This window comes from Trichoplusia ni, chromosome 1, assembly GCF_003590095.1.
Source record: "Trichoplusia ni isolate ovarian cell line Hi5 chromosome 1, tn1, whole genome shotgun sequence".
NCBI lineage: Eukaryota > Metazoa > Arthropoda > Insecta > Lepidoptera > Noctuidae > Trichoplusia > Trichoplusia ni.
In genome coordinates this window covers 5,940,490-5,992,708 of record NC_039478.1, presented here as the reverse complement: position 1 = coordinate 5,992,708, position 52,219 = coordinate 5,940,490, and the positions used below count along the sequence as shown (strand labels likewise).

The following is a 52,219-nucleotide window of genomic DNA, read 5'->3' as shown; positions in this document are numbered from 1 at the left end:
AGCTGCAGTTACACTGGAAGTTGGAAGCTGGAAGTTAAATCAAATATGTTAAAAAAAGTTACGTTACATGTTGTAAAAGTCTAGGATAATGATGTCGTTGTAGAAGCGAGACGCAACTACGTGCAGTGTCTTGCTTCCACAGCAGTTCTATAGCAATGCTGTATCACTTTGTTGCAGTGAAGTATGCAGGTAATTCGGTATGAAATACGTTTGAACGTACCACTCATTTCGCATAATCCGTAGTATGTAATCCCGTACAAATGAGTTTTGTGTTTGCTATGCAATTAACACTATTGTTTCTAATTTATTAGCTAATTTCGAGAATTATCCACCGAACTGCTTTATATCATAAAACTTTCGTTCGTTGTACAGTGGTGAGATTATTTCGAAAATAGATTATTATAATTTGTTTGAAATAGATCTGATATTAAACTAAATTTTAGGTACATGAATGCTTGTCCTAATCCTGTGTATCTTTGGGCATGTAAATTGACAGTTTGTAGCCTCCGATCAATCCGACGTTAAATTACAAAGTGCGGGAAAAATTAATTAAAAAAAATATAACAATTAGAACATCAATTAATGTAGATGATAAAACTACATAAGTGATATTAAATACTTCATATCATAACATATCAAACAGAGGTCAGAACAGGTAACTCAGTTTCACAGGTCCAGAACATTGAAGAACATGGTTCAGTATTAAGAGTTCTCTAAATACAAAAGATGTTAAAAAGAGGTATTCCTAACTTCTAATTAAACCTAATGTTTTGCTCTACAATATCTTTAATAACTTCAAATTATTCATCGCTTTTATTGCTGAGACCTTGAGGTATTCATATTAAGATAAACTTGTTATCATCAGTTACTAATCTTTGTCGATCACAATTAGGATGATACTGTAGTCTTTGTTATTAGTGGATGTGATTACAGCCTTTGGAGATTTAATTTCGTGTAACTTGATAACAATTGTTTCAAGGCTTTGATTTGATTACATTAGCGGACCTTCTTGGTGCAATTTAGCCTCTTCTTGTGCATAGCATCTTATATCATAGGGATAACGACTTAGTCGGAAAATCAAAATCTATTCAGTCCTTCCGTAAGATAATTTAAAAATGTTAGACATGTATCTTTTCCTTTCTCTGAAGATCTAAAATTGATAGATATAAACTGCTTTAAAGTTTAGGAGAGTGGAGTAACGATTTCTCAAATTTCTACACAATCGTTACGACACGCGTAAGTTTCATTCACTATTATTAGAGCAATTTATGTTTAAGGCACAAATTAAGAAATAGTAGTTTAATGTGTAATAATGGATACCCATTATTACACATTAAACTACAAGACGGACACTGAAAAACAAAATTGTCGTCATACTTATTCTATACCACGTTTTGTTTAACTTTAAGAACATGTGTGCACCTCTAATAGTTGGGCAATAGTTGCTTGAAGAATTAATTCATTGGCCGCTGGAGTTTTCCGTCGGTTGAAGGCGATGACGAAGGCCTCAACTTCAAAACATGACCCAATGCAACAAGTATTCAAATTAGTTTAAATGTCTACTTGTTAGTTTTGTTTCGATCTATTAATTGTTCCATTGTGTCATCATACAAACTAAACAATAGATTTTTTTTGTTGTTGTGTTGCCTATCGCTCCCCTTGGGTTGACAAGGTCGATTCATTCAGTTAGTTTTGGTTACTGTTTAGAATTATTAGTTTCATTAAGTTCTGCTTAGCTGTATCTGTTTTGATTATTTTTCTCGTAATTCGCAAGTCTTTGACTACTATTATCCCGTTTGTCTGAACCGTTAGGTTCTTCGTTGACAGAAATTCCTTTCTCAAATCTTATTCGTTCATTTTTCCTCGTTAACAATTTACAGTGATTGTTAGGGTCAGAGTCCTGTAAATATGCACAAGCTACCACAAAACATCTGATCTGTCTAGATTGCACAAGATTTGTCTTATTCAATTAGTTCTCTGTTGTACAACAAGTTATCAACTCCATTGTTAACTCGATTGGATAGTTGTCTTAGATCGAGAGAAATCGGTTGTGTCGCTTCATTACGTGCTATCTAACGATAATAATATCGAAAATTTTCCCAACATGCAATATGATTTCAGGATTTATTATTTCATTGTTTTTCTATGCTTTCTTAGCTGGCTGTAAAATTCTAAATCTTCTTGCTACTTGGATTCTATACTTTTTTGGCTCAATATAAATATTAACCTACTAGACACTTATGTATGACTACTTATGACACTCTGCTATGCTAAACGCCAAAGTTTTAATGGCTCTGTTAATTATTGTTCCTATCCCATTTGTATAGAACGGGACTTGTGACGTAACTGGTTATATGACCAGTTAAAACAATTAAGACTTCAACTACAGTTTGTAAGTTTCGCATAGCTCCTTCTGTTGCAAATATGGCTGGTACATAAGCTTCTTATTTTGTGTATGTTGTTCATAATGTCTTATCAGACACGAGATTCAGATCTATGAAATTTTAACAGAATGTTTTGTTTTAATTAACACGTTTGGAAATTTCTAAATAAATATTTTTAATATAATTCCTTCGCGTGTAATGAATACACCGCTCATTAGATAAAGCGAAAAACAGCCTTATGACGTCCCAACTCCATTTTTCGTAACATAATGTTATTCCCCTCTCAAAATAAACGTAAGATCGTAAATCATAAAATTACTGCTGTTTTTTCGGTAATAAATTATCTCGTTTTACGGTTAAAAATACTTCCGACGGATAAAACAAACATGCTGTCTTGGCTATGAGGAAACTTGGCTTTCCTTAAAGTCAAGTTACAGACGGATTTAAAACTGACCAGTCGTATAAATTCGAGTAATAAAACAAAATAAATGTGCAAACTGCTTTTTATAGTCTCTTTCCCAAATGATAAAAACGGAAACTTGTAAGGTAAAGCTGTCTGTCCGTCGGTCCGTCACCAAGCTGTAACAATCGCATGAACAATGATATCTACTATATCTATACAGTTGAAATTTTCACAGATGATGTATTTTTGTAGCCGCTAAAATAACAATAAAAATAAAAATTGAGAAAAAGTAACGGTGGAAAAAAAATATAGTAAGGATAATTTTTCTAGCCTGTTTCAACATTATCCTCAATGTTTAGATTCCTCGCACTTGGTCGTTTTTTCCAGATTACACCGGTTTTCATGTATTCCGGAATCGAGCGGACTCTATCACTTCTCGTGGGTGTTGAAGAGGCAATTAAGAGATTCTATCGGAAGGATTAACAGCAACTTTTCTATTCGTATCAGGAAACTTTTATCGAGAATTCGCTTTACAAACTTTTTATCGGCTAGACACGTGCAAGTTGTTTTATCATCCATCTACGACTATCAAATTTGATCCAGCTGTTTTGGAGAACTTTCCATAATTTTGATAAAACTGTTGAATTAGGGTTTTGATTAATGGGCTTATATAATGGTTAACTCGCATTATAGAAACATAAAATTAAACAGATTTTTATGTTTATCTTTGTCTTGATGGTCTATTCATGTCGTCTCCAATTTTTATGTCAAAGAATAAACTTATATGGTACGGACTTCGCTTTATTCTGTTTACTTGCAATTATAGTTTTATAGATGCGTAAAATACTTCTAAATGACCGTCATACTTAAATGCCTTGACCTCAGCAATGAATTTTGTCCAGTTTTAAGAATCTTCACTAAAACTTGAGCAAACCAAATTGCTCTGGAACAAATTTTTATTGAACTTCATAACGACAATTCTTCCGTCACTTGATAGACCATAAAACGTTTAAGACACAAACACTGACTAATTTTATGAATAAATGAAATGACTTGAATAATTACGTCTTATATGATGGTATGCAATTGTTAATAGCAACTCGTTAGACCGCCAATGGGCCAGCTGTTTTCATGAACCCCATTGAAAAGGAACTGATCTTTATTTGAATGAACATGTCATAAAACAATAATAAAAAATATGTAAATATGTGCAAACTACATTTATAAGTCATTTTTCTTATTTTTCTGCAATCAGGCTGTACAATCATTATTTACGTACTCGACTAAGGCGGAGCAGATGTAATTTGAATTTAAAATGAATCACATAGAATGGGGATGTTGACTGTGTATGAGCAGCTTGAACAAAGCGAAATAAAATATAGAGATTATGGATTCGTTTCGACATTAACGTATTTCCGTCAGTGTTATCGGTTAGTAACGTCATAAGTCTCGAATCATAAATTTAATTAATTATTTATTTAAATCATGTAATTTTTGATCTTTCGTTCGCAAAGGTTAAGAACGGAACCCTATTACTGAGGCTCTGTCCTCAGTCCGGCTGTTTGTCCGTCCGTCTGTCATCAGGCTGTATGCCATTCGCAGATTAACTTGAAGGTTGGTTTTTTTCTCAAATTTATTTGTCACCAAGTTACTGAAATCCATCATCCGGGAAAGTTTCAACTATCAATATATCATGGAGCCTGGTGACAGATGGACAGACAGCAGAGCTTAATAATAAGCTTCTTTTTACCCATTGGTTATCGACCCCTAAAAGTCAGCAACTCCATTGGTACTTGAATACTCAAGCGTTTGGAACACATTTGGCTTCCAACCTTATAGTACCAAGAGCGGAGACAAATAAATTTCAAAATATACGGAGCGTATGTTATTGTTCAACTCTGCACTCGTATAGGAATTGTCACATTGGAGAATTTCCATTCGTCCTTCAGTTCGACGTCCGAAAAATGGGAAGGAAGATGTCACTGGTATCCCTACTACCATATGAAATGAACAAGCTGAATATTTATTAGTTTAATATGTTTGTCTTTGTAGTCTCCGTCTCGTGTTTCGTTTTAGTTTTTCTTTCCTATATTGAGTATGACGTCAGAGGTTGTAAAATCGCGACTTTATTTCATTTATGTTTTTGTTTCTTTATACAAGGTCGTCATAAATATAGATTACACACAGTTAGTTAATATAGTAATTTGGGTGAGTGTTATTATTCAATAGTGCTCTTGGTAATAGAGGCAACGGAAGTTTTCAAAGTTACGTAACTATAGAATATAGTATTTTTTTTAAATAAGAATAGCTTGATAATGGAAAAACAAATGACATCTATTATACACGGAATTTTTCACCCAACGTGATCTAATCGGAAACTAAGCAAGCATGTTTATAAGTACTAGATAACTTATAGACTTTGGTCATGGCGGAAACAGAAATTCATAATCTATGAAAATTTCAACTATTTAGCTTAAAGGTACGGTTTATAAGCTGCAGCCTGGCGAGGGACAAACAGATAGACGGTGGACCCTCGGTAATTGGGTTCCGCTTGTAGCCTTTAAACCTCAAAAAATCTCTTTTTAAATCACATTATACAAAAAGTTACTTAGAATTAAATTGTTTTGCTCTTTTCTAAAAAGAAATTACAATTTTAAGGGGAATTTTTCGTTATTAAATTATCATGTATTTAATTATAATAGCATTAATACTTCAGAGGGCTGTTAATACTAATCTTATTATCTCTGAGTGCTTTCTCTGTGTTCAACTTAACTCATTATAATTTTGAAAACAAAGGAATCCGGTCGCTGTTTGTGTAATTTTTATGTAAATCTGATACGCAATTGCCTTCAATGCTTGACATTTACCGAAGTTAAGAACAAGGCAATTATAATTTTGGCGACCCAACAATTTCCTGGCTTAATTTCTTTTGACCCGATGATATTTTCTAAATGAGGAAGGATACGATTTTTCTTTTTAAATTGGATCAAAGAGGTTTTATGTAATAGTATAAACCAGTTTGTATTATCTTAATGGCTAGCCTAACTTTTGTACTAATAGAAAAATAAATGAATTAACGTCCGTGCTGAATAACGACTGATAAAATATTCAATATAAAGTTCTTGTATTTGTACCCCATTGACAAAAACAGCCTGAATATTGGACTTTAAGATAGTTAGAAAAAATACAAAATCATTACTTTTTTAAATATCGGTCGATTTGTTTAAGAGTTGCGAATGTCAAACAATGCTAAACTTAAAACATCCCCTTATTTTTGATGGTCGCTAAAATTAACATTACTTATAGTACAAGAAGAATATTAGTATATCGTATGTAAGTGTGTCCTATTCAAACATTACCATCTACACTTTGCGTCAACTAGTTTATATAAATACTATTGTTATCAACATGTTTCCGTTACAACTAGCTATGTGTGTGTGTTAGTGAGGATACTAGCTTTATCCCTCTCTAATCGATAGAGTTAAAAAGGGACGGATATGTTTGTATTACGATTATGCAATAGTTAGTATTGAGACGATTCGAATGTGTTTCTTGTTTATTTGTCCTTAGGTATTCATATGTGTATTGTACGTCAGCGGTAAGAGAAATAAGCCAAATCAATTTTATGTTTTTGTAATATAATCGAAATTCATATTGACGTACAATATATCACTGATGCTTTTGATTTTTGCTGTACATCATGACTTAGTGCTACTAGAATTTTAAGTGGAAAAGAGATAGCGCTCTACACGCTGTAGAGCGGTGTCTCTCTTTCTCATTTCAAAAAGCGAACGTGATGGGCTTCAAAAGTTGTAGAAAAAAATATTTCAATATCATTGATATTTATACTATTTAAAGATTGCGTAATGAGTTCTTATAAATAAAAAAACTAATCTATTGGAATATTCTCGTATTTACTGTTTTGTATTGCAATATATACGAGTATTTACTACTTTGTATACTCCGTAACTAGTTTGTTTTATAAATTATGTTGGATATACGAGATACTGTTGTTTCTTTACGATATTTCATGTAACATCTAGGTTATTACTTAATTCGTTTGACCTAGTCATCTGTTATTTTGTGTCCTTACTCTATTTCTTTATGTTGCGTTACATATAAACATTATATTGCTATTGGAACCCACATTTCAGCGTTTTTTAGGCTTGTAGCGTAACACTTGTAATAAAACGTCTTGTTTACTTTTATGGACCTTATAAATAAGCAAGACTTTTAGGTCGTTGTCGATTAAAAGAACGATTTATTGAGAGACTGTTCAGTTTCTTGGGAATATATGTTTGGTTATTGTACTGATCTTTGTAGGTTTAGCCGTAGTGTAAACCGAAAATCTGAATTTGAGAAAAACAATTTGACCAAAGTGTACATTTTTATAGATATACCAGCTTTACGCCCGCGGCTTCCCCGCGTCGATGTCGGTTACATCGCGTTTCCAAGAGAACTCTTCAAAAGTCCGGGATAAAAACTATCCTATGTTCTTTCTCAAGGTCAACTCTATCTATCTGTATCAAATTTCATTAAAATCGGTTCACAGGTTTAGACGTGAAAGCGTAACAGACAGACAGACAGATAGATAGACAGACAGACAGACAGAGTTACTTTCGCATTTATAATATTAGTAGGGATTGTATCTAAATCTAGAAATGTAAGTTCTTGTGTGGGAGCGAGCATTGTTTGATAATCTGGCTAAAACAATTTATTGTCTATAGCAAATTTTCAACAACTGAACGTCCAAAGTTGATTTTTTTCCGAGGATATCAAACATGTCTCTTATTGAATTGATTTATTATAAGCTTATTTTTTAGGTTTTACTTGTTTTTAAGAATATAATTATTAAAGATATGTTAAAATTATATGATGTTTCTTCTCAGGAAGGCGACGCGGCAAGTGGTGGACGCGTGGTTGGTGTCGCACGCGACGCCGCCGAGCGCCGAGCTCGCGTCGCCGTCGCGCGCCGGCTCCGGCTCAGGGGCGACCACACCTGTCAGGTAAATTACTATTTCTATAGTAAATGGAGAAGAAAGAAAGCATTTATTCGCCGGTATGATGCATATAGAACACAAAACAGACAAGCAAATATACATACAAAACAAAAGAACATGAAAAAATGACAAAACAGAAAGATAGGAGAAAAATATGCGACACAAGCATGCGAGCTGGCTTTCGCTCAGCATATGCAGCGATCCTATGCGACACAGTGTTGCGGCGCTGGTTTTCAGTGGTGGCCGACACTAACATGTAACACATCACAATCATTTTTGTTACATCACAAACAGTCTATATCTAGTCTTCTCTGGTCACACACATTGCATACGTTAATCGACTAGTCATCCAAAATTCATATTTATATATTTTTTAAATATCAATCTGTATACATTACTGCATGTATATTTCTGTAAATCATAATTTAAGCATAGTTCAAAGCTCCTTTTTACATCGATAATAACACGGCAGACCGAAAGATTTATTTATATACATTATTTTATATCATCAGAAGATGACAAACTTGACACTGTCGCACGAAATAGTCTTCTGTTAGGCAGAGTCCAAGACAAATGGAAGGAGGAAAGAAAGGCCTTTGCCCTGCAGCGGAACTCTAATGGTTGATCATAATAATAATATTTACATTAATATTTCACAGCAATAACCTGTCTTCTAAAGCTATAGGAGAAGACATTGATTAAGATCTTTATCCACCATACAAAAGTAATATTTATTTAAGCTTAATATAAATCCTCCCTCGTTATATCGTAATGGCATCTTTATTTAAATTCGATCCGGTGTAACTTTAATAAATGATGGTTAAGCCTAATGAATGAATGAGTGGGCGAAGTGTTACGTAAACTCGTCCTAAGCAAATAGAATATATTAGTCCCACAGCTGGGCAACTGGGCAAGACCCGATCTGTTAGTTTAGGCCAAACAAACAAGCTCGCGATGTCAAAGAGCTTAAACAAATAAATTTGAATGTGTTGACAACTGTTTATTTTATTGGGTGCAGATATTATAAAGGGACAATGTTAATACAATTTATAAATATTTTTTTAATGTCGACAAATTTATTTCAGTTCTAATGATTATTTCATAAAATACTGCATATATTCCAATAAAATGTTAACTATTAACGTAACTATAATTTCGATTTAAAGAATTACGTAAAAAATCCTAGGAAAACTATCATCTCCCGCGATAAAAGAAGTGGTTTATAATGATAGTCAAAAGTGCAACAACTTTAAAGAACTTAAGAAAATAAGTTTAATTATTTTAACCTCAGTTTGTAATCATCATCATACCTACAGAATATAGCATAAAAAAACATCCGCATATAGAACAATAACAAGTCATTATAACCTCGTAAAAATTCAAGTTTATACACTCCATCAATCTTAAGTCGCTTCGCCTTTATCTGCCGAACCACCTCCCGCACAGATTAGGAAGACTTCCAGGCCAAACTACATGCATAGTGATGAGCCATTTATAATGTTCGCGGGAAAATAGCAAGGAGGATTATTGATAAAGGAATTTAAAAATAATACTGCATGAAATGTCGTATCTAAAGGAATTTGCTTTTCTTAAAATTTGACGATATGTCTACAATTGCTTGTTACGTGTTTTCGAATGAAGACTTATTTCAGTAAATAAATTTTAGACCTCAAGAATAAAGACCTTTCTCATCATTGGTCTTTGGAATTTGGTCAGAAAGGAATGCTTTAGTGACAACAAATTTTCGTACTGTTGAATTTTTTTTTTCCAAATTCCAGCAACAGAATTAGAATCTCTTACTTTTTGTAACGTTAACAGCCTTATAAATGAATCAAAAGCAGTAGATTAATCTTAATTATGTACTCAAACATTAAACTTGCTTTAAGTTATCCGTTTCAAAAAAGTACAGAGTGCAAGAAAAATGCAGAACAAACCTAAAAGTTCCCCTTCATTATCTTGAAACTTTGGTTCTATTCTGAGAAGTTTTCAACCACGTAATTTTCTTCGAAACCAACACAATTTATATTCACGTAATACAAAGACTTTGCTACCTCCGAAACTCACCCTTTCATTGACTTGTTATTATTATCGGTTAAACAAACTTTGTGAATGGACGGTAATATTTGTGAATAAAGTTTTAAAAGTTTAAAATATTTCAAAAATTTTACTTTTTGTTTTTCCGTGTTATTTCTGTCTCAAAAAAGAGTTCTTTATCATAAGCTCACGCTCTACTATAAGAAAGAATATTTACAATGTCAAAAAGTTACAGGAACTTAATAATACTGATTAATATAGATATTTTGAAGTTTAAATTAAAAGCAACTAGATAAATAAAAGAATATGATGTAGATTTTCATTTGTAACGGTCCTCACTATCTATTCATACATATTGTCTGTCTCTCTAAGAAGTATCCTAATTTGTATTGTTGTTATTCAATATATTTCGAAATGTCGCTCTTGAAAGAAGTATTGGTCCCTTAAGTATGTAAACCACAAAGGAATAATACTACTTACACATATATCCTTTAGTCGCTTACAAAACTAAAATTTTCCTTTGATACATTCAAGATAACTGGGCTATTGAGAGTTGGACACGCGACGCTAAGGGTTTCGTACAAATATGCTAAAATACAAATCGGTTGGTTGCATCCAACAAATCTGATAACTTCATTATAAAAAAACCTACAAGATGCTATGATTATAATTATTGGCTTTTAAAAACCGTTTATTTAACTTGCAATGATAATACATCTTAATTATATAGCAGTAAATGAGCCGAAATTAAAACAACGAAGTGTTACGTATAAGTGTGATCTTAATAGCTTCCATTAAATTAGGATGACGATAATACTACTATTTAGGATTTGCCTAAAATAGTCCATTCTATGAAGTCGGTATTGTGTCGGTTCATGACATATCTGCTAATTCCATTTGGCGGCTGTCCAGTTTACTAATTGCTGAATGGATCTAACTTGCTCTTTGTGCACCTATTTTAGGCACTAAATTCGCAGTCGTATTGAATATTTGAAAGGTTAGTCCGTTATCTAATATATAAAATTCCCGTGTCACGATGTTAGTTACCGTACTCCTCCGAAACGGTTCGACCGATTCTTACGAAATTTTGTATACATATTGGGTAGGACTGAGAATAGAACAACATCTATTTACCATACCCCTAAGTGATAAGGGTTGCCCACACAAATTTTTTTTTTTTAATTTTTTGGACGAAATTGTTTGTTTTTATTTTTTTTATAATCTTGCTTTAAAAATACATACAACTAGAAAAAAAACATCGGCAAAACAACGTTTGCTGGGTCAGCTAGTAGATTTTATATAATAACTGGAAACACTTAGGGAAACGTGTGGGAATTTGTTGGTCTTAAATATTCTGGTTACATTTACGTAATTGAGCTTGAGTGATTTGGAAGGATCCTGATTTATAGATTTCCGTATCCAAAAATTAAAAACGGAACGCTATTAATATGGCTTTATCTTTCACCGAATACTTGTAACGAACTCTGATATATTCTTAAATATAACTAAACATTTTCTACACATAAAAGTTCTGAACGAAAGCATGATACCAGGAATTGACGTAACAAAACAGTTGGCGATACGATTAGGGCAATATTCTCTCACATCCGATTATTGCTATCTGTGTCCAAGCGAGAACATTTATGGGCCAATACGACCTCATTTTCCCAATAAAATCGGACACAATGCCTGCCTTGTAGTTCTTCCGTTAGTTCCAGTTATTCTAACTTAGAAATATATTTCTGATTCGTTCTCAGAATAATTTGTCGAAGCTATTGTATAGTTGTAAGTCATCGTGGGATTGTGAGCTCACAAAAGAAAATTATTCTTTATGTTATGTACTGTACTGACTTCTAGTAATCACTGTCATAGGAAGCCCTTGGCACTGGTAGTACATTTTTTGTTTTATGGAGAATATTTGATTTAATTTGTGAGTGTCATCCAGTTTAGTTATTTAAAGAAAATCCCACCAGAAACAAAACACTGTTTTTGTAATTTGTAAACGCTTGAAGAAAAACTGTTGCGATTATGAAAGCCAGACTAGGATAGGCTCAGATCGCTTACCTACTACCCCAAAAATAAATAGAGATCTTAGGCTAAGGTAATAATAATCGGATCTATTCAAATGGAGTGACTTTGTAGAAACGACTAACAAAAGTATTCTTTTAGGTAACGCTTTAAAAGTGCGGGAAACATGGCCCGCTTGAAATAACACTGATTGATTGAATTCTATAAAACATTTCTAAAAATCATGACTATATATTTAACAACTAATCCAAACTTATCCTTCAACAGGAAGATCTCAGCTCACGAATTCGAGCGAGGAGGTCTACTGAAGCCGTTGGTGACGACGGTAGACGGCACACCCACCTTCCTTGGAGACCAGCCGCCGCACGCGACACCCTCGCGGCCGCAGCGGAGGTCGCGCCACGAGCTGAGGCAGCTCGACGAGAAGGAACTTATATTTGAATTAGTGAGTATTTACTACTTTATTTAAAAAGTAAGACTGCACGGATAGCCGAGTGCCTTAGTGGCTGGTTCCATCCAAGCGTAGGCCAAGCATTATAGGCTCTGAGTATCCGTGTGTATGTGATTTGAATGATTGTGATACTCCCGCGTTTATAAAATAAAGACAAGAATTAATTTTTAAAATTTTGTTTAGTGGTTCCAGGGATCCCTTACGTTTTTATTTTAGAATGCGCGGACAGCCAAATAGTTGACTTTACCAATCAGCTTTTTGTGCAGTAACTGCAGTAATCATTACGTATTTTTTCGTAATTCGATGCATTCATAGGACAAGTTTGTAGCATGTTTTGTGTCTATATCATTTAAATCTTTGTACGCATCTTACGGCCCAAGGAGTATGCTTCTTAGTTCGGGCGCTCTAAGCGTTTTAACGAAATATTTTAAGGCTACTGACGTTTATAGTTTTTCTTCATTTCTTCTATTATGTCACTTGTCATATACATATCCTACTATGCCCATTATGTTAGACGGATGTTAAGTTTTACCACTTGAAAATGAAGACACTAATTAATAAAGGGTTAATAACTAAATAGTTATTAATTAACTCCAAGTGGATACCTATGTCGAGTACTTAAGTAATTAATGTAAGTAGTATAGCGATTAATTTATAATTGCTCTATCACATGCTAAGGGCAGGTTCACATAATCTACCTATTATAATTATATATCACTTAAAATATTATGTCAAACACGCAATGTTATTAAAATTGTATGAAGATGTATAGATAGTTCAACTTATCTTTGCATGCGTCGAAATGTGTGCGTGCGATTGAGAGATGGGTTATTATTGAAAATTATATTTATGTGAGAGCGACACACAAATGAAAACTGTGTTAGTTCACACTGCCACAGTGTATTTGAAGAGCGCACTCACACGTGGCGCAGTGTGCAAAGATGAGTTGACTATACCTCCCCTCAGGTTCATTGTACATTCCAAAATCGTACTTATATTATAAACGCGAAAGCCTGTAATATGGATGGATGTTTGTTACTCTTTCACACAAAAACCACTAGACAATTTTGGACGAAATTTGCTACACAAATAGTTTATAATCAGGATTATATTATCAGGATTCTGTTTTGAATCAATTTTATGTTTCTTTGGGAACATTTTGTAGTAGGCGGGCCTGCCAGCAACAGCTATTAATAAATAAAGAAATACGTTAAATACAGTGATATTAAAAGTCGGTCTATTAAATGGTATCACTAGGTAATATTGTCAACCTTGTACCTCATATCCCAGCGTAGAAAAACGACCTTCATTCAAACGCTAACAAAAGCTTATAAGCCAATGTAATTAAAATCGTATTTTCAGAAACATGCGCGTGGTTTCGATGAAATATTCACTTAATGAAAATCTCATTCCATGTGCTAGCTACTTATGAATGCAGTTTGTAGGCAAAGCTTTTGTAAGGCCAACTCGAAATACGTAATGAACCAGCGCAACATTTCACTAGCCCTAAGAAAGGTATTTAATTAACATAATAACACAAACTTGAATTTTAATCTCCTAATTATCAATTCAAATTAAACTGCGTAACCTTTCAGAATTAAAGTGTTTGCTTCTAAAATCCGCTTAAAACAAATTAGAAAAGATTACTTAATCGGTCGACTTGCTAATTTCTATTTCAACTTAATATTTTTTTACGAAGACAAAGCAATCTCAAAAAAGTTAATGCCAGTTTTAAGAAAGGCTTAGTACAAATTGATTTATGTCTTTGAATTTCTTTTGTTCTTACATTTGTTTTGAGAGAAAAACAAATGTATTTTTTAGTCCTCAGTTTCGCTCGAAGTCATTTGGAAAGTAAATGTCCTGTACTAATACCGATTTGATTAATTATACGTCAGAAAACAATTGGTGAACGTTAAACAACTATATACCATTTTGTATAGACAGATATTTTGGTCATCTTACTAATATTATTGACATGAAAACTATGTATGGCTGTTTGTTCCTCCTTCACGCAAAAACCACTGAACGGTTTAAGACGAAACTTGCTACAGAGATAGTCTATAAGCAAGATTAATGCATAGGATAGTTTTTCTCCCGATCATCTTCGATTTGAAGCGTACAACAGCAAGTCCTTAATATTCATCAGACAATGTTAACCTCTTAGCACCGCCAATATTTTTCAGGTCGTTATTAACCCTTCCCGGCTTCGATAAGAGTCAATTCATAACACATCGGGTGTCGGCTTACATGTGTACCTAAATTAGGCTGTCGGCTCTCCAGGTCAACTTCGATAAAACAGCGTGTTGCTTGATAATTCCTTAATGACACACATTCACGATGCCTGAGGTCATCGGAAAATTTGCGACTTAAGATGCCACCTCACTCCACAGGATTCTTCGATAGGTCTTTTACTGTGCAAGGTGTGCGCTTGTGGAACAAACTCCCTGCATCAATCAGAAAGGCTCAGACACTTAGCATCTTTAAAAAACTGGTAAAAGACCATCTCCTTTCTTTAAAGTCATCTTAAACACTGATTATCTGATTATTGTATGTATTCATTTTATTTCTTATTTCTATGTTATGTATGTTTATGTATACCTTTACATGTTTTTAACAATAGTGCACCACCTACCTCTGTACATACTGATATTTTTCCTGTCCATCCAAAGGTTGTCTGGAAGATATCGCTTTTAGCGATAAGACCGCCATTGTACCCTAACATTGTATGTATTAAGAATCACTGCTGTAATTCCATGGTGTACAATAAAGAATATTCTAATCTAAAGAATATTCTACTTGTAAACACCGTTTGACACACCCGTAAAGCTATAGACACGGTATTTTTATATATTTTTTTCATTGCTCTATGTATCCTTTCGGTAAAAATCACTCTGTAAGTCAATCATGTACAACTAGATGTTGCCCGCTGGCCTGCCCACTACAAATCGAAATTGATCCCACGGGAACATAAAATCGGGATAAAAACTATCCTATGTAGTATGTGTAAATCTGTTCAGTGTCTTTTTTCTTGAAAGTGGAACAAACATCTATTCATAATATTAGTTGTAGCTTAGCAAGTCGACAACTCATAATTTTCGAACGTTTGCGCTCGTTGCATCTCTCACACGTATTGGACTGACGCGTTAAGGTCACGTGGTCAAAAATTAATGTCATTCCCTTACGTGATTACGCTAAGTGTATAAAATTGTATATGCAATCGATACTGAAATAACTTAGCCGTTTTTTACTCTTTATTTTATGTAATAGCACTTAATTGTATGCACTTCAATCAAGTCATAGTCTTGTAAGTGTCATTTAATCGCAAGTATTGTTTTGTAATACGAACAATAATACCGAGATTGGTCTTATCATCCACTTGAGATTACTTACCGCCACGCAGTCTTATAGACCAACAACTTATCAGAGATCAGTAAAATACTCACGTACATTTTCGTCAATCAAGTTAACATTATTGCGCGTTACTGAAACTGCTGTAATATGCAGACCACGTCTGGTCCTGGAAAAAGCGGTCGCGATTCGCAGTTTCGCTTCCAGTTACTCTGTTTCTACGTCGATTCGGGTTAGTAGTCGATTCGCTCGAATTTGATTCGTAATAATAGTGCGTTACAAAATTTTGGTTAACCGGATTCGCCCGCTATTAAATTTGTCTCGGGCGAATCTGCCCCTAAAAATATTTAAAAATTGAAAGTAGTCGATTTGCCCAGCTCGGGCTACTAAGCCGTCGAGTCCTGGTTCGCCCGCATTTAATAAACGGTAGCATACGCGTCGGTACACATGCACCCGATGATACTTAACAATTTGACTTCTAATTTATTGGCTGCGATCTTGCGTGGGATTTGTACGTTATCGCTGTAACGAAGCTTCTTGTAAACGTTATTTAGACAAATGGTTTGTCTCTTGGGCTCTTTGGGCCACTGAGTTTTTTTTTAATGAGTATAGAGATTTTTATTTAGTTTTCTAGGTATTTGGTTTATGAAAACCTTTTTATACTTTCGTCATTTTATCATACTATCACACTCTTGTTGCCAAGAACGTATGAAGTAAATTGTTACATAAAATAAAAACAAAGCGTAGTCTATCCGACTCGACCTTGAGAATATAACATTTCCTTCGGGAAATCGTTCTAAAATATAAATCTTCAATCTTCTGCTTACGTTTTACTTTATTTTATGTGACTCGTGTACTAGTTGAGTGGACGCCTAGATAAACACCTCAGTATCGTGTGTGCGTAGGCGACCGTGAATATTCATAGCGCATTCATTGATGGCTGACGCCGACTAAAGAGCCGTTTATCTACTATAGATAAGTAGGTGCCGTATTGTTGTAATCTTTCGTTGGTTCGTCTTCAACGATACTTTGATGTGAAGTGTATTTTGGGGTGGGTCTATGTAAGGGTATTATTTAGATCAGCTTATAAATTAGTTTCAAAAAGTGAAAATTTGAAAATATTTTTTGGCTCCTAAAGCCGAATGCATAAATGTTTTCGGGCTGCATGCCGAAAAGACTGTAGTGGGATGAATTCGGCATTTGATGGATAAGAAGTCGCTCTGGACAAAATAGTCTTTAATCAAATAGGGAATACCTCTAACCCAAAGTGAGACACTAATTAGAACACACTAAAAAAAGACTTAATCATCATCATCTTAATCTGCCAGAACAGTAATAAGAAAATACGGTAATTTGTCCAATGAAAACGACCCTCAACTGAGTTCCATTCAGAACTTACTCCCGATTGAGTTATATGAAACGTAGTTCCTGACGAACCTAAATGTTTGGCTGAGTGTTCTCGTGTTACTGAAGCGTCACGTTCGACCCAAATTGACGTTAATTAATCATTTCGTGTACCTATTAATTGAGACGTTAGCTGAGGGTCCTTCAGCTATCGAGTTACTTTAAAAAGGTACTATTTATACCAGCCTGTAACGAAGTTATTTTTCGACGAGCTTTAACGCTGAGCGAGTCACTCAATTGTATTGAACTGACAAGTCAAAGTCACGTCATTCATCAATAAGCAATTACATTCCCATTCTTTCTTTTGTATCCGTTAATGTGTTAAGGCGATTTTACCTTGTCTAGGTTAAAAGTCCTTAAATGATTGCAGATTGCTTTATTTTTGAATTTGATTACCGCTTCGCTTTGTGATATAGAGGAAAATAATTTCTATGTAGGCTAGGTATGTGTGCCAAGGTTATTTTACAACATGTGAATCAGAAAACTATAAACAATGTTACAATAAACATGTGGATCCTGCACTGTCTTACATGTTAGAATATTAATTCACGAATTTAATTACTGCATTCAAGGTGAAGTTTACAAAACTGGGTCAGCATTCCATAAATATTATATTAATGATTGCAAACCTATTTACGTATTAATTGTTTGACAACATAAATGAGTTTAAAATTATCACATTATGCACATATTGGTCGGCGTTTAAACAGCGCGACCAAATTATTATAATTTTGTTTGAGTTATGAGCAATATTTTATTATACAATGAGTTTAACAGAATCTGATTATAGGTAAAAATAAATGCTTCCATGAATGGCAATAAACGACTTTCTCATATAAATTAAAGATCTAATAAAAAAAGCTATATTCATCATCATCATCAGCCTATCGCAGTCCACTGCTGGACATAGGCCTCTCCAAGTGCACGCCACTGAAATCGATTAGCTATATTAGTTCTCTCATACAAAACTTGATCGATGACTATATAATAACTAAAAACGGTGAAGAAACATCGTGAGAAAACCAGACCAGTTTACAAAAACTTTTTGAAATGACATAAAAGGAGAGGCTGTATAACAAATAAAAATATGAAAAGCAGCTGTTTTTAACGATTTTCTTCAACATTTAAAAAACCAAACACTTTCATACACGAAAACTCACTATAAAATAAGATTGGCTTATATTTAAACAGCTGTACATATGTTTGCAAAATCCATTAGTCAGTGGATTTAGCAAATACACGTCTAAAATAACTATCTGGCGGAAATTAGTTCGGAAATCATATTGGACGGAGTTATATGACCTCGCATCGCTCGTGGGTGGCGCCTTACGAGTTTGTTGACATTCCCGCTATTGCATCTTGATGTCAGACAGACGGTCTGTCTACTTCAACATCTTACATCCTTGTACCAACTTAGCTTGTGGAAAAGAGATAGAGCTCTACGATGAGTGGTGCGCTGTCACCCTTCCACACCCATAATTATGTTGCTTTAAGACATAGTGGTAGGTCAAACTTTGACTCGTGTAGTTTGTAACTTCTCAGTTATCTTGTAAGTACAGTTTAAATTCGATTGTTTATTTTCACTGTTTGATAAATTAGTTAAACTTATATTATACAGTAACATGAAGATTTGGGAAGTTATCCTCTTTTTCTGTTGCAATATTTCTGGGACGAAGAAACGTAACATGTTTAACAACAACATTTTATTTAGAGTTAATATTGCCACCTTAACATTAAAATATCAAAAAATCTGTAAGATCGAATGCATCGCGCTTTTATCACTAGGAAGAGACATTCATAGATGACATAAGAAATTCCTACAAGTTTAAAAACAAAGAAGTCAGGGTTATATTTGTGTTGGCAGTAGTTCTAACTTCTTCTATTAGTTAACAATGTATTAGATGTGCAGCTTACGTCCAAACCTATCGAAAACTCAAACAACGCGGATTAAGGTCAAATGTATTTAGTGAACGAACTTTTTCTCCATTATTGGCTTACGAAGTGATCTGTCTTTTGTTTCTATTGTCTGCTTTATTGTACAGACAGAAACACAAGTTGGTAAGATCTCAGTCAGTTCTACGAAGTACCAATATTTTATAGAGTTATGCAATTTTCGGTTTTTAGTACCATTTAATTACATTAAAGAAGTCATTTTTAAATGATGTAACGGTTTACTCACGCGTATTTATCGGGGTAGCCCGACTAGTTTCGGACCCAACCGGAGTCCTTAATCATGAGCAGACGCGGCAGGATTGCGAGTCGAACTGACGTCAGCGGCCGCGCATCTCGCTGCATAGCGCCGCGCTCGCGCCGTGAGCGGCGGAGGGTTCGGCGACGCCGGTGTCGCGGGTGGGGGGTCCGCCGTCGTCATCGTCATCATCCGTGCTCCCGTACTGGCTGAGTCGGTGCATACCGTGCTGACCGCGTCGCACTCCAGACTTAGCGTCGTTTGAAATGACGCAGCATTCAGTGCTGGTTTCCACGCTGGTGGCAGTGTCCATCCACAATCTTTGTTAAAATTCGGGTGACGGCTGATTTCTATAGCCTCCCGTACTTTCCGCGGCACGAAGTATTTTTCCCTCGCTAGTACGGAGGCTTTGTCGTATCTTATGTAGTGAGCCGTCCCCGCATTACAGACATGTTCAGCCACTGCCGACTTCTCGGTGTCCATACTCTTCATGCTGCGTATGTGTTCGCCAAGTCTGGTTGCTACATTGCGCCGGGTTTCCCCAATGTAGCTCAGGCCGCAGTCGCACGGTATTTTGTATACTCCCGGAACGCCTACAGGATCCTTGTCCTTGGGAGTGTGGACCATCTGTCGCAGTTGTCCTGGCGGTCGATAGATCGTCTTGATGCTATATCTTCGGCGTAACAAGCGACCTATCTTGTCAGTGACTCCTTGTACGTATGGTAAGTACGCAGGAGTGCGTTGAGCCTCCGCCGGACGCTTGCGAACTTCGCCCGTAATTCCCAGGAGACGTCTGCACTGGCGCCACTGATAACCGTTGCGCTCTAATACGTCACGCACATGCCTAAGTTCCGTACATCATTTAATAATGAATCATTCTCACGACAGTTACTATCAAAATTAAAGAAGTCAAGCTGATTTTTTACCTAATATATTAACATCAGCCATTGAATTTAATCGTGGATAGGTCTTTGATGTTTAATTATGTAAAACAACTACTGTTCCTGACCATACCTCTAATGTTCTAGATAAAGTTCAACTAGGAGTATGTATTCCAAAAATCTGAGTTCTAAAAAGTTTGTAAATGTTCTTTTATTCATTGGCGAGAGCAAATTTCAGTTGGCAATTGTTTCTCGTGGTTCATAGGAAGTTTGTTCCAATATTTGTTTTTACGAAAACAATACGTAATAGAGTTTAATAATTCAGATATTACTTCGTTTGAACTCGTAAAGCGAAGCCTTTTTTGTTTATTCTTTTCGGACTCAAATTAATCATGAAACATAAATGTCAACTGTATTTTTTTTCTAATTGTTTTTCTTTTGTTTTAGGTTAAAGACATCTGCAATGAGTTGGAAGTACGGGTACTGTGTCACAAGATCCTGCAGAATGTCTCAATATTATTGGATGCTGACCGGGGGTCGTTGTTCCTGGTGCAAGGAGAGAGGGCCTCACCAAACCCTCAGAACGGCAGGTCAGTAAAGATCATTATTTTAGGATTTTTCTAGTATCTGATATCTACATAATAATGTTGATCTTGATAATATTGGAGATATGTTTGGGGCTAAACCTTATGAGATTTTTTAGCCTATGGTGAGAACAGAACACAAAATTAATAGTAATGGGTATCTGAGAACGACGATTGGCTCACGCGTATATCTTGATTTCCCGACTAGTGATTTTTAACCTCACCAAAGTAAAAAATACGTTAATATATTTTATGATAATTGATCCTGTTCCATGGATACAAGGTTTACAGCCAACTACTTCTTGAACATAAATTAACAAGTATCTTAACCATAAGAACACAAAAAGGTTACGACCTCATTTTCTTTATCAAGAATTTGAAGCTAATAGCAATCACAAAGTTGTCAACAAGGAACAGAGTCTGGTGGGTACGTTGCCCGGCACTTTGAATAAACTTTACGCTAGGGATTTGAAGCTGCGTCACTTTGCTAACTTGCTAGAAACTTTGAATTAGCGACACTAAGTTGCACTCGCTTAGGCTGTTTGTTTTGTTCAGTAAACAGGCTCGGTACTATAAGACTTTGGGTCATGTTGGATATGTGGTTTTATAGCTTAAATGATTCGAGTTCTATCGATGCTGAAATTTTCCTAAAAAGAGGCTGTTTTTGACTGTGTGAAGTAAAGATTCTTTCTAGGGTCCTATATTCCTAAAAGACGAACACTGGACCCATTAGTAAGGCACCGGTGTATCACATGAACTGTAATATCACACATAGTTTATTTTTGCTTCCTCTATAACGACAAATACAAAGATCGAGGTTAAGCCATGTTGTTACGGTCAGAAAGTAGTTGGGTATGAAATAAACTAAGAGGTGGGTTTTTATTTGTCACGAAATTGTTTAGTTGATTCCCGATTTATCATATTTGTTCTTCAGCTGTCTTAAATTATGTTTTTTCAATTCGGTCAGTTTTAGAAGCTGTAGTATTAATTAGTCACTTGACCTGTACGTTAACGTTCCTATCTCTCGTCTATCATAAGCTTTTTGGAACTTTAAAGATTAATCCCGAAAGGTACCTAATTTATTTCTCCTTATAAGCGTTCCACAAAAATCAAACGCTATGCTATTGATATAATTTAATAAAACAAGAGTTCGTTATGTGTTCTGGTAACAAACATAAGTTTCATTCGACGTAATAAAAAACATCGACTTCCTTTGTGTTAGTTAATTGGATCGCTACTAATTAGAAAACCGTACTACAAAAGTCCAGTTGAAAAAAAAACCATTCCTAATAAAACCAAGAAAATCGAAATGAGAATTTGCACTTGAATGCAAGTCGTTCGTAATCAGAATTTATTGCTTTAAGAACGAGTTTATACTACTGGAGCTGAGATAGATGTTTCTGTAATTCCTTAGACTTAAAAAAATACTATAAATCGCTTGCACTTTTTTCCTTTTGAAAGTCATGTTAAGGGTGAAGTTAATTAACTACATCTATACGTCTGCTACACTCGTCATGGACATTTGCATAAATCTGCCGACACATAAAATTTGATGAGAGATTCTAGACACACGACAGCTGTATCTTCATCTGAAGCTGTTATTTTATGTTTTGTAGACGTTTATGTGATTTCTGATTCATACCTACCTACATAGGTACCTACCCATCTAAATTAAAAATATTTCTTGTGTACATTCGTCAAACGTTTCTCTTTACTCATGTGACATTCATATTTGATACACATGTTATTACGAGTCAATTTATTTAACGTATTCGTGTGCTCGGAATCTTTAAAGATATTTTATTCTGTGTTCTTATTTGAATTCGTATTCAATTTACCATTTCATTCGCTGTAAAACATTTTTTCATATAAAAGTGGTCAAGTCTTTTATACTTCTTAGCCTTGCTCCGATTCCAGTGCCAGGATTACTTTACGTGCCCACACAATCTCGGCTCTTAGTGTGACGTCACGCCGAAAAGTCTCATTTTCAGCTGTCTTTTATGTTCTCTACATAATATAGATTTAATATCAGCTGATAACTTCGCTCGGCTGTTATTAATTCGAACAGATTTCTGTAATGTGTTTGTGGAAATGTTATAGCAATGAAATGGGTAGGAAATTGCTTAAAGATAATTACGTCTAGACATCCGAGTGCACCGTCTGAAGGGTCAGATTTAATTACTAAAATTAATGTACGACGTCGTCTACCGTCAACGACCTTCTAGTGAACTTTTTAAATGACGTCGGACTACCGAGTGCACATTGTGCAGGGGTACTAAACTTTATACAAGTTTTATGATCAGAATATAATTGTTATGGGAAGGACGAGGGGCAAGCTAACGAGAATTATAAAGACAAGCAATGTATTATTTGTTTATAAATGTAATTTACGAACGAAGACCTTCTTTTATTATTTTACTAAAATTATTTCTGTTCTTATATTTGAATGTACGTAAAAGCTTTTGTTATTTATTGCTAGTTCTTGACTGTTAGAACAAAGAGCAAGCGTCCCGAAGATTTGTTGTCTGGAAGTTAAATTAATATCGTGACCGCGCATAGTTGTGACATATGGAAACTACTTCCATAAACCATTTTGGTCTGAGCTAACGTAATTTCGTACGGTTATTTGTTTTCGACGTGACTGCGACCGATGCACTTAACATATTGACAAAGTTTATTACGAACATGAGTACAATGCATTATGTATTGGCAATGTGCTCTTCTATAATAGAGCTGGGATTCAATAGGGAGACAAGTTATTGTGGGTAAACTACGTACTTGGAAATACTGACCTGTTTTGTGCTGCTTAAGCTTCGTATTATTGACAAATCAAATAGATAGCTAAAGTCTGAAATATCTTGTATAGAATTTCATAGTAAAAGGATACAAATGAAACAATATTACTGAGGTGTTATTGTCTGTTTGTCTGTATCTCAGGAACCGTGATAGCTAGACAGCTTAAATTTTCACAGATGAATTATTTTTCTTGCCTCTATAACAACAAGTAGGTACTAAAAACCAAGATCGAGAAACGGTAGTTATCAGTCTTAGATTTGATGGGTCAACAAATTCGTTTGTAAATTTATTTTTCTTTGTTCTAATTATACGAAACCCTCAGTGTAGTCAGTTTGACTCACACTTAACCGATATTTCATTCCACATTTAAAAGCGTCTTAGAAAAAAAAGACGTTAGCACCAGCTCAGAATTCAGCCATGCATTCATATTCGGTTATTGAACCAAGAAGTTTTCACGTCAGCGTGCAATCTGTAAAAAGGATTTAAGCATATTAAAAAGAAGAGTTCATAAGTAAAGATATGGGAATCGACAGACTAGCACTTAAAACATCGGTTGAACATTTTATGGCTAAAAAGGATAGAGATGTGACATATAAGGCTCTATTAAACATGGCTGTGAACGTAATGTCTATTATTCGCGGATGGCTTTAGGGTGATTCGGTTAAAACATTGAAAGTAACATAAAAAGACCTGCTCGCTCGCTGCTACATTTATTACTAACGCGAACTCTCATTTTTATGTTCTCGTATGGAGTGTTACTGTGTGGCGTTAAAAGCAAAAAAAGAAGTTCGTACTCGCTGTTGGTGCATGTACTTTCCTTACACGAACTCTACATCGAGTCGAGTACAATAGAGTCCGTAAAATATTTCCTGCGCTCCCCCGCGCTCTACATTCGCATAATTTTTTCCTCGTGTTCAAACGCGAACGGTTCAACCCCTTTGAGGTTTCTCTGAATTGTAATTTGATTACGAAACGCGTGTGGAACCGACTACAGTACTCACGGACACTGCGGTCACGACAGTTTACCCATTTCTATTTCAATGCAATTGCCACGTTTATGGGACAAATAAAGTTAAACAGCGAAATATGATTTATAATAAAACTCTTCCTCTTCCTAATGTAGCTTTTATTCACTCGGTGGTCACAGTCCATTAAAGGAATAAAAACAAAATAAATTGTCAGGAAATAACATCAAGTCACCGCATTATCTTAGCGGGAAACAATTTTCTTTTACACTGTGTTTAATGCTTTTTGTATGGATTTAAAAAAGAAGGTAAATTTGCTATCTTGACCCCGGCACGGAGGAAGTGTGAAATTCGGTTTTATTACCTAAATGGCATATTTGGTGGATACAAACGTTGATGTTTCACCTACTTTCGTGTCACCTTTTTGCCGTGGAATTTGTGTCGGACTAAAATAGAAACAATTCTGAATATTTGGAATGTCTGCTTTGGAATTGTCAGACCTTAACTGTCGACGATTTTACCCGAAGTGCTGTTAGTTTTTTCTTAGAAGACTTTTATTAAATTGAATTGTTTTATTTTGTTAGGCGATCTAAGTCAAATCAGTTTTTTAGAATTGTCCATCGGAATCATAAGGCCAGAGTTTTTGACCGAATGTTAGACGTACGTATTACGTACAGCAATCGACGATAACTTATAAATAATTAAGCGCACTTTAGCATTAGCTAGCTTTAATTTACTTTTAATAAGAAATATTTAATCAAAACTAAATATACTATACAAATACTCGTAAATAAAAAGCACTAAAAACCATTAAACTATCTCAACCTTGTTTCATTGTGAACGATATTTTCATTCATAAATTGAAGTTAGAACCTCCGAAAACATCTGCTAGTTTCGAGTGGATCTCAACTTCGTTATAAACTGTCCCTTGTTATAAACTAAAGTTCCAGGTGACTATGACTTTCAATCAACTGTTCCATCAGTAGGAAAGAGATGGCGCTCTATAAGGTGTATCGCGTTGTCCCGCTTCCACAACTGCTTCTCACGATGGTGGTGAGCCCGCTGATATCTGCACTTAGTCGTGTTTCGCTGTCAGTTGTTTTAATTCCGGTGTGTGTAACGAACTAAGTTGTTTGTTTGGGTTTAGTTTACATGTATCTGTAAATGTGTACTGTTAAGTTACAAAAATTGGACACGAATTTAAAAAAAAAGTCCCTTTAAGTCAATAGAAACCAAAGTAATTTCTAGAAAAAATGACATCCATCTAAACTTTTTAATTACAAAATTATAATTACTCCGAAGGCTTTCATAAAATAAAGGCATACATAGAAATAAACCCTCATATTGGTTATCTTGTAGAGATAAATCATACCCTCATGGGAGGCTTGTGTTAATGTGAATTTACGTTCTCTTGGTACAAATGTGTCCTCGATACTAGGAATAATGCGTGTTAATACAGTTATAAACACATTCTCATCTATACCATATTTTTATATCTACATAATATACTAGTGTTGTAAAGCTGAAGAAGTTGTAAGAGCGAGCGAGCCAATCTCAGGAACGACTGGTCCGATTTGAAAAAGCTTTCAGTGTTAGGTAGCCCATTGTTTGAGGAAAAGAAAAAGATTGAGCATTGTTCCGTACGTTTAATACATGTTTTCCCCACAATATTCTCCTTTCCCGTTTGGAGTCCAGTGGGGTCTTTAAATAATGAAAATAGGATATATGGGTAAAATACACATTGGTACTTACTTGTCTACAGTTCGAACTTACAACCTCATACATACAATTCTGTACAATACTGTACATGGAACCACAAGGACATTAGGACATTATCCTAATTCTCTCACTCGTAGTATGCAATTACAGTTACATAGTTAGTTCCAGTGTTTTTTCACCTAGAACACTATGACAAAGTTGTATTGAATTCATGGTTCAGTTCCGGACTATTTTGTTATTGAACTTTGTAGCGGGGTCAGTTTTGGATTTTGTAATTATTTTTTGGTAGTTAAAAGTTTGGTATTGGTTTTAGAAACTATGCCATTTATAAGTGGAGGTTATATATTTATATGTAGCGACAAAAAGTATATTAAACTTTTTATATTTTGGAAACAACTGATAAAATCTAAATCCATTTATTTAAGTGATGCCACAAAGTAACACGTTTTAAAAAGAAACAAAAATCATATAACCAGCACCCATATTACCCACTCTTCACCGCTTCCCAAGCGGTGTTCTAGCAGCTATGAAGAAGAATCGGAATTGTTCTTGAAATTACAAATTATTTATTTTCTAACATTACTAGTGGTTTACAATCTCATTAGTAAGTTAACGCGATTGTTGCGCAGTGCAGCAAAGCATGCAGTAACAATTTTCCAATATATTTTAATCTAACCTTTCCGGCGTTAGTTCATATAAAGCAATTTTATTTTATGCCCGAAGGTTTATACAGCGCGAGTATTCTCAACAAGCAATAAGCATGAATAACACTGAGGATTCTAGTTTTAATAAATGCAAGAGAACATGCTTCACGTAAATGTTTTGCGTGAAAATAAGAGCTTAGAGCTTTTATTTTCACGCAAAACATTTACACAGGATTCCGTATTCAAACGCTGGTTGGACAACAGGGTCTACCTTCTTTTAAGTAACAGTATTGCAGCTGTGGAAAAAGGATGCCGCTATACGGTCTTAGGGCATGCTTCCACAATTTATAAAATAATGCTAAACATAGTGACAGGCCCCTGGGAATGCGCATGAAGAATTATAACGCATTATCGTGCACCGACACCAATTCGCGGATGTCGTAGTTAGTAAGAGACTGACGCATTTTTTCCGAGGTTTTGACAAATGAGGATGATGACGTTGCCGAAGAATCCTAAAGACCTGACGTAGTCACTTTTATCAAAGCGAAATGACAAGTTTATTTCTTGACAAAAAATTCTAACAAAAACACAAAAGGGAGCCCTAATGTCTACCTCGTGGTAATCTTCCCGTAAAATGCTTTTCACGAACAACAGCTAGTATCCATTAAAAATAAACTACTGGGCCTTCTAATTGTAAACGCCGACAAATAAGTAACGTAGAAAGTTTTAATTAAAGATCGTGGTTTTCATTAACATTACAAAGTCGAGAGCAAATTATTTACCATGTTGTAAAGAGGAATAATAGTCGCTCGGTGTTCAACAACGTGCTCCTACAAGCATGTCAGTTTTGTCGTTAATGCTAACATAAATATAATTATGCTAATTTCATTCAGATCTCTATCTGATGGGATGAAGCTTTGATATAATCATTAGTTAAGTTGTTCATTATTTTTTATTGCTCGTGAAGTCTTAATTATTTGAAGATATCAGTGAGAAACGGTGAAGAAAAAAATCATAAGAGAACCAGGATTTCAAAAATTGGAATTTGAAATCACCAACCCCTGTGAGCTGGGTTAGCTAGCATGGTGATCTTATTCTCAAATCTTCCTTACAGGGGAGGATATATTATATCCCTATATTTGGTCTGGATGGCTTTGTAATGTATGCTACTACTCTACTGGATACCAGCTTTAATCCTGAGTATAATATTTAGTCTGAGTTTCGAGCGGAAAAATAAAAAAAAAATCTTATTTTCTATAACATAGAAATTGAAGCATCAATCATCAATACAAAATATCGGATGATTCCAGGTATTTGCGTATTTCCTGATGTGAATTTGAAAATAGTACCTTTTGTTACTCGTTTAAGTAACAAAAGGTTTTTCCTAACATGTGGAACGCTGATCCCTTGAATTCTGTTGTCCACAATATTACGTTTAATATAAGACACACGTGTACTGACTTAGTCTTAGAGATTAGTTTGACTGTCGAATGTTGTGACCATTTGGGTGATATTAATCCAGTCTTCCATATATACGTTCATGTGATGAGCAAATAGGCAAAGTACAAACGAATACATGTTTAGTGTATTTGGTTCTTGTTTTGCTTGCTTGTTACTTTCGGTAATTCGGATCGGACATGCATTTCTTTCATTAAAAGGATTTTGTTTATCTTTGTTAATTTTTAATAATGTTTTTATTAACAAAGTGCTAACACAAGTAGTGTGTAATAAAAAGTTTAGGAACCAGAGCTTTTTTATAGAAAACTATCTAGTCTCAAAACTAAACAAAGCTTGTATTGTTAGTACTAGACATATACATACATATTATATTACTTATAGTACTCTCAGACACAAAACAAAGGATCGTGATTATCACTCAAACATTTGTCCTGAGTATATTTAGACGTAATATTTCTACCTATACATAGGTTAAGAAAAAAACTACTACTACTACTAAAAAACCTACAATATACCCGTAGGACATAAACTCAAAGCCGTAACTTATAGTACACGACTTACAATATCGTAAAAGACAGATCAGTTTAAATCGCGAGCCGTACGAGCTGGATAGATAACACTAACTTTCAAAGCCAATGAATATTACATGTCGATACTAGCATTCCCGGTTGTGTACTCCCGATGCCGTCATATCTCGCTTGCAACAATCTTGCTGGTATGTGTGTAACTTAGTATTGACCAGTAAGGATAGACATAGGTCTATAATATTGTTTTAACAAAAAAATCACGGTAAATTATAAAAGAATCAACAAAATTGGTTCATCCACTACAAAATCCTGGGGTTACAAACAAAAAACAATATTTTTGAAGTTGGTTGAAAATATAGGAATCAAGTATTTAGGATAATAATGAATACTGTTACTGTCTAAGCGACGCACACCAAAATGTATGCTTCTCAGCATTTTGGTGTAATTCATTCTTAGTCTTTGTCAAGAAGAATGTAGAGACATAGATACGTTTTAACACTTGGCTTAAAGTAGTTCTTGCATACGAATTTAAATATCCCACTGGTGAAATACTACGGTATCCAATGATAGAAATGTAAAAATAAAAATATTATTTCCAATTTAAAATCGACAATCAAAGGATTTTTATAAACTCAATTGGAATCTATAAATAAAATTCGGCAAATTCGTTTAATGTTCAATTTTAAGAGTTCAGTATTTCGTCAGACAAATTCTCGGTTTGTGAGCAAAGTGCTGCGTACCCCCGATCCCCTAGGGCCAGCTACAAATGTAACCGCCCAGATATAACTCGGTGTCACGCGACAACCCGTAAGAAGCCTTTGTTTTCATAGACCCTCGCTGATGTCTAGCGTGCAATTTATTTTGACAGCAGTGATTTAACGTTCCACATGTTTTCAACGTTGATTGTCTGACGTTTTGGTAACATTTTGCTCGGTGATATATGTTTTGGGTTTTAGACGTATCATTCGTTGAGAAAATGTTTGTTTTTAAGTGCAAAGATGGAAACTAAATACTTTCAATTTGTAAAGAATGCGCAGGATATCTGGCACATTAATCTAAGAGCTTTTAAACTGCTCACCAAAAGGTTAACGTTAAATTTACCATGGTAAATTTCGGATGCTTAAATTTTCCAAAATAGGTTCCCTTCTATTGCTTCTCACCTTAGCGCTTGATGTAAGCAGTAAAATTGTTTCAAATTCCTTGCACTATTTTACGTCTGCCAGGAGCGTAAGTGTCAATGGTAATTGTTATAGTTATTATATTTGTTTAGAGGCTATTCGCTCAATATTTGCTGCAAAATGTTTAAGGACTTGCGCATAACCGTTAAAATGCGAAATATCGCGGAAGTGAGCAAACGTTGTGCCCGAGGGAATGTCCGGCTGTCGAGATTTTCTGGGATTTTTGTTAATAAAGCTTTATTTTCAGTATAGTTTGAAATAAGGTTAGAACTGCGTTAATATTATTATACTAGTAACAATTTTATTGAAATTTCAATTCCTGTAACTTTTTTAAGTTCGACCCTTGACACATATGCCCAAAATTTCATGAATTATGCGTAGATGAGCTTATTTTCTTTGGATTATTTTTTCTCCAAGATAATTTTAACATACAAACGCGTAGGTTTCATAGGCACGCGTTTGAGATTACATATCGGGTATTGAAGAGTTTCACCGCCTACTGTAATAATTTCATAATTGACTTATGTTATAACATAAATTATTTTTGTACTGCGTCAAAGTTTGCCGCATGATTCCAAATTTCCAATTTATTTTGGGTGTAAGAAGAGCTTCGGTTTTAAATAAACCAAGAGCTCACATTTTGCCTATATTGTTCCTATATACCATAAATCGTGTGGAATATTTAGAAGAACAAAGCCGGCTGCAAAATTTAGTGTTCATGTCTATGGCTTTTGGCATCAATCCAAATCAATATGGTTTATATAATATGCCGTTATTTTATACGTTTTTTGAATAAATTCATGCTTTAATGGTTAGAGACCGTTTGGTTTTAATGGGTGATTCTTCTATGGTGAAAGAGTACTTCTTATTCGGTAGGTAAGAGCATAATACTAAATAAAAGTCAGTACTAAATTAAGTCAGTATTTTTCTTCAGCTAATACTTACCTATACAATATATATTTTTACCAACAAAAACACAACCGTTTTCAAATAATAACTACTGAGCCAAACTAAACGACATCTATTTCACGGTTAATGGGAAAAAATCAACATCATCCAGTCCGTAGTTCAGAAGTAACAAACGGACGTATTGAGAAGCTCTTCCTTGTTGAAGTCAGTTAGCAATGTAAGAAAGTCATTAAATGTATAAAAAACGCTTAATTTTTGCACCTAATTCTATACCCACAATAGATATTAGGTACATAGAGGTTATTCCGTCCCTACTTCCATTAACAGCTTGTTTTCTCTACAAAACCATAAGATATGAAAAAATAAACGTTGTCAGAACATGGTCGGGCACATTCTGCCCACGCAGACTCCACATTAGCACCTAACCTGCCGCCCTATCGCCAAAGAGGGTTATTTTTCGCCACTTTTGCAAGATAACATAATGATCCTTTCAACTTTTTTTCGATTTACATGCAAATATGATACGTTTGTATCGTTTTAGTATAAAGAATAGATGATAAGCTGGTTTTACTTTCGTATTTAGGTATTTCACTATTTTTAATTGAACTTTGTAAAATCGTTAAAATGTCGTTGCAGTATTGATTAATAAAGTTATATTATTTTATTTATTCAGTCGAGCCTTCAAGCCTATTCATATTCTAACTTGCCTAGAAATTAAGCTTGATAAAAAGATCCTATTAAGTTTTTTGTAAAAAAAAAACAGTTCATTAACAAACCGAAAGAACATTTTTTTTTGCTATCAAATTTAGTCACCGTCCGGATGCGTCCAGTCACCGCGGCCAATCAACCAACCCTCCTTGGAGCTTTACGATTTGAATCACTTGCAAACCAAACTGATTTGCCATTTAAGTAGACAGTCTGTTTACGCCGTGCGGCAAAAGTACACCCTCCATACATATCTAAGACTTAGTTCTATCAAGGTTATTGTTGCTAAATATCACTAAGAAGATAGGGACATCGATCAACTCCGTTTATCAGCCCACTGTTGGCAATGCGATTTTATTCCTCCTCTTTAAGGTCCCGATACAACCCCCCATACTGTTGGCACATGTACAACTGCTCAAGATTTATATTACATTTGTAGGCAAAATATATCGTTTCATTTGCTATTCAAGAAAATTACACTATGTATAAGTAATGTATGTATGTATGTGTGTGTCTGTATGTATTGCTAACTTGTATAATTTATCGTCTTGACCTTTCGAGAATATGTTAAACGGACGCAGAAACTCGCGAAACAAATTACAACGGACATTGTCACGGTCAAGGGCGGCCGAGATCGATGGAAAGGGAGAACTGCACGGTCCCAGTTGTTTTGTTATTAACATTTCTTGTTCAACGATGGTTCCGCTTATGCTATGCATAAATGAACGCTGGTTTAACTCGTACATCTATTCAATAATGTATTTTGTTGGTAACAGAAATTACGAAATACGCGTTACAAAGTCACACTAAATTATAGTATTAAAATAGGGCATACGGATGGGTATAAACACAAAAAATCGTCAATTAGATAATTAAAAATACTGTACACGTTTTTACCTTTATCTGAACAATAGAAATTGACAAAACTGCAAGTTTAATAGAGAGAGCTTGGGACATAACATACACACTACACTACATATACACTGTAATTTTATCAATCTATTTTATGCTCGACTAAAATAAATACGATTTATTTTTATAAAAATACTAGCTGACCCAGCAAACGTTGTTTTGCCGAATATTTTTTTCGAGTTGTATATATTTTTAATACCACAGTTCAAAAAACAAACAATTTCGTCCACAAAATAAAATATATTTTTTTAGTGTGAGCAACCCTTATCATTTAGGGGTATGAAAAACAGATGTTGTTCTATTCTCAGACCTACCCAATATGTATACAAAATTTCATAAAAATCGCTCGATCGGTTTCGGAGGAGTACGGTAACTAACATCGTGACACGGGAATTTTATATATTAGATGGACATCGGAAAAAGTAGCCTTATACTCGCAATAGATGACTAAGAATATGACTTTCTTAAATCTATTTCATTTTACAGATAGAATGTCTTATGTTCCACTAAAAGAAAGTCCATATGGTTCAAGTTTCACATTATCCGAAATCCAAACCAAATGAATAGTAAATGAACACATTACAATCGGATTGGAATAGGGTGGTTCTCTTATTAGCCAGAGTAAGGGTCAAGATCTCAATGGGATAACCATGAAAAGGAGAGGAAATGTCAAGGTTACCTGACCCTGTACTATAAAACTCATTGAGCGCCACTGTTGCGAGGTCAGAACGAGACGGCACTATACCGCGTGGACTGGCATCTCGCTTACTCAAAAGCGACAGTTCTTACTTGAAAAGATTATAATGATCTCGAAGTTTGTGGTTAAAGAAATCATAAAGATATAAAACGATGGAGTTGGAAGGGTCACAGACTTTTACGAATTCGCTCATATTTGTCATCGTAACAAGGATTTTATTGCCATACTTATGTTATTGCCTTCTTTGTACGCATCGTCAGTCGCGAACATAAATATTATTTTGCATATCTGATGCTATATGATGTACCCTTATTACAAAGTATGGTGTAAGTTATAATATGTAAGCTTTTAAAGAACATTTTGATCTCTTTTTGTTTTAGATGTAAAATATTAAAGTCTGTAGCAGTCCTACTTCTTTGTAATACTTAGTTTTATTTTGATTTTAAATGAAGACACTGTATCATTCGAATCCCTATTAATATTATAAATGCGAAAGTAAATATGTCTGTCTATCTGTTACGCTTTCACGTCTAAACCACTGAATTGATTTTAATGAAATTTTGTACAGAGGTAGAGTTGACCTTGAGAAAGAGCATAGGATAGTTTTTATTCTGAAGGGTACTCTTGGAAACGCGATATAGCCGACCTCGACGCGGGCGAAGCCGCGGCTGAAAAGCTTGAAAATATAATAAGTTACGATGATCAGGTTTTAACTCTCAAAGTCATCTTATTGAAATACCATTTCTTTTACGAAGCTCTTACAAAAACCTGAACCTAGAAGACACTAGTGAAATTGTACAATTAACCACTCAACAAAATATTGACTTTTTAAAACACACTATGTATAACAAGACAAAATATGTATTGTATAAATGTACATATATTGCCTACCTATACATTAAACCGTACACGCGAACCGTCAACGTGTTTCTCTTATAATGCTTATCCAATTATTCAATTTGACTGAACGAAAATGAAGTTACGTGTGTAGTCGCCACTTAAGCCACCCGCCAGAGGGTTTTATTGAGTTTGAGTGAGCTCTTAAAGAGAAGGCTTCCTGCGGAGTCCAAGATTCTGCTGACGTAATGTCATTGTTGGACCTGAGCTTATGTATCGATGGAACTTTGTTCGGCCGGAGAGGGATATGTTATGTTATCAAAGGATAAAAACCTTTCTTTATCTTTCAAAACGTCGTTCTATATTAGGAGCTTTGTTGACATGAAAATCCTATTTTTATGGAACTCCTGTAAAAAATTAAATACATTTTATTTTTACCTGGTAAAGACATACGTGCTTTAAGCCTGTTATACTCAACAATTTGTACATAATTATTTCGCTGAAATGTAATTAGGTACATAAAGCTTCACTTACCTAAGTGCGTCGTATCTAGGTACGTCTAAATAAACAACAATATCTGTATCAATTAACGAAAACTGTCTTAGCGTGTAAGTAGTTTCGTGTACGAGGGACCGCAACTAATTGGCCAAATTAACGTACTACCTACTGAACTAACAGTAGCGACTCATTATCAAAACATACATTATAATCTCGGAGTGTTTCTGTTGATGTTAATAATACATACCTTGTAATGTGTGCATCGACACGTGGAAAAAAAAAACTAGTAATTAAGTTCTGAAGATCATATGAGATATAATTTTTATGTAATTTGTAAAATGCCAACACCAGAAACCACTCGTAAATCTTTTCCATATAAATCTTCAATTAGAAGTGTAATACTTTATGTCACGTGTATCGTGTTGTAGTTTGGTAGTTATACGTAGGTAACCACATGCGCCAACGACACATGGTTCTCGAGGTTTTATTAAACGGATTCTTCTTTCTATTTGCCGATTGGAAAATTCCCCCGGAGGGACTGGGAATTCGATTATGCCTGTCCTATGCCTGTCTTGTTTGCTTGTCTACCGTTGATAGTAATGAAATGTAGTTGCTCCCTTGTAAATCTGTTCTTGTTGTCGTTTTTCTTCATATATCTGCATTCAACACCACTTTTAAGGGCATTGTTTAATCTATTGATGAATAGACGGGTTTTCGCATCAAATAAAATGTGAAAATGTTTTTCGCTGCTATTTGATATGTCTGTTCGTTGAAAACATTTGTTCTATTGCAAACTAGCTTTTTCCCATTGAGAATTTGCAGTAAACGTTTTACACATCGTTTTTCAAATAGTAGTGTAAAATTGCACTAGTCCCGACTAAACTAACCATTCTACGAGTAGCATTCAAATATTGCATCAAAGGTTAAGCTGAAGAAAATGTTATGCTGTTATTTTCTGAAATTTATTTTTAGACCGTACACATTTCTTATTTTCTGGATACTACGAACCTTTAACCTTTCATCCCAAAGTATACCTTCACCTTATACCTTCCATTACTAAAGAGTAGAACTTTCCAGGTGTTTGGTGTCGAAATTGTTCGACGTGTGCTCGAAGTCCACGCCGGAGCAGATGGAACAGCTCGAAGAGATCAGGATACCGTGGGGTAGCGGCATCGTCGGCTACGTGGCTGAGAGTGGAGAACCTGTCAATATACCTGATGCGTATAAGGTATGTAGATATCATTACTTAGGGACAATGAGAATACGAATGTTTGATAAAAAAGGGTTTTTGCTGGAGTGTCAAATTCTGTACCATTTCCAATTTTCGTCTCTTTAATACAGCCAAAAAACTTGTACCTAAATCTCTCATTTGGTTCATCTTTATGAAGAGATTATGTTGAACCAAACGTTAGAAATAATCTAACACGAACCATCGTTCTAACAAAACCGTATAGATCTGATTACCAAAATCTAATCAACAGAGAAGCAGAATAGATTCAAGGTTATCCGGATATCCAATGAAAATCTCAAACTACTTTGCCTAACGAACATTGCCCATCATTAGCAGAAATTTCATCAAGAGTGTTCTTACAAATACTATACCATAAGACGTAATGAAAAGAGGTAAACATGCTACGAGTTCAAAGCTACCTCATTTTACCGTCCCACTTAATTCTTAAAATAGCTACCGCAATGAAAACACTCATTTTAAGAATGTTTTGGAAGCCTCGACCAGAATAGTAATTTCACCTCATAATACATTTGCATTTTAGCGTCACCAAATAAGTCAACCGACATTTTTTTAATTGGATTATTTTTTCGGGGCAAGAGTGCCATGTTTGTGAATTATGATGCTATCAACTTTGATGTACGGAGTTAAGATGAAGCTGACGTCTGGTGGAAAACTAACGTGATATGTTAATTCATCTACCATTTATTATAAATCGATGTTTTCCTCATAATGTATTCAAGAAATGGATGGAATCTGGAATTTTATTTTCTAAATGATTTGATCGACTGTCGATTCTCAATCAATTCAAGTAGCTGTCACACTTTTATTGAAAACACTTTTAATGTTCGCGATGCCTTCAATAAAAATAAAATTTCACGCCGCTTCGTATTTTTCTCTTAAAAGCATGTCAAATTGATCATATCATTTATTCGAAGCTAAAAATACATTTAGACATAAGAAAGTCTAATCTACAAAAGGTCTTGTTTTTTCATCAACGTCTTTGAAATATACCTATATATTATGAATTACGAAACAAACGAATGTAACAGCAATAACCTTTTACGAGGGGTCATTAAACAATGACATCAGCAGTAGCGGGTTGTTCACAATCGTCGTTTATTGAGAAAACTGTATGAAGTGACCCAAGAAGAGTTGTTTTTGGCTGAGGCCGGGTTTGTACCGCACCCTTGATTTCATAATTCATGGTGTCATCAGATTTTTTTAATCTGTCATCTTATTTTCTGTGTCAATATATAAACCGTTTGTAGTAGTGCGTGAATGAGACCGAAATTCATAACAGCATAAAAATAATAGGACTACGTGTAATAAATTCACATTTGCAAATCTCGCCTGTCTGCCGTCAGTACCTGTTTTGATTAATGGCTTGTAGTAAAAAAACAGATATTTATAACAAAAACAAAACTTCACTTTTCTGACATTCGAATATAAACTACAGTGAAGCATTTTTCAGCAGACTGACATTAGGTCTGCGTTTTATCACCTGGCAATTTATCCACGCACATTAGTGTTCCCTCTCACGACTGGGATCCGTCAAATGATCTCGTTAAAGTAAATACGCCATTTTTATTGCTATCTGCGTGGCTTAGTTTGCTCAGTAATTTTTACGAGACTCATTCGAACTGGGATTAAGCTTTCAAGCTCCGTTGTGATTGATTCCTTTAATCTATCTCACTTCATTCAAAAGCCGATCTGAACTCAAATCTGAATGTTGAGCAACCGTGCCAATTGTATTGTTGGCCTTGAGACTCAAGTTACATATGATGTAAACCTATATCATCCGTCAGTTATGGATAAAAGGGTTTCAGTTTGAATACCCTCCTCCCACATTGATATACAATCCACTAATGTTACTTTTAAGCTCTCAGGTAGCCGTCTCGTATTTTCCTTTTAAATATTTGTGTTAAGAAAATGTTCAGCGCGAAACCATTACCGATATTGAGATTAAGTACTATTTAAACACTCCGCTTTGTAACAAATTGTGCAGTAATAATATAAGCATTCTGTGTTAGATTTGAAAAGTTTATTAACGTTTTAAAAGGGTATATTAATGAGTGATGGTGTCAACCCGATTCTAAAGAGTTTAGAATCGGGTTGTCTGAATGATACATAATTAAAGGAATTAAAAACACGTTTAAGCTGTGTTCTGTGATGTTTTCGGAAAACCATTTCCCTTGCAATTGTAGTAGCTATAAATTGAAATGTACATTGTTTGTACAGAAACTACCTGAACCATAATCTTATGGTATATAAATAATGGGTAAATATTAATAAAATTTCCTTTGATTTGCTTGGCAGTGACACAAAATGAAAGCTGCACGAAATGTCTGTATATTTTTAAGGGCTTCTCACACATAGCGCGATGCGCAAAGATGAGTTGAATTGACAAGAGCTATAGCAAAAAATAAAACATAAATCCAACACCAATACATCAGAAATTGCGTGCAGTTACCAAAAGAAAACATCTCATGTTGTTTTATAAAATGAATGCCCGCAAGCATTGTGTAACTTTCATTATTCAAAAACTGTTGCAATATTCAAACCCGACACATTGTTGACGCTTTTACACTTTCAAGGCAAAGCTGTGCTTCCATAACGTCTTTAGAAACTCACTAAGCCTTATCTGTTTTTTTTTTAATTTGATTGCTTTTGTCATACGTACCTGATACTTTTTTCGAAGGAATCTTTTAATTTTTCTTAAGGTCAAGATTGGAATCGCTAAGGTGTTTACTTAAGGGGAAATATTGAGGCGGGATATCGAACTCTTAACGAAATTGCTCTTTGTGACTATCAAATCCACATTCCTCATGAGATTTCGAAGTACCTACTAATCGGACCGTTTGTACTTTAAAAAAATCTTAATTAGATTTGATTTCTTTACCAATAAGGTAATTTTTGTAAATGTTCATAACAGAACATCAAAGGCGCAAAAAATCATAACACGCCTATAGCCAAGAAAGAAATCTATAGAAAACACAATGGTTATTCATCATCTTGTATTTTTAGCTCGGTATATATTAAGAGGGGCGTCTGTGCTAACTACTCTCATAGATCAATTTTAGTCTCGCACCTGTCAAAACTTTACCTTACCCGACGGTAATTGTTTGCGGTGTTTCGCCTTAAATGGTGCGAAATTCGTACTAAACTGACGGACGAAACAATGAGATAACTTTACTTTTAGGTAATCACTCTAATCCTCTATGCTTTTAGTTACCTACTTGGTTTCGTTTTGTTCAACTTTTTTGGGCTTTGTGCTCCTAATGGCCTTTATTAGAAAGGTTTTTGTTGTTTACCTGTTAATTTAATATATATTGCCGCTTGAAAGCTTCGCGTTTTCGCTAATTTAGTAATTACATACGTAACTGAATGTCTGGTAAAATGACAGTGATACATTTAATCAAATATTTGATGCACCTGCCTCAATGACCATTACAGAAACATTAAGTTCGCCATTTTTTCGTTTAAAAGAAGTATAAATAAATAAACAAAAAAAATCATCACGATTTAAATGTTTGCCTAGGCTAGCGTAGATCTATTTTTATTTATAAAGTTTTGATAGAAATAGAAAGGGGTTAAAACTTTTTAAATAGAATAGAAATGATTAGCTGACACAATTATATTCGTTTTATTAATAATCTACACTGGGTTGTTTAACTTTAGAAATATTCACAAACTAATTTATTCAATGAGTCGGCTTCAATAATGCTATAACTTTTGTTTGTTGAGTTAATAAAATTATGGGGTGTTATGCGTAACTTTAAATTATGTAATTTGTTTTCCATTTCGAATTTCGATTCTTGATTAGACAAAAAATAGCATCCTTTTCATTTAGTTAGCTTTCCAGTCTATTGTAATAGTTCAATTGACTCTTAAAAATACATGTCCCAATGGGTACCGCTATACAGAGATAGATGGTTACTTAAATGGAACGTCCAGTTTAAATAACATATTTTTCTCTCGTTGGTTGAAAAGAAAATATAGACTAACTTATGGTTCTCATAACATTTGACAAAGTGCAAGCGACCAGTGTTCCCGCGTTGATATTCCAAGCAGTTTCATTCAGTGTGTGCAATATATCACACTACGGTACATTAAATGTTTTAATACAAAACAAGAGAGCAATAAAAATACATGGTGTTCAGTAGTCGGTACTGCTTTTTTTATTTCACTGAACATTATGTCCGTTATCATTTGTAAAACTGGAATGATGAAGTTTTCGGGAATCTCATAATAATTGTCATGTCAATTTAAAACCAGGAATGTGTAAATGGAACAAGTAGGGAACATCACCATGTATGTCATAGTCGATGTTTAATTCAAAGGATCTCGATATTGCAATATTTGTAAATCATGTCATGTCACCACCTGAGCAAAGCGACGTCGGGTCTATATAACACGTGAATAAAATACAACGCGAAATCCAAGTCTCATGAATATAAAAAATCAAGTAAGCGAAAGTCTGACATGATAAATGTCCAACAGCATTATTGTATTAAACTCGCGATATTATTATGTCTTCTATTATTATTCTCCACATATATCTGTCATCGAGTGCCTCCTATCTATTGACAATCACTTAATCCAAGTATTGTAATATATCTTTGGTGGACATGGCTTGATTTATGGTAACAAATGGCTACTGGGAATGTTCCCTGAGATGGGACCTGTTCGTCGAGCATCGCTCAGCTTTCGAGCGTGAGTTTTATTCATCGATGTCAATTTTTCATCCTGCCCCGCAAAGATCAAGCGTTTCTCATTCGTCAAGTACTTCGAGGAATCTCTGTGGAGGTGATTTTACTTATGTAAGCGGTTTTTGTTGTCTGGTTTGCTCCCATGGGATTTTATTTGTGAATTGGTAATGTAGGAACAAAGAACAATAGCCGGTTCCTTTGTTTTTACCCAAAATCGTTCAGTCTTGTGTGACTGTCTTCAAACCGCAAAAAGGTAACACTAGGTTAGACGTGATTCCACCAACATTTTTTTACCTATATATGAATATTTAAATAATTAACTAGTTTTCTCTTGAGTTCAAAAATGTTTAACCTCAAAAAAACTTTACAGCCTTGTAAATAATTTTCAAGATTTTACATAATCCGTAGTACAGGCACATCTTGCCGAGATTCGTCAGAACTGTACGAGTGCACATAAATAATTCGCAAAACACGACCCGCTCTTGGATAAATTGCGCGCTTAAAAATGCTATCCCTCTTTAGTCACTTCATGAATTTCCTGGTACCAGCTGGATATATCAACGGACTCACATAAACAAGCTTCCAAATATCCTCGGACTATTTTTCTGTAGAGGCTTCTTCATATTAATGGTTTTGAGGTTAGCTTAAGGTATCTTTTCAAACAAATATACTGAGTCCGATCTAAATAATAGTTTTAATATCTAATTTTCCTTTATTACCATCGAGGAAGGAACCTGTAGTTTTCTTTTACCTCGAGGTTATTGTTACCTTAGGTATTTTTTAGTTTCGTCTCCCATTCATCAGTAACATTCAAGGCTTTGACATGTGGTATATGAAAACAGAAGCGCCGAGGGATTTATATTTTTTGTGTCTGGTACGTGAGTCTTATAAATGTACATTTAGTAGGGCACAGTTTGGTGTATTACGAGTATTTTGTATATGATACATACGCCTCCGGCCGTGAATATTTCAGCAGAATATGTTTTCTTTAGATGGTACGCTCGTTTAAATTATGAATGTGATTCATTTATCTTAAGCTTAACATACAGAATTTTGGCAGGAGGGAATATTTAGAATCTTTTTACAATTCAAATTCTTCTCAATTGGCGATGGAGAAAAAAAATATTCTCACCAAGGTCGATCCTTTTGGAGAATAATTTTGTCTTAGTTAGATGGTATCTGGGGAATAAGTATGGCGTCCTGGCCCGCCTCCAAAGCCGTGACCTTGCCAAGACTGTCAGTTCATGCGTGCTCACGTATCCATTGTTTATGAAAACGATTTGCATATAAATGCCTCTGAAAGATCGCGCTACATAGATAGTGCACTCTATGGCCACACTATACATATGTCTTGACGAATCGTTTTCATTCTATCATGTATTTCGTAATTTTTGTTTGAAGTCAGAGAAGATAGCTAGATAGTTTATGTTTATTGTGGCATCAATTCAGAATCATATCCTTTTGAAAGGAGTGTTGCATTCAGTCGTATATAAAGAGTTTTATAAAGAGTACTAAATATGTGTCTACCTTATTTCCTCTTAAAATTGGTCAAGACTGACCTAATTAAAAGAAACCTGTGAACATTTTTGAATGTAATTATCACGTTCACGTTTTTGTAAAAAGCAATTCTCGTCTGCAATCCTTTGTGTGGCGTGAATTACTTCGCGATAATTAAAATTTGTAATGGTTTCTTCGTTATGTGACACTTAGACTTCACGTAATTAAATATCGTTGAATGTTTCCCTTAAGAGAAAAAGTATTCACGAGAAATATTTTAGCAATGAAAGTAAACTTCAAATATGAAAAAGAGATGAAAATAGAATCAACGGATGACAGTGTAAACATAATTAAATACCGGGAATCGTCTCATAAACACGGGTATTTAACAACACAAAACCGAGACATATATAATCCTTTGTTAAATTCTGATGATAATCTTAAATGCTAAATGGTTTATTGAGGTAGGCATGAAGCATAAATTACCGTAACAATATTGAGGCTCGAAGGTCACAGGAAGTTGGCTTTACACAGTATTTATTTCTCAACATCAATATTCCAAGGAAAATTATAGATAAGAATGCAGTACATACGAGGGAATAAAATGTTTACGCTTTTCGCACAATAATCGTTTGTTTATGGGTCTCTCGAGGACAGTTGACTATTAGAATTTTGTTGACTATTAACGTTTTCGTATGGGAGTGATCATTTTAAAATGGCCTTTTGCAGCATGACTAGGTTTTAAGTTCCATTAAAATTTTTGGACTTACTACCATATTGTTTTTTTAAACCTAGGTTCCATATACTTCGATGACCAAATGTCTTGCCTTACCAAACCCTATATAATTACCATCCATTTGTTTGACAGTGTATCGTTCATATCTAATACCAAGGAAACAAACACCTGTGTAGTACCATAAATAGTTGAATCTTTATCCGGTCACCTAAAAACGTAACCTCAATTAATTGCGAAGTTATTTCAAGTAGTTTTCGGACAACAGCAGTTTTGGCCGTGTAACTTCTCGAAAGGATAATGGACTCTTGATATAAAAGGCCAGCATTAACACTCTTACGGTACGTCGGCCGAATCTGTAACGTAGAGATAAAAAGTTCTATCCTTTGTTCACATTATGGAACGTGAAATTTCCAACCAGTTCAAACATTTTCGAGGTTTTGTGTTACTAATTCAGTAATTTACTAGATTTCGGGTTAAATTTGGACACTTAAAAGCTTAAAATCTGAACTGCCCTTTAGCCAAATGAGATTGCGACAATCGTAATCGTTAATATATAACGCTCGAATGTTTGACAGTGACAAATCTAAGTCACATGACTTAACGGAAGCAGATGTCATTTTAATACAATTAAATATTTCTATTAATGCTACTACTTCAAAAATGCTACCTGGCTACAGGTGATAATACATATAATTTAATCTGCTAAGAGGCAGCTAATGATTGTAGTAACGGGAATACAACATCGTCATGGTTTGAGATGGCTACGATCGAAGCACTAGTAAAATATCTTCGCTCCCTACCGAGAAATGTAAAAAGTAAATACTTGAGAGACTGATTCAATGCCAACAACTTAATTTACTCCAGAGACCGTACGAAGAGCTTTAACATTGTGAGTTTGGCACAGAACATGTTCTGCTTAAATCTTACAAAAATATATACTGCGTTATTCACATTGGATTCGGAACGTCCTATACAAATAGTTGTTGTAAATATTCCGATTGACAGAAATATTTAGATCGTGTCAATGAATGTGAGACGTGAAATTGAAGTTGAATATTTTGTCACGCGCAGGATGAAGACTGATAGAAATGTGTCAAAGAGTGATTTTGATGTTTGGTATTAGCTCAGTCGCAGCCTTAAAGGGATTTAGCATTCCTGAACGTCCCATTGTACCCATTACTTTTACGATCCTTCCAAGATCAGAATCGTAAATGAAACTTCGATCTAGGACGTTTCATTTTGATTTCTGCGAAGGTTGAATTTTACTCTTCTAAACTTCCTCGTAATATAGTTTTCTTCCCACGAAGATATAAAATTCTTCTGCAAGGAAACTTGTATCTGAATTGAATTTCGTGCATGTGCTTTAAAGCTATTGAGTTAGTGAGAGCAAGTTTTTATTTCAGCAATTCTAAAGTCGGTCATAGCCTTAATGTTGGATTTGACTCCAACTCCTAAAGTTGATTATGCGGAAGGATTTTTGACGCCGTGCCAAATATTCCATGAGAAAATTAATATTATGGGAGACTGGTAGTTCTCTACGTCCCATTTAGCATTCTATTAGGGTCCCTTAACCAAAGGGTTAAAACGAAACCCAAAAATTAAAAATAACTATTGCTACGACTTGAACCATGATAGCAAGAAAGATGTTTAATTTTTTTTGTAATATTTCTGTATCCCTATACCAACATTACGGTCATAAACCTGATACGTGAACAAGAATCCCTAGTCCGATTCCGACTTGCTCTTGACCCATTTTTAATTAACTACAGAAATTAATGGACAATACTCATGGACTTTTATACCGGAAATTATTATGTTTATCCACGTGTTGAATGAATGTCACTCGAAACAGATTGTCAAATTCAACGGGACACGTGTATCGTTAAACATTGGCTTTAAAATCGTGCATAAATTGTGACACAATATGCTTTAGTCATGGCTCTGAAGAGGCATGCGTAAATGCTCAACAATCGTATAACAAATTGTGTATGTTCCCAAATATCAGTGTGTGAGTAATTCTAAATGAGCCTTGTTTTCAACCGATTTCAGAATGGACTAGGTGCTCAATTTGTCTGTATTTATTTATGTTTTTTGCCTTATAACGACCTGAATGATCCGATTTTAGTTTTTTTTTATGTCATTCGATCCCATAAAAAAATCAAGCATCAAAGTTATTTATTCCAATAAATAACTAAATAACTAGATATGTATGTTTTTGTTTTCAAAACAATAATGTTATCTTCAATTAATTTTGTTATCGAACACAAAGCATCTACATCAATCACTTAAGCACGTCAAATACCTAGCGACGTAATAAATATTCAAATTAAATTACAGACGTAAATCAAATTGGTCTCGCACAAATGCTTTCCTGCACTTACTAAACTTCAGTTAGCAGCGGTCTACAATTGAATACTAATCAATTTATATCAGATTCAAATTGACTACTGAAGTCAGTAATAGAAATCATATAGCACTCCATGCTCTAACTAGTACCTACTTTAGAATTTTCATGAGATATTTTGAATATAGGTGTTAATGGACTGGTTCCGACTCTACATTTCATCACCCTAACCTTTTCCCAACTATGTTGGGGTCGGCTTCCAGTCTAACCAACTAACGGGTTTCAACTCTTGAAAATGGGGAACGGGAAAACGCTTTATTGTTCGATGTTCCTAAATTTCGTTGACAGATTTATACCAGCAGAAGTTTAACTGCCTTAAAATTCTGGATATTCGCAATACTAGAAAGTGCGATATGTAAGCTCAATGGATAGTTTAAGCCCAATCTGGCCGGCTGACAGGCGTGTGTAATGAACGGTGGCTCGTAATACCTATAACTTCCCCTCTTGGCTGCGCTCCATACGTTCGATTTCGGTTCCACAAATGTTCGTGTTCGCACTGCATTGTAGGAACGGTTTTGTGCATTGAGTCGTAAATTCGGCGATACAACGGATTCCTCAAATAGCATTCTTCTCTGCTGAGAGATTTACAGTGTTTGTCCAAATAAATTATACCAGCGATTGCCTGCGAGTGTGGGCACGTGATTGCTTTGCGTGATTTAACCGGTAAATGCTAAGATTTAATGATTTGTGGCGTCATTTGTGGAATAGAAATGTGTCTGAGTGAAATGAAATTACTGGGATTCGCGGTAATATCGAAGTAATTACAACCGCAATTGAAATCGGAAATTAATATGAATTTAAATCAACAATTCTGTCCTATAAATGAAATCCGCAACTTTCAATAAATAATAATATCTGATTCATGTCTCTACGTCCCTTTCAACTTTTATATTAACGACTCTTATATTCCTCGCTTTTGTATTTTCAATACCGGCGAATATAAATAACAAAACACATCGATTACCGTATTCAATATTCAATAAAATCTTCCATTTCTTTTGTTACCACGGAAAGCTCATTTAAATCGGTGCATAGCAACTGGAAACGTGGGACCATCGTGTGAAATAAATAGAGATGAATGGCATTTAATTTCCGGATAAGTAAGCAAGTTGCAGAAGAAGCAATAATATTGAGTCCGTTGTATGGCGCCTGCCTGTGGACAGATGTGGTCTGCGGTCACTACCACGACTCCGATTACTCGGCCCAGTTTCTGTGCTTCGTTTAGATCCCGATTTAAACGAGATAATGATTGTTCAATTAGTCTTGTCTAAGGAGGCATGGTTTTGGAGCATCTTGTACGAACCATAAGTATAGGCATTATTGCGATGGCTAAATTGTTGTACAACCAATTGAGGTCAACATAGAAGTAGCAGCAAGTAAACCACGAGAAATTTTTGTAGTCTAATTATTCGTGAGTTTAAAAAAAAAAAACATTTCCATTCCTGTCACTCAAGCCATAGGATGCCTTGTTTGTATGGCCTCTAGACAAATCAAGCTCAGTAATCTGTGAACGCGGTGTGTCGATATTAAAAGCGGATTTGATTTAACTAAAACCAGTTGAAACTAGGACAGTCCAAAAATATCCTTTGTATATTCCCAACATTTGGTTAAAACCCTAAATTTGAAGCTTCTACGACGAACCTAAATGTTAGGAACAAAGAAAGTAATGAATTGTATTAAATAGTGTTTCTACGTTGTTGCAGGACGAGAGGTTTAACCACGACATTGACCAACAGACGGGTTACAAAACGAGGTCACTTCTCTGCATGCCCATTAAGGACATTAATGGAGAGGTTATTGGTGTTGCCCAGGTATGTAACCAGTTTGTATTGTACGCAGTTCTTATGAGAATGTAAAATTCTTCGATTTTGACCTAAAAAAGACAAAGAATCCATCCAGCCCTCTCAACTAATCATGTTTGCCAAAAGTCTCATTCAAAGTAAACTTTTGGTCTGTTTACATTAAAATGTTGCTTCAAAAAACATCTGGTAAAACGGCGAAATGAGAGCTTAGCGAAGAAAAGATGAAATCAAAAAAGTTCCCGGCACCCTAAGCGTATTAAGTTATAAATATTCCAAAGTGGAATTGAAATTGCTCGGTGAAATGTTTGCAAACTTTGTATTATCTATCCCATCCAACAATGTCCCCTGGGGGAAAACGAATTAGACTCGCTTTTAAGTTCTTAAAATAAAATATTGCATCTTTTCAATTAAACAAGATTGTTGGACGTAAATAGTTTTTACAAGCGATTAATATTGAAATGGGGTTTGTAGTTTTAGTTACGTTTTATTTTATGAACAATTTCAATTGTAATTTTCGGAACTAACCTTTTGATTGCCTCATTGCGGTTTGTAAAAATATTTAATACAGTATTAGATCATTCTAAGAAAATTAAGTAAATTTTTTGTAACAACGATAACTAAAAATAATACCAAACGCTAATCGCGATTCTCTTACAGGTTATAAACAAACAAAGCGACGGACCTTTCACGGTCAACGACGAGAAAGTGTTCGCTTCATATCTCCAATTCTGCGGCATCGGGCTGCGGAATGCCCAGCTCTACGAGAGATCGCAGTTGGAGGTCAAGAGGAATCAGGTCCTGTTGGACCTCGCCAGGATGGTGTTCGAAGAACAGAGCACGATCGAGCACATGGTGCTGAGGATACTAACCCACACGCAGAGCTTGATTCGATGCCAGCGGGTACAGGTATGTGAGATTATTTTGTATAATGTAAATGTAGCTCAGCCCGGAGCTTTATAAACGTTCCCTTGAATGTAGTTTCTTTTAGCGTATCGTAGGTAATTTTTTGCCCCAATAGTTGACTACACCATGGCAACATCATTGGTGAGGTTGAATTCTTCCAAAATAGTATCTATTTTTCTGACTACGAAAACCCATAAATCATGGCCCATGAGCACTCAGTACTTTCAACTACACCCACTTAATTGTCATTACGTCATTCCAGTCGATTTGCTCGTTCATAATCTAGGTACACGCCTCAAAGAGTACAGGTAACGTACCAGATAATACACGAAGTAACTCCCAAATATAGTTTATCTTATTAGTCGAAATGGAAAGTTGGAAAGGGTATCGCGGAATCCCAAAAAAACTTAGTAATCCCTACTAACTCGGGTAAAGCGAGCCGATATGCGATCCCGAAGTTATCGCAACTATTTACATGTTTGTTTATCGGAGAGACTTGCTTAAAATGTACCAGAATTTTACTTTAGGTTGCGATCAATATTTTTTAACGCTTTTCTTATCTTCACCAGTTTCTTTGTTTGAAGTCGGTTGAATTGCAATTGCAAGTTGAATTTGTTGGTCGGTTTCCATATGCTATTTTTGAGCTGATCTGATGCCGATATCAAATTGACTAATGCTTGTTTTGAAAAATCTATATTTCTTTTTGAATTTTAGTCAGCAGACTTTGGGTTGCCGTCACTGCTCTTTATCCCAAATGAAATTAAAGACATCATGTCTTGTTTTGAATTATCCCTTTGAAACCGTTCAATTTAATTATCCTTGCGAGAAAAGCTGTTCCCAATATCTTAGCGGTGTTCATTATTACCGCGCTTCATGATTGAAAACGAATTTCAATATCGGAATAAGTTTTGATAAATTGATTCATTCAATCAACGAACAATTTGGGTCGACTTTTAATATCAATTTCATTTTCATTCGAAATGCTTTGAGACTTGAAAATTAATTTTACTTGTTTTCGTAATGAAACGTTTGAACTGTTTTTACCATAAATGTTGAGGTAATGGATTGTAGAGGTGCTTACACGTAAGGCGACGGGTTTTATCTAAAATTAATTAACTTTATCACCCGTATTTGGTATCGACCCAAATTGGCAGCAAAAACATTAAGGACCACGAATAAACACGATATTTAGTCATGAAATTAATATATTAAATGTGCTTAAATACTCAGGTGTTTATAAAGCCCTTCTTAGAAGTAAGCCTCCAACACCCAATGACATTGGTCACTAAGGCTGGTTTCTCTGTCACGCTGAGCGACAGCTGACGGCCAGTGCTGATGGATCAAGATGTATAAACGTAGATGATGTATGATGACGTTTTTGAGTCTTGCTGTCCACTCAGAGAAAATGGCCGCGTCCATTTCAGCTTTAGCGCTGAATACAAACTCATAGTTTCCAAAATATGAGCACGTATCATTGTAGACAAGACAGCGTATAGGTTAAGTGACCATGCGTCCAACTTTTAGACTGTCTGTGCCACTGTCCCATGCTAGCTTGCGCTTGCAAATAAATGAACGATAACTTTGATATAATGAGTGACACAATAATTTAAGTAATTTTAAGGACAGCGGACATTTGGCACTATTATTATTAGTCAAAAGTCAGAATATTCGACTTACGTTGCCACGTACATAAAGAGTCTTACCATTCATTCATCATATTTATTCAACCTTCAACCGATTACATTAAGAACAAATAGACGGGTATATTTGTTTTAAAATTATATTCAAACATCCAAATATTCTCTCATTCACTGTGAATAGGAATTAATCCGCTTTCCGGTCCAATGAATCAAGCAGCTTTGAATATCGTCAAAAAGGGCCAAAAGGTGTTAAATTAACATCAACTTGATTAACATTCATATCTTTTGTTTGATATTTCAATGAGTATTACAATTTTGTTTATTACGATGTGGTTTCAATTGAAAACAGCGTTGATACTGACTGTCAATGTTATTATTGTATAAATGCCATGTTATCAATAGATATAATCGGGTGCAAACGGAACCCTATTATAATTCCGTCTGTAATCAGTCTCTCACGGTATCTCCCGATTGGACCGTGTTTTGCAGTAAATCAGTTTAAAGTTAAATATTCAGATATTAAATATTTATTTTCCCTTTTAACACAAAATTAAGCAATAGTTTTTAAGCCTATTTGCACGGAACCCTAAGTGTTATGTGTCTGACTCGCACTTGACCTGCTTGTGTTTAATGTTGGTCTCGACTTGGCAGCGACTTACAACTTATCGACGTTTAAGAATTTGGTCATAACACACAAAAAGTTAAATTTATGAAGGCATCATGCAATTTCTTATTCTCATATCTCTACAAAAGTTCACAATGAAAGTTAGTCTATTCTAAAAGAGTTTTTATCGTCTAAAACTGTTCTAAGTTCCATTTATTTCTGTGAATATAAAGTGCATTATTAAGTTTATTTAAAGCCTCTCCAGCTTTGCATAAATTCGTACTGTACAGTTCCAATGCAGTCTATATGTGAACCAATACGTTACACTTAAACTGATTTAAAATATACTTTGAACTTTTCCTAGCGAGTTTTCAGTTTCAAGGAAATATATTTCTTTTTAGGTTGCTCTATTTTTCATTACTTAACTTAATTAAATATAACTTTTACAAAATAATTTAGTTATCTAATGCTTTTTTTACACTTTGATCTTAGCTAAAAAGCGAGAAGCGATATCTTATGCTATATCACCAAACGGACGTGAGGTCCTTCTTAGAAATGGTTTTGAAATTATTATTTTTATCTAATGCCTTGTCTTTCTGTTTTCTAATATTTTTAGATTCAATTTAAAACCCTATTTTACACATTCAAAACATCTAATAGAGGATTTAAATAAAAAAGAAAGGCTGCCGCGCTATTAGCTTTAAACCTTGTGTCGCTCCTTGGAAAATTTGTAGTGGTGACCTCAACCACTCAGCTGTCCGTTGAAACAAAATAGCGAAGATAATCACGACTCAAACTCCAATCGCAAAAGTAGTTTCAGTTTAATCCAAGGACCCAATATTATCGTTCCCAATTTGGTCTATTTGAGCGTTCTATTAATAGAAACAAGATCATAAGGGCTTCAATCCAAGATGCCGACGATACAAACTATAATTAGTATTATATCCTCGGAAATCCGATCATAAGTAACTAACGAACTATCAATTGTCCTTAGTCCTGCCTTTGTTTAGTAAATCAATTTCTACATGAAAGGAGGCTTAGCTATTGTTATCAAAATTGGGAGTAACTAGGTAGGTGAACGATTATTGTCTGCGATGATGAGCGATGTGAACACGTTAGTGATTAATTTATTGGGTATAAGTAATGTCTCTTTTTATGATGGTTAATGTTGTTGCTTGAAAGCAAATGAAGTGCTGTGTATGAAGTAACATGACATATTGGAATTTTTCGATTTTTTTTTATAATGATTGAATGTTATTATATTTTTTTTTGTATCTAAGTTATTTCTCTCTCAGTCCAACACAGGTTTTAATTAGTAAAAAAATAACCTCCTAAAATTGCTTTTTAAGTACTTAAAGTATTACAGACATTTAAATTCTTATATTCCTAACCATCTAAAAGAGTAACACTGTTAAAAGCAATTTAGATACTGACGATGTCGTTCTCGGAAGTAATTAGCAAAACAGGGACAATTTGTTTCGCATTAAATTTTATCAAGATTGACCCCCAAGTTTATTTGAAAACACGCTTTAAAAGGCTCCTTTTAATTGTAATTTAACGACAATTTTATCCCTACTAATGTTTATAATACGGAAGTTTAATGCGACCTTTATTCTAATTAATTTTCCATTAAATTGAGGTGAAAATTATTTTATAGCGCCATTAAACTTAGCGTACTTCATAACCACGTTGTTTTTGAAATGTTATTGTTTTAGATCCACCATTATACTAACGTAGCCGGTAATAATATTTGTCTGTGTAAAGATGTTAATGTGGTCCGCTCTAAAACTTTAAAGCCTCTTAACCTGAAAAAGGATAATACCCAGTGCTCATCAAAATTAATAATGAACTTTTTTCATTTGTTTTATGGAAATGACACAGACATTTTAATTTACTGAAAAATAAAAGTGGTTAATATGAGTTATACCTTCCACAATGTTTGTCAAATTGTTAATTAGCATTTTGAAAGGATAATGGTGACGGTGTATTTAAATGTTTGTGGATGAAAGCTTAATTATGCAATTTACAATATTATTTATACAGTCATAGCTCACTGTAGCTTGTACAAAGGGTAAACCTGACCATTGCCTTTACGGAGAGATATAATAATTCATGATGGTTGATATTATTTTAACGAAGATTT

General features: G+C 34.7%; 1 protein-coding gene across 1 annotated transcript; it reads left to right on the top strand.

The window, feature by feature from the left end:
• Positions 1–7,676: 7,676 nt before the first annotated feature.
• On the top strand, positions 7,677–47,935 carry LOC113491903 (dual 3',5'-cyclic-AMP and -GMP phosphodiesterase 11-like; the record flags this gene model as incomplete). Its single annotated transcript, XM_026869121.1, is given in 6 exon segments — positions 7,677–7,793; positions 12,117–12,294; positions 20,569–20,711; positions 35,628–35,778; positions 46,831–46,938; positions 47,587–47,935. Coding segments are annotated over 6 exon segments (1,000 nt in total), but the record flags the coding sequence as incomplete, so codon positions are not given.
• Between the last annotated feature and the right edge of the window lie 4,284 nt (positions 47,936–52,219).